At 43.3% G+C, this 72,089-nt stretch overlaps 1 protein-coding gene across 5 annotated transcripts; it reads right to left on the reverse strand.

Annotated features, from left to right (window-relative positions):
* Positions 1-9,607: 9,607 nt before the first annotated feature.
* GK (glycerol kinase) lies at positions 9,608-50,312 on the reverse strand. Of its 5 annotated transcripts, XM_054005925.1 has the most exons (21): positions 50,136-50,311; positions 47,418-47,491; positions 46,504-46,610; positions 45,910-45,987; positions 44,824-44,903; positions 43,882-44,019; positions 43,218-43,327; positions 42,333-42,399; positions 41,221-41,238; positions 39,321-39,356; positions 38,272-38,339; positions 32,452-32,494; positions 31,327-31,407; positions 30,410-30,488; positions 28,106-28,202; positions 25,954-26,038; positions 24,179-24,299; positions 21,825-21,968; positions 18,775-18,855; positions 16,475-16,561; positions 9,608-12,390 (listed from the first exon to the last, which is right to left on the reverse strand). In XM_054005925.1, the coding sequence occupies exons 1-21, from the start codon at positions 50,211-50,213 to the stop codon at positions 12,377-12,379; spliced, it is 1,686 nt and encodes a 561-aa protein (XP_053861900.1). In that variant the 5' UTR covers positions 50,214-50,311; the 3' UTR covers positions 9,608-12,376. The 5 variants fall into 5 exon arrangements, with proteins under 5 accessions (XP_053861900.1, XP_053861901.1, XP_053861902.1 ...); XM_054005926.1 differs by lacking the exon at positions 41,221-41,238 and having other exon boundaries at positions 50,136-50,310; XM_054005927.1 differs by lacking the exon at positions 16,475-16,561 and having other exon boundaries at positions 50,136-50,309.
* Positions 50,313-72,089: the final 21,777 nt, after the last annotated feature.

A 72,089-nucleotide genomic window follows, 5' to 3' on the forward strand; every position in this document is an offset into this window, starting at 1 on the left:
TCAACTACAGGCTGAGCAAGTGCCGAATGGTGGTGGAATGTGCATTTGGACGTTTAAAAGCGCGCTGGCGCAGCTTACTGACTCACTCAGACCTCAGCGAAAAGAATATCCCCATTGTTATTGCTGCTTGCTGTGCGCTCCACAATATCTGTGAGAGTAAGGGGGAGACCTTTATGGCGGGGTGGGAGGTTCAGGCAACTCGCCTGGCCGCTGATTACGCGCAGCCAGACACCAGGGCGGTTAGAGGAGCACAGCAGGGCGTGGTGCGCATCAGAGAAGCTTTGAAAATGAGTTTTGTGACTGGCCAGGCTACTGTGTGAAACTTCTGTTTGTTTCTCCTTGATGAACCCTCCAACACCCCCCCCCCCCGACCCGGTTCACTCTACTTCCCTGTAAACCAACCACCCCACCCCACCCTCCCCTCCCGCTTGCAGAGGCAATAAAGTCATTGTTTTTTCACATTCATGCATTCTTTATTAGTTCCTTACAGAGGTAGGGGGATAATTGCCAAGGTAGCCTGGGATGGGTGGGGGAGGAGGGATGGAAAAGGACACACTGCATTTTAAAACTTTAACTCTTATTGAAGGCCAGCCTTCTGATGCTTGGGCGATCATCTGGGGTGGAGTGACTGGGTGGACGGAGGCCCCCCCACCGTGTTCTTGGGCGTCTTGGTGAGGAGGCTATGGAACTTGGGGAGGAGGGCTGTTGGTTACACAGGGGCTGTAGCGGCGGTCTCTGCTCCTGCTGCCTTTCCTGCAACTCAACCATACGCTCGAGCATATCAGTTTGATGCTCCAGCAGACGGAGCATTGCCTCTTGCCGTCTGTCTGCAAGCTGACGCCACCTATCGTCTTCAGCCCGCCACTTGCTCTGTTCATCCCGCGATTCAGCCCGCCACCTCTCCTCTCGTTCATATTGGGCTTTTCTCATCTCCGACATTGACTGCCTCCACGCATTCTGCTGTGCTCTATCAGCGTGGGCGGACATCTGCAGCTCCGTGAACATATCGTCCCTCGTCCTACGTTTTCTCTTTTTAATGTTCACGAGCCTCTGCGAAGGAGAAACATTTGCAGCTGGTGGAGGAGAAGGGAGAGGTGGTTAAAAAAGACACATTTTAGAGAACAATGGGTACACTCTTTCATTACAAGGTCGCATATTTCGGCTTGCAGGCAGCCATCGTAGGCCACAGTGTTTTGGCTTTTTTAACCTTCTTAACATGCGGGAAAGGTTGCAAACAGCAGCGCATTTCCCATATCAAGGATGAATTGGGTTGTCCATTTAAAATGGGGTTTCAATGTAAAAGGAGGGGGCTGCGGTTTCCCGGTTAACATGCGGCACAAACACAAGTAACCCCCCCCCCCCCCCCCACACACACACACGATTCTCTGGGATGATCACTTCACCCCTCCCCCCACCGCGTGGTTAACAGCGGGGAACATTTCTGGTCAGAAGAGCAGGAACGGGCGCCTCTGAATGTCCCCTTAATAAAATCACCCCATTTCAAACAGGAGAGCTTTCTGGAGATGTCCCTGGAAGATTTCCACTCCATCCCCATACACGTTAACAGACTTTTCCAGTAGATGTACTGGCCGCGATTGCCAGGGCAAAGTAATCATTAAACACGCTTGCTTTTTTTTGGTAATGTTTACAAATATTTACAAAGTTACACTCACCAGAGGTCTCCTGTGTGCCCTGAGGGTCTTGGGTGAGTTCGGGGGTTACTGGTTCCAGGTCCAGGGTCACAAACATATCCTGGCTGTTGGGGAAACTGGTTTCTCCGCTTCCTTGCTGCTGTGAGCTACCTACAGTACCTCCATCGTCATCTTCCTCGTTCCCCGAACCGTCTTCCCTGTGTGTTTCTCCAGTGAGAGAGTCATAGCACACGGTTGGGGTAGTGGTGGCTGCACCCCCTAGGATCGCATGCAGCTCCGCGTAGTAGCGGCAAGTTTGCGGCTCTGCCCCGGACCTTCCGTTTGCTTCTCTGGCTTTGTGGTAAGCTTGCCATAGCTCCTTAATTTTCACGCGGCACTGCTGTGTGTCCCTGTTATGGCCTCGGTCCTTCATGGCCTTGGAGATCTTTTCTAATACTTTTCCATTTCTTTTACTGCTACGGAGTTCAGCTATCACTGCTTCATCTCCCCATATGGCGAGCAGATCTCGTACCTCCCGTTCGGTCCATGCTGGAGCTCTTTTGCGATCCTGGGAGGACTCCATCACGGTTACCTGTGCTGATGAGCTCTGCGTGGTCACCTGTGCTCTCCACGCTGGGCAAACAGGAAATGAAATTCAAACCTTTGCGGGTCTTTTCCTGTCTACCTGGTCAGTGCATCTGAGTTGAGAGTGCTGTCCAGAGCGGTCACAATGAAGCACTGTGGGATAGCTCCCGGAGGCCAATAACGTCGAATTCCGTCCACACTACCCCAATTCCGACCCGCAAAGGCCGGTTTTATCGCTAATCCCCTCGTCGGAGGTGGTGTAAAGAAACCGGTTTAAAGGGCCCTTTAAGTCGAAAGAAAGGGCTTTGTTGTGTGGACGTGTCCAGGCTTAATTCGATTTAACGCTGCTAAAGTCGACCTAAACCCGTAGTGTAGACCAGGCCTAAGTCTGGTCAGCCCTTTCTTGCAACAGGCTACTAGGGTCAACCTTTTCCCCATAGCCCAGTGATTCAGGCAGTCACCAAGGTTGTGGGAGACAGGGTGGTCAGGATACAGCGGTGTGATGGGACAGAGTTGAGACTGGGCTGGCTCAGTAACGGGATGGGGAGCTGAGACTGGGCAGGCATGCGGCATGCCACAGGCACACCACATTGCAACTGGGCATGGCTGCTCAGAACAGATGGGCTTGTCCTGTGCCACTGACATACTCTGTGCATGGGCATAGAGCACTGAGCGCAGGTGGCATAGAGCACTGAGCGCAGGCTCAGGTCATACCATAGAAAGCAAGTGCTGAGAGCAAAATGGGGAGCAGAGAACTGGTGTGGTCATTATATGTTATAGACATACAGCACTGAGTAGACAATTGGCTGGCTTAGTGCATGGCATGAACACTCAGTAATGGGAACGGGTAGGCTCGGTATGTATCATGGACATACAGCGGTAGAGCATGGATTTGGGCACGCTTGCCGCATGCTACAGATACACAAAATTATGAGTGGGACTCATAAGAATGGCCATAATGAGTCAGTCCAGTGGTCCATCTAACCCAGTAACCTGTCTTCTGACAGTGGCCAATGCCAGGTGTTTCAGAGGGAAAGAATAGAACAAGGCAATTATTGAGCGATCCATACCATCTTCCAGGCCCTGCTTCTGGCAGTCAGCAGTTTAGGGCCACCCAGAGCATGCAGCTGTGTCACTGACCATCTTGATTTATAGCCATTGATGGATCTATTCTCCACAAACTTATCTCATTCTTTTTTAAATCCAGTTATACTTTTGGCCTTCACAATATCCCCTGGCAATGAGTGCCACAGGTTGACTGTGTGCTGTGTGAAAAAATTATTCCTTAGGTTTGTTTTAAATCTGCTATTACTTTCATTGGGTGACCCTTGGTTCTTGTGTTACATAAAGGGATAAATAACACTTCCCCTACGCCAGTCATGATTTTCAAGACCTCTATCATATCCCCCTTGCGTCATCTCTTTTCTAAAATGAACAGTCCCATCTTTTAAATCTCTTCTCAAATAGAAGCTGTTCCATACCCTTTCCTAATGGTTCCTAACATTGTTAGGTTTTTTTGACTGCCACTGCACATTGAGCAGATGTTTTCAGAGAACTATCCACAATGAGAATGGATGGACTTGGTCCTTTCTGTAGACACATCCTGCTGGGACTGGCCCGTGTAGCTGAGAATGGGCTGGGTAGGTGCACACCCCAGACACTCAATGCTGATATACACTGGGGAGCTGAGGTGAAAGCTCAGTGCATGGTACTGATAACCAGCCCTGGCTGAGATGAGGCAGGCTCAGTGTATGCCACAGACCCACATTGTTGAGACTGGGGAGGGGAACTGACATGGGCAGGGCCGGCTCCAAGTTTTTTGCCACCCCAAGCAAAAAAAATTTCCCGCGCCCCCCGGCCCCGCCCCAACTCCACCCCCTTCCTCAAATCTCCAGCCCTGCCTCCTCCCACAGGCGCGCCGCATTTCCCCTCCTTGCCTGGGAGGGAGTGGGGAGAAGCGGAGCGGTGGCACGCTTGTGGGAGGAGGCGGCGGTGAGCTGGGGGGGGAGCGGTTCCTCTGTCCCCCGCAAGGTTACTTCCTGCGGCCCTCCCCGCGCCCCCCCATCACCGCAGCTCATCTCCGCTCAGGGCCGGCTCTGGGCTTTTTGCCCCCCAAGCAAAAAAAATAAAAAGGAGCTGGAGTGCCGCCCCTTGGAAATTGCCGCCCTAAGCACATGCTTGGAGCGCTGGTGCCTAGAGCTGGCCCTGGACACTGGACAGGCTCAGTGAATGTCACAGGCACACAGCACTGTACCGAGCATGGAAGCAGAGAACAGACAACGTGCAGACACAACTTGCAGGCACAGAGCTCTAAGACTGGGGCAGGGAGGTGAGAACAGGCAGGCTCAATGCATGGCCCAGACACACAGTGACGAGGTTTGGGTATGGGATCTAGGAATGGATATACTTGCTGCATGCCAGAGGCACACAGTTTCAACTGGGGCTGTCAGCTAAGAGCAGGTTGGTTTGTTCCATGCCAGAGCCACACCATGCTGAGACTGAGACTGAGATTGAGACATGTAGCTGAGAATGGGCTGTAATTTTAGAGTGCCTTGCAAGGAACACTAGTACCCCCTATCAGAATTCCTTTTCTTTCCAACAGGACATTCCTGAAGTGCACTGGCACAGCTGTGAGCCTCTTACACTGCTCAGCTGGCATAGTCCTGAAGTTTCACTCATAAAGTCTGCAACAGGGTTTCTGTTTAAACACAGAAGTTGAAATAAAGCTGTAATGAATCCTACTTCTCTAGTTAATATTCACACCTGGTAGAGATGCAGAAAATTGATTGTGTGTAACAAATGGGGCTGGAAGAAAAAGAGATAATCCTGTAGTAACAGCAATGGACTGGAAACCAGCAAGAGGTCTGGCTACTAAGTGGGGGTTATCTTGTTGTTAGGAAAGAAATAAGTGACCATAAACACCGCCTCCTTTATTCATATCTACTATATATACACAATTCCCTTTACTGATAGGAGCTGTAATGGCTATTAAACAGCAAAGGATTACATCCACACACAAAAACTGTAACGGTCACACAAATCACTGCCAATTCAAGTGTCCAACTGCTTGAGGACCATATCTTACTATCCTATCCCCCTACCACCACTGTGACTATAACTAGATGATTAATTTATTATAGCCTGGACAGGTAGCACTGCGTAATTAAGGCTGTCTGACACTTTCCATTGTAAGACCCTGTTTTAAGTTGCTTATAATTTTACCTACTTGAACCATTTGAGGTGATGTTTTCTATGTTGGTTTTCTCCCTCAGGCTAAATTTGTTTTGGAAATTTTTAGCCAAAATGATTCAGCTGTTTCTGAGACTAAGGCCAGGGGGAAATATGTTTCCCATTAAAAAAAAAAAAATGCTAGAAACCCTTTCTTTGAGAAACTAGCATCCCCACATTTTCGAGTAGGGACTTGAAACTTGGCAGAGGTGAACTTTAGGTCTGGGATGTGCATTTTGCTATTTTTGTGAAAATGTGCACAAAATGTGGCCAAGATATTAAAAAAAAAAAAAAATCAGAGTTGGCACATGCTCAGTAGATGCTTAGTGTAGCCATTAATATCTCTGAAGATTCTGTTGTCACTGTGCATACTCAAGCCTCTGATAGATGCTAGTGTTGGCTACATATGTAACATCCCCACAGAGCAAATGAGAATGCTCCCTACAGCCCAGGACCGGAGCATGGACTTCCCCACTAGTGGCTGCTGCAGGCTAGGGTGGGATTGGACAATAGAACAGACAGCACTGAGTCTCTCCTCCTCACCCCAGTGCTTTCGATGACCCCCTGCTTGCACCCACGCAGTGCAGAAGAGGAATCCACCAGACTGCGATGAAAAGGAGATAGGAGGCAGGCCAGGAAGAGGAAACATGTAGACTGAGCAGGGTTTGAATAGTGTGCACTAAATCATAGGCCATTCATTGAGCAAGGAGTTTAAAACTAAAATACAGAACAGGTACTTAAGTGATCATCATCCAGCCACCACACTGGTCAAGGCAGCGGTCATGTGGGGAAAAAAAAAATATTATGTGGTCACATAAGTAATGACTGTATTAGAGAGTATTGTACTAATTTGATTGATTTCAAACAAAATTTAGCGTATAGACAAGCCTGCACTTGCATTCCCTTTGACCTGTAAGCATATGGGGAAAAGATAAATGAAACTTATTAGAGCAGCCTTCCAAACAAACCACTCAACATTAACATGGAATAATTTCTTATAATGATCTGTCCCAATTTATTAAATTAAGGGGCTTAGTATCGTAACGTGTTTTATAGCTTCTGATGACACAGACTATTAAAAAAGATTATTTAATACTAGGTCAACTTTTGGAGACCACAAAAATACCCACAGGTTTGGGATTAATATTGAAAACACACCATTATGCTCAGTTCATAACATACCCTAATATAGAATTCTGGCCATCCCATCTCAAAAAGGATATTGTAGAATTAAAGAGGTGTTCAGAAAAGAATGACAAAAATGATTAGGAGTATGAAAAAAAAAATCATAGTGAGTGACTGCAAAAGTTTGAACTGTTTACCTTAGAGAGAAGATGAGAGGGAACATGGTAAAAATATAAAAAAATAAATTTGAATAGTACTGAGAAAGTTCTCCCCATCTCATAACACAAGAACAAAGACAGTCCATGAAGTTGAAAGATGGCAAATTCTAGAGACTTATAAAAGGAAGCACTTTTTCCACACAACATATAACCAGACGCTGGAGCTCACTATCCCAGGATGTCACTCAGGCCAAGACTTAGCAAGATTCAAAAAGAGATTGGATGTTTCATAAGTTATCCACATACTCTGGATAGTCTTGTTAAACTTTGCTAGAGATAAAGACTCATGCTTCAGGTCTTAAAACAATTAGGATGAGGCCTTCATGGGGAGCAGATTATCCCACAACTGCCTACAGCTGGATTCTTTGAGTCTCTCTCAGAGATGGGTGATCCTGGTCATTGTGGGAGACAGGATATCAGACTAGGTCAGGGGTTCCCAAACTTGGTTCACGGCTTGTTCAGGGTAAACCCTGGGCGGGCCACGAGATGCTTTGTTTACCTGAGCGTCCACAGGTACGGCCGCTCCCAGCTCCCAGTGGCCACGATTCATCGTTCCCAGCCACTGGGAGCTGTGAGTGGCCGTACCTGCGGACGCTCAGGTAAACAAAGCGTCTCGCGGCCCGCCCGGGGTTTACCCTGAACAAGCCACGAACCAAGTCTGGAAACCCCTGGATGAGGTGGATCGTGAGTCTGATCCAGTATGGCAATTCCTAACCAACAACTGACTAGTTAACTCCTTGTCAACAGCTAAACATCAAAATCCCTTTTAAAAAAAGGCAAATAATATGGCAATAAAAATATTTTGAGATCCTTGGATGAAAGCTGCCATGGAAGGGCCAACTGCTTTCTACAAAACAGTGAACTAATGTTTTCTTTTCCTCAGCCTCTACTACTACTTGGCGCAACCTGCAGTACACAATGCAGGCAAACTTCTACTGAAGTCAATGGGCACTTTCTCTGCATAAATGACTGCAGAATAGGCTCTCTTATCAGAAGCAGCTTTGTGAAACAGCAGACAGGCCATCCTCCCAGAGGATTTAACCTATATTTAGCATTTTAATAGCTGCTTTAATCTCTTCACATCAAAGGCAGGTCTGCATCATCTTCAAGATCCATTAAGTTACTGTGGGTAAATTAATCCCTTCCACAGAACTTTTCATAGTTAGGATCACTCACATATTCTGAGGTGTGCAAGACTTGAATATTGACAAAAATTCACTGGTTGTTCCCTCAGGACCGCATGGGGAACTGTCCTAATCTGTAGTTCTGTTAGCAGCATTTTGCAATTTTTCTGTAGTCAGCAGGGCGGCTAGCAATTTGCCTGCCCTTTGCCCCAATGGGATTTGCATTTCCATCAGGCTAAATCAGTGGTTCCCAAATTATGAGGGCCCAGAGGAACATCTGGGAGCCACGCAGCAGGGCAGGAGCACCACCCAGTCCCACTCTACCCCCAGCTCTGCTCTGGCCCCAACCACAGCTCCACTCCGCCCCCAGCAGACTTTGGTGTTGAAAAAAAAAAAAAAAAAATCTAGTCCAAAATTTGCAGTGCCCCTGCCAAGCAGGGTTTCTTTATTTAGAAGCCTAACTTTAAATATGTGAATTTTACAGCACCTTGCTCCAGCAGACTGGGAGTTCTGAAAGCTTCCTTTCAGAACAAATCAGTACAGTAGGCATATTTATTTTTATATCAAGTTCGATTTTGTGCTAGCATCACTATTTTTAGGTTTTGATATACTAGTGATTTGGGTATTTCCTAATGACAGCTCTCTGGAGCACAGCTGGAATCTTGGCTGTTAAGAAGAGGCCACTGAGGCGTTTGATACCTGCAGAGGAATGGAAAACAGCTTGATATCGTGGAGTAAGCATATCTGCTGGAAGTTTCTGCTAAAATTATCAGCAGTGAAGTAGTCGTTCATTTTTGTTAAGTTTGAAACCTAAAGACAATTCATCCATTTTGATGCAGAACAGAGCCAATGTTCTACAAACTCACAGCCATAAGGGCTTTTTTAAATTTTTTAATTGAATGGAAGTTGGTATTCTAGGCACAATTATGTGTGAAAGATGGATTTCGCAGCAAGTCCCAGACATGGATTTGTGATATAGATGGGGGTCTGAATGTAATGGCAAGAGCCTTGCACGCACCCCTTATACACCAGTTACTACTCAGACCCATAACCAGACACATGACAGCAATTTACACTGAAGAAAAGTATGTGGTAGCCATATACCCATAGTGTGCCTTTGGAGACAATGTACACTCAGAGAATAAGAATCACCATACATAGGTAACCTCTCTCTCTATTTAAGACAGCTAGATTTTAGCACCATGCAGCTGCACCCACTTACTGATCTACTCTTCGACAATACCCTCAAACCATAGTCCTTTCATGGTTTTACTGGTCCGCCCATGCCTCTCCCTCTCCTCCCCCCACGCCACGGCTCCTCAACGTACAATAGTCTTATTTCCTTCAACAACCCAGAAACAGAAAATTATCAAAGCACTTTCAAATCTGATCCTTACAACTGAAAATGCCACCGATCAGCCCAAGTGAAAGTAAGCAGCAAAACCAATTAACCGAACTTTGGAAAATAAGATTTTATCCAGAGCTGAATAAATGGGGGGTGATTTAGACAGGAATAATACACTGTACATATGGTATACTGCATGTTAAGTTTTCATTCACATTTTCCTCTGCAAATGCATATCTGCAGCAAGAACTGAGAAATTTTTAAGCCAATTTATTCATGGTATTTCAATGTCAATGGGTTTCTCAAGTAAGAATTTATAAATCTGGCAACTTATGGAAAAAAAGAGTCAACTTCTATTCACACAATTTATTTGAAGAGGTTTTCAAGTTATTTACAGTTAATATAAGCTATTTTGGTAGAAAATTACAATGGTGTTGAAGTAATAGTTTTTAAAAAAATATCTGCAACAGTAATTTGAATCTCACAAAAAATAAGTTAGTCATTTACTCACAAATTGCAATTGGAACAGCATCATCTCACAACAGGTTTGATATGTCAGAAAAACAGCAGAATCAATACTGTACGCAAAAGACAGATACACCAGTGTAAAAGGCAACACAATGAAATTAATGATTTCAGGTTCATTACTTATTACAGGTTTCCCCGTTTCAGCATTAATCTGGAGAAAATAACCACTTGGGAAGTAATTTTGGCAAATAACTATCCAGAAACCCCATTTTCTAGGGTATGCACCACCCTTAATTGGTGTCCTCCTCCAAGGGCGATTAGCACTACATTGGTTCCTGGTGTTTGTCTGGCCCACACTGGGGGTTAGCTCAACATTGCTGCATTGCTCAGGGATGTGAAAAACTCACCTCCCAAAAGTGATGTAGCCACGCTGACCTAACCCCCTGTGTAGATGCAGCTAGGTCAACAAAAGCATGCTTCCATCAACCAAGATACCATCGTCTGGCGAGGTGCTGTTCCTATACCAATGGAAAAACTTCTTTGGAGCAGGCTGCAGCCACAGTACAGAATTAAGCTGGCATAACTACACCGTAGCTATGCCAATGTAGTCCCTGTAGTATAGATGTGAGGTTGTAGAGAGTAAGTGACGAAGTGAATGAAGTTTGAGAATTGTGTAAAGTTGAGGAGCTTTGTTGTTTTACCATTATTTACGAATGACACTCCTTCAGTATACTTCTACAGATACATCTGAATACAAACTGAAAACCAGAAACCTTCATTGCTACACGTATTCAAAGACTAGGTATTTACAGAAGTTAGTGTGGACAAAGTACATTCAAATGACATAAGGACTGAGTGAATAGATTATGGGTATGAAGGGAGGTTATATATTTCCACCAATGCATCAGACTCCCATGAATATCAATCAGTTATACAAGCACCAATGGGAAAATATATTCCTCAGTGAACATTTAAAAAGCAGAAGTTTTCAGACTTCATTGCACTTGATAATAAAAAGGCAGTTTATATTAAATACATGTTCAGACCTGAACTTTTATGCAGCTCCAATACTTCATACTCTCTACTAGCTCCTCCTTTACAGTTTATGGAAGAAATAAAGCTTTATTAAAGAATGACTGCTTTTGCATAAAACAGACCAGGAGAGATCTATTGAACACAAAAGCACTCCCTTTAGCTCCTAGTGCACCTATAAGAAACATTCAAAAAAAATGACAGGAGAGTTCCCACATTGACCCTCCTCCTCAGTGTCACTGTAACGTTAGTATCATTTTGCCTATGCAGAAACATTTTCTCTGCCCTACCAAATAAACTTTTAAGTAATTTATGTTGCTACTGTCAGATTGTCACTATGCAAATAGGAAAAGAGAGAAGAACCTATAATCATTTTAGATGACTATCTGTTCAGATATACAGGGTCTAAACTTTTAAGTGGACTGAAAACAATTTCTAAATTTGTGGCTTAGACCTTAAGTGCCTAGTTATGGATACTCAAGTTTGTGTATCCCAAAGCTTTGGATTTGGGCTTGCAATCACCACAATTCAAGACACAAAACAAGCTCACTGTGAAGTAAAAACATGGTCATGCAAATTCAGAAGCAGCTTTTGGTCCCTAAGATACACTAAATGTGATCAAGAACAGAAAGTGATGAGGGAGAACAACTTATTTAGAGTGCATCCTGTTTTGTAAACAGCAATAGCTGCATCTTTCTAAAGTTTTGTGCATCATGTAGTATCCTAAACTGGGATGAGAAAAGACCAAATGCAGCACTGGACAACAAGGGTCAATACATCCCTTTAACTGTAAGGGCTACTGGCTGTTAAGGACTACGAGGCTCCCTTGTGGACAGTGTGCCTGTGTAAAATCTGGCTTTTAAAACAATGCAAACATACAAAAATGGCCTTTACAAAAAAAAAAAAAAAAAAAAGTTGATTTTGCTTACTCCCTCCCAAGAGAGACAGGTAGGATGTAGTGTCTTAAATAGTTCTTATCAATGATCATCCCATGAATTTATGCAAGAGAAAATAAAACAAACCTCATTTAATGTTTTGATGAATATTTAAGAAGAATCTGCAGACATTACCACCAGATATTAAAGTGTCCGGTATGGATTATACACTGAGTTAGTGTTAAAAAAACAAAAAACAACCCCCCACACCAAAAACTATACCAATAGAGATGTTTCAATCCAATGGCCACTGAACAAAAAATGCTTTTAGAAACCATAGAAATATAACTACGGTAATAGTTACAGCAGCTGGGAAATAATTGTACTGTTCTATAACTTATTATAGTGCATTATAATAAAGTACCAACAATTAGAAAGGCTACAACTTCTATTTATGGCACGTCCTCAAACAAAGTTAGGACCTATGGACCTTGAAAGGCTACTTAAAGGAGGGGATCAGGTAGGAGAAAAGAAGGGCATATTTGTGTGTATGGGGGGGGAAGGGTGGGAACCTTATTTCAGGTTAGAAATCCATCGTCTTGGATTTCCCTCTAGGTCAGACAACAGATAGGATTATAAATTAACTAATCATACAAACAGTGCCATCATATTGGGAGATGACTGGATTCTTCTCTCTTCGTACATAAACCAAACAGGCTGTATTCCGGTAATCCATTAAGTAGCCTCATTTGTCAATTCCTTAAACAGAAAAGATTATGCATCAGAAGTACAGAATGTACCATAAAACATATCTTTATAACATGGAATCATTCAGTTATGCTATAAAAGGAATATGCCATAATTTTTACTAGCTCTTAGCCAATTTACAAAAATGAGGCTATAACTAGTTGTTTCACATGGCAAATACATACAGTGGAGTCGCATCTTACGTGGGGGTTAGGTTCTAAAGTCAACGCGTAAGGCGAAAATCACGTATAATCAAAATTACCCTTGAAAATCCCTTAAATCGCCCATAAAGTACAGTATACTCAGAGGTGAAAGTAAGCCGGTACGCGATGCTAGACTGGACCGGCTTCCCCAGGTTGGCGATTTAAAGGACCCGGGGCTCCCTGCAGTGGCTGGAGCCCTGGGCCTTTTAAATCGCCTCCTGAATCCTGCTGCCAGACCCCTGGGGTAGAGGCTGCAGGGCTCCGGCGGTGATTTAAAGGGCCTGGGGCTCGGGCCACTGTGAGGAGCCCAGCCTTTTAAAGTGCCGCCCAAGCCCTCCTGCCACTACCCCGGGGCTGTGGCAGCCAGGCTCAGGCAGCACTTTAAAGGGCCTGGGGCTCCCCACAGCCAGAGCCCTGGACCCTTTAAAGCGCCGCCAGAGCCCAGCTGCCAGAGCCCCAGGGTAGCGGCGGCAGGGCTCCTGCAGTGATTTAAAGGGCCCGGGGCACCAGCTGCTGCAGGGAGGCCCGGGCCCTTTAAATCGCCAGCCGGTACGCCATACCGAACTGTACGGGTTTACTTTCACCTCTGACAGTATCTTTAAACACTAGAACCACACTCAGCACGGCGAGATGCTCACACTATGAGGCGCACCTGGGAACTGAGACGGATTGAGGGAACAGCAGATTCACGTCTCATCTCACGCTCACTCTGGGGCATATGCTCATTAAGTGGAATGGTGGGTGGAATCATTATTTTTCTCTCTTTTTTTTTTTTTGTCGAGCGCGTATAGTTGAATTCGCGTAAGTTAAATGTGCGTATGATGCGACTCCACTGTACTGTTGTAACTCACTATGCCCCAGAGCTTGGGCTGCGTCTCTTGTGTGGTGGAGGAGAGGAGACAACAAACAAGATGGGTAAAAGCGTTTAACACCACATGGAGGGGATGACATGGGATGCTCTTGAAATGGGGATCAGTTTTTCCACAGTTAAAATCCTAATTTAGCCAATTTGCACAGATTTTTCTGCATTTCGTGGTGGGTGCTGTAATGCCCATCTGTACTAGTTTGCAATTTCATAGCCATCTCTGTGGTTGAATGCAGTAGCCGCCAGAAGACCCAGCAATTTAAGAGACAAAAGGTGAGGAAGAATGTCTCATCCATGCGCAATAGCACGGGAATTTAGGTAGGCAAAATTATATGACATGTTTTGGAACATGGCCTCATCAGCAGGGCTGATGCCGCCTTTTGGGATCTTAACTAGATGCAGCCAACCCCTCTGTTTTATACCATCTTTCAGAGGAAGCAACTTGGACAGCACAATGCACCATGCAGAGACCTTCCTTCAGTTCCAACTCTAAGGAAAGAATGCCAATTTTCGCCAAAATAAGAAAATCACTACAAGAAATAATTAGTGCAACTTCAAATAACACCCAAGGTTTTATTTTATATTTGGTTAGAGATCTCACATCAAGTGAGAAGTCAAACAGCTAAGCTTAAAAAATAAATCTAATGAGATCGCAGCACCAGGACTCAGCATACTGCATAAGTTACAATGAAAACACTGTTTATTAGATGCACCATTAGTCTTTTTTACCCTGGAGCAAAAGGTCATACTCTGAGGTCTTTAAGTGTTAATAATTAAGTGAATCCTGTCTGATTTCTGGTACAGTGAAATGCAGTGATGAAGTTACTAAGTTAAGGACAATTTACAATTTGGCAGCTTCTGTATAAATGGCCTTGCTGCACTAGTGCTCCAGATACTGTACTAGCAAGGAGAGAGATTCTTTTCCCCAGTAGTAGCTCTAGCATCACAAGGTTGCCCAGAAGGCACATGATTAACAACTGTGTTGTTGCCTGGTGCTGATTCACTGCATACAAGACAGGAAATTTAACCCGCTGTTAAATTAAGTAAATTATCTTCTAATTGACACTGCAGCTCCAATGCAGTCATCAAGCCTCAAATGAGTCAGTGGGGTTACACTGCTGTAAATAAGAAAGAATATGACCAAATGTGACTGTTTTAAGAGGGAAGTCCCTTATAATTAAAGGGATTTTTTCCTTTTGAGTTTGTTAACCAGTTTCGATTTTATATTTTTTCCCCTGAAGCCTACCGTATAAATAATACATTAAAAGCCCATCTGTGCATGCTTGCCTTAATTTCTTTTCAAAACCTTAGCTATATTTTTAAGTTTGTCTTTAGTTAGTGAACCCTCACCTCATGATAACTTGAAAACAAGAGGAGGAACATGATCTGAAGGTCAGAGTGATTCAGAGATTCTGTTTTCCCAGGCCTTTATTCCTGCAGGTGTCATGTGAGAGCTGACCAGACTTAGTTTTAGTGGGTGGGGAGGAATTAAGACTGACATTGGTTCCAAGCATGAGAGTTTAGATATGCACTTAGATTACTGCAGAAAGCATTTTTAAACAAATAAACCCAACATTTTGAAAAATAATAATCATAACAAACAGAAGTGGGCAAAGTATTAACTTGCTTTCTAATGTCAAATTTCATATTGTTGCAGGTGTCCCACGTGTGGTCAGGAATCAGTACTGCAATTAAAACTGAAGAGTTTTCTCATTAAGCTTGTTAAAAATTTACCTATTTGTATAAATTTGTTTTTATAAAGTACTGACTTGTAACTGGGTTTTCCAGCCAGGGCCCTCCTTCGAGTGCTGCACTATCCACTTAAGCGGTAGCTCATCAACCTCACTTTCAGATATGTTCCAGAGTTAGTAAATCAAAGGCAAGTCTCTGAATTTGATTTTTACCATAAAACTTTCTGACAAGTGCAGGCCACACACAGTCTTTAAAGACCACAGGAAAAAAAAGTAGCATTGAACAGTATGAGCAACAGACTGAATTGAAACAAATTATTTTCAGATCATTAGAAAAGTGTTCCAGAGTCATTAAGGGTTTGGGTGAGTGTTTCAGAAACACTGTTTCAGAAATTTATGGCCACCGTGCTGTTAAGTTATCTGCTTCAGGCTGACAACTTGCCTTTTGTATTTTTTTTAAAAATAAAGCTCAAAATAAGCCACGTGGGTCTCTATATTGTAAGAATGCAAAATAATGTATATAAATAAGACATTTGTGTTTCTGCTATTCAAATAAACTATTTTTAAACTTTGCTGATCTACAGTTAACTTCCTTTTAAACAAAAGATCAACTGTGACTGAAAATAAATATTTACCGCATATGCACACAATTCTTCCCATTTAAAAAAATTTTTTTTTTTTTTTTTTAAATGCATAGGCCTACTAGGCTCTCTTCTCTTTATACACACGGACAAGTCTAGTTAGTTATCTTGGAGGATGCAAAGTGTATATGAGCAAAATTATGAAGCTGATTAGTTTGCTAAGTCTGTACAAATAGACCAATAGTTCCAAGTGGATCAGAACAGAAAACATATTCAATTTGTTTGAACTCCTATATCTCTTGCAAGGAGAGCTGAAAATACATTTGCCTTTTATGACTTTAAGCAAGGCCCTCAATGTAGTTTAAATGAAAAGAAGAACAGGATACAGGCTAAAACGCTTATTTTAACTCTCAGTTACGCCATGCTACTGCAGAGAATATGATCCTCTGTCAGTGTGCTTCAAAGGGTACATCTTGTATACGAGATGTACAAATCAAATAAAAAAAAGCACCATGGACTATACAGTCCAAGTTTTTATGAAGAATTCTGCATAAAAACTTACAGCACAATGGGATGAGTTCCAGCATTCACCTGACTTTTCTTACTAACTATAGTCTTAATTCCCACCCTTAACTTTTCTTTGTGTGCATGAGCAACAAAGAGCACTGAAAATTTTCTTGTTGAGAACAAAAGGAAGATAAATACATTTAAACTAGTGTAGAGACCTTGTAGAATTATCTAGTTCAAATAACTAACCTGAGATGTACTTTGCTCCGATTAACATTATCATGCTACTCACTATATAAAAACCCAAAGGCAGACTAGAGAAGATACTAGAGTCACCTGATGTCATCCAGTAGAAGGAGTTTCCAGTCAAGCAAATCAAAAGAGAAATATATATAAATTGCAATATTTGTGTTAAGAATCTCATGAACAGCAAAAAAGTTACAAAAGAGTAGTAACATCTGCAAAAATGTTATTAAAAGTGTTACATGCACACCATATAGAGATAAGCCCAAGCCATATACATTTGAATCTGGATCCAGAATCCTCTAGCTTTCAAAGTTATTAGGTAGAGCCCATCTCTAATATTATTCAGCATAAAGCAACAAGCAGAAAGCAAGTGCAACAATTCCAAAACGAGAGTGAAGGCAAATACCAAAGATTCTCCCAGTGGTAACCTGAGATGACTGTAAGCAGATTTTGGTAAATAGTTATATTCTGCTTATCACTTCAGGTGAAAAGGGAATTAAGCATATTTTTTGAGGGCTGGCAGAATTTTCAATTCTGTTAATGGGGAAACATCCTGTATACACACTTCATTCTCTGGCTGCTGGAGATTTTAGGGTACATAATATTAGAGTTTGTCCCACGTAAGGCATCCCAGACACAACTGATAGTTTACTGAAAAAGAACTTTTATCATTTGTATTAAGATTATGTATTTGCTCTTCTAGGGATTCCAGATAAATTTGTTTTTTGCGCTTGTGACATTCAACGAAGTATGTTTACCTAGTCCAATCCTTTTTTAAAAAATGACAATGAACTGAGTGTTTAAATGTACATTGAATTAATAAGATGTCCAATTATTATGCATTTAAACTGTCCCCAGGAGCAAGGTAATTCCGTCTACTTGCTGCAGCTTCCCTCTTTCAAAATGCTTCACTCACAAGCTCTTCATTTTCTCTTGAATTTGGTTCTTAAATCCAGTTTTTATAACAGTGCAAGATAGTATTTTTTGTGTGCTCTAGAGAAATGCATATAGCATTGTGTGCTTTAAATCTCTCTCCTTCCCCAAATAAATTTATTATAATCCTAATTTGAATAGTCTAACTCAAACATGGTCAGAAATACTTTCACTGATCTTAGGCCAGTGCTACATTTACATTACTAACATGGGTTGAAAAATGTCTTTTGCATGGAGCTTGAGTTACAACTTCTCTTTCCCCCTCTGAGGACAGGTTGCCCTTTCATTGAGAGAGGGCAGCATGCTGCATGGACCATTTCTATTGCTCATTTAGCTCAGATCAAAATCAGGCTTATTTTATAGGCCTGAATCTAGACTATTCTTAATTAGTGGATGATTACACTCCAAATCTGGCAACAGCAGTGGGACAGACAGCTTTTGTTTAAATTGAACTTGCTAATACCACATAGTATGAAATGATATGCTACTTTAAAATGTAGCTATTGTTTAGTTGTTCAGAAAGTTGTTGCTTTCTCTGTATGGGGCATATAGTAAGTCCCATGTTATTTTTACTTCATAAAAATTAGTACATGGATTCTCAACCTGTGGGTCACAATTCAGGTTTCAAGGAGTTGTGACCACCTTCCTCTCACACCTACCCCCCCCCCCTTTTTTTTTTTAAACAGGGACAGGAGGGTCCTAAAACATTTTCCTTTTGTAGCATGGGGTCATGTTATGGAAGTGTTTGAGAACCACTGTATTAACTCATAGCTGTCCCAGCTTTATACTGTGTTTGCACTCTTAATGCAGACATCTTTACTGATGTAGTTCAGAGAAAGCTACAGTCTGCTCTTGGTTTATATCCCCAAGATTTTAATATCTTTGCATTGACTCAAACATTACAAGTAAATCTCATTAATAATTACATAGCAAAATGCACTTACTTCCTGTTTGATTTGTTTTACATCTATAGCCCTTTTATTGCAAAGAATATCTTTTTCAATTAAGCTAAAGGATCTGATAATGCCAACAAGGAAATAGGCCATTATCCTTTCAACTGTACAGTTTATTTTTTAAAAGGAATAATGAATCCTTAAGTTAAATAGCTTGTTTTTACATGATTTCAGAGCTCCAGCGATAAAGATTTTTAAATGTTAAATGCTGTTTTCTTAGAAGCAGAGCTAGACAGTTCTAAAATTTAATAAAGCGCTAAAATTTAATAAAAAGCAATTTTTAAAAAACAAGAAGTAAGGATTTTTTTTCTGTCTTTTACAGGAGAAAAATACGTTTCTGTAATATAGGAGGCTATTGAGGTTTTGAAGGACATTCAACTTGCGCTAGTCACTGAAGTATGAAATATAATGGTTTACCATTTGCCTGAGGTTCGGATATCTCCCAACCCATTGATTTCATTACAGCTTTCTTCCACCTGGCATAGCGATATTCACTTTCTGGAATCACAAAGAGGAATTAATGTACTTTCACTTTAGTTTTTCCACATATTAAATTCATCATTAAACCTTTGTCCTGCAAAGATTTCCCAAAGCATACACAGCAGTTACTTAAGAACTCATCCCCATTACAACAGAATGTCTGAAGTGATAAAAAAACAAAAAAAAACAAACAAAAAGTAATGCACGAGCAACTAGCAATTTATCAATTCTTCACAACTCCAAACATTTACAGAGTAAGGATTACATACTCTATTCTCTACTGCACTTCACTTAGAATCATGGAAATGTAGGACTGGAAGGGACCTCAGTAGGTTATCTACCCCAGTCCCCTGCACTGCGGCAGGACTAAGTATTAGACCATCCCTAACAGGTGTTTGTCTAGCCTGCTCTTAAAAATCTCCAATGACCAAGATTCCACAACCTCCCTAAGTAATTTGTTCCAGCACTTAACAACCCTGACAGAAAGCTTTTCCTAATGTCCAACCTAAACCTCCCTTGCTGCAATTTAAGACCATTGCTTCTTGTCCTAACATCAGTGGTTAAGGAGAACAATTTATAACAACCTTGTACGTACTTGAAGACTGTTATGTCCCTCCTCCCCCCTGCCCCAGTCTTCTCTTCTACAGACTAAACACATTCATTTTTTTCATTTCAATCTGTCCTCATAGACCATGTTTTTTAGACCTTTAAGCATTTGTTGCTCTCCTCCCTCTTGATTTTCTCTAATTTGTCCACATCTTTCCCAAGTGTGGTGCCCAGACCTGGAGGCCTTACTCTGGGCTAATACATCCCAGAATGATGTTGGCTTTTTTTTTTTTTGATACAGTATAACTTTGTAGACTTATATTTAGTTTATTATCCACTAAACCCCAGATCATTTTCTGCTGAACTCATTCCTAGGCAATTATTTGCTGTCATTCTGACTCAACTACGACTCAATACAGGTGAAACTAAATATGCTGGGATATGGGCAGTGGAGAATCAGGCTTTAAAACTCAACTTTTCCCCTACAAATTCACTAGGTAGATTTGTAAGTAATAATTCAAATTGAAGCAGTAGTACAGTTTCAAATCCCTTGAAGTTAATATACCAGGAGAGGGAATTGATAGAAATGTATTGCTGTTAAAAACACCCAGACAGAAAGGTTGTGCAAAGAGCATATGCAATCAAATATTAAAAACCTCTACTAAAAAGGGAGAAATGCTTGAGTCTTGCATATGTATTAATTATAATGCCAAGTTTCTGTCTCCAGAAGTATCTAAGAACAGATGCAAGATAACACATTAGTTAGAAAAGTGAGCTAATTTTAAACATAATGACCTGCTCTACATAGACAGCCCTAAAATTATAAAAAGTTGGCCCCGTCTGAAGCCTTGAAATCTGGCAACTGTGTGGAATCTTTAGGGGCCACTAGCATCCTCTACCAACAATTTTCAACAGTGTGGAATCAGAGGAGGAAGTGGGATGTTAACAGTTTTTGATTGGTTGAAACCAAAAGCCTCCAAATCAAGCCACACTAAATGACAAGCTCCTATATAAAGAGCTATGGCATGAAGTCATTTTTGCCTGCTCCGTCATTATTATCCAACTATTGGCAAAGCAAGCAGATGGAACCCACACCTCCCTCCTAAAAAGCCAGAGCATCAAGCACTGCAGACCTGTCACCACAGTCTGAGAACTCGTACTGCTAATTTAGGGTTACCATATTTCAACAATCAAAAAAGAGGACGGGAGGAGCCCCGCCCTAGCCCCGCCCCTGTCCTAGCCCCACCCCCGTCCTGTCCTAGCCCCGCCCCTGCCCCTTCCACTCCCTCCCACTTCCTGCCCCCTCAGAACCCCAACCCTCCCCCCCACTCCTTGTCCCCTGACTGCCCCCCAGGACTCCACCCCCTCCCTAAGCCTCCCTGCCTCTTGTCCCCTGACTGCCTCCTCCTGAGACCTTCCCCACATCCTAACTGGCCCCCTAGGACCCTACCCCCCTACCTGTCCCCTGACTGCCCCAACCCTTATCCACACCCCCACCCCCTGACAGCCCCCCCCAGAACTCCTGACCCATCTAAACCCCTCTGCTCCCTGTCCCCTGACTGCCCCCTCCTGGGACCCCTGCTCCTAACTGCCCTCCAGAACCCCACCCCCTACCTAAGCCTCCCTGTTCCTTGTCCCCTAACTGCCCCCTCCTGAGACCCCCCCCACCTGTACCCTGACTGCCCAAAACCTTACACCCCCAACCCCCAGACAGCCCCCCCCAGAACTCCCAAACACCCCCCCCGCTCCTTGTCCCCTGACTGCCCCCTCCTGAGACCCCCCCCACCTGTACCCTGACTACCCAAAACCTTACACCCCCAACCCCCAGACAGCCCCCCCCCCCAACTCCCTGACCCATTCAACCCTCCCCCTGCTCCCTGTCTCGACTACCCTCCCCCCTCCGAACCTCCCTGCCGCTTCTCTGGCCCCTGGCCCCCTTACTGTGCTGCAGAGCAGCGCACTTGGCAGTGGGGGAGGGGAGCAGGCTCGGAGCTCCAGACGAACAGCCGGCAATCTGTGAGTGCAGGGAGGGGGGGGGGAGGGAGGGAGGGAGAGGAGGGGAGTGGTGTCAAGTTTCAGGAGGGAGGAGGGGGAAGTGCAAGCAGGGCTCTGGCTCTGGCTTTTGGAGCACCGGCTGCTTTGTAAGCGCGCGCACGCTCTGCATGGGAGGGGGGAGGAGGGGAAGTCCGGACATTGACAAATTCCCCCCGGACGCTATTTTTAACCTGAAAAAGCCGGACATGTCCGGGGGAATCCAGACGAATGGTAACCCTAGCTAATTATCAATAACCATCTTTACGCTGCGGTGTTCAACGGCATCAAGAAATGACAGAGTTTGGTCAACCATTCAATTTAAATTTATATGTATGCGGACAGAAAGGGTTTGGGGGGAAGGAGGGTTTCAGATCATTTTAAAGTTCAAACTTCAAAATTTCTTTTACCCTCGGGATTGATCTGTGGTTCAAATCGTTCCCATGTCACTGCTGTCAAATCCCCAGGATTCAGACTCCAAACTCCAACTCCTTCTGCTGCTCCAGCTGCCATTGCAGCTCCTAGTGCTGTTGTTTCAGGCATTGATGGCTTCACTAAAGTGAAACAAAGGAACACAAACCATTTTTCTTTATGGGTCAAAGCGCATAGACAAAGAGTTCTAACCGGGCTATTATACACCTAGCTTCCCTAAAGTTTAAAGTTTGCAAACCTCCCTTTAACACAGTTGTCATGGTTCCTGGTCTAATATGTCTGACCTCTTTGGAGCACACACCCCTCAAGCTTCTAGGCTTCTCACTCTCAGAGTGGGCCTCGGGCTGTGGTTCCCAGATGCTAACCACTATTACCTCAACAAGGACGACTTATGTTCAGTCCTGCAGTTCTGTGCCCTCAGTCAGTGACTTATGGTTATCACAGTGACCATATAATAGCCTTCTTAAAGCTAAGTATTATTTATTTAGAACAAAAACATTTCAGAGAAAATGTATTAAAAATAATAGACAAACTATACACTCACATCTAGCTAAACAGGTGTCTCTCCATCTTCCACAAGGGGAAGGGAAGCAGGAGGGAGAAACTTCTCCCTCCTGTCTCCTGAGGGGAGACACTTCTCCCCTCAGTCTTTCTGATCACTTCCCTTCTCAGAGAACACATCGCTTTAATTCTTTACAACCCTTTGATTTGTTAACTCTCAGCAATGGCAAAAAACAAGGCTGGCAACTTCAATGGAGACAGAATATAGGATTCTCAAAGTTATGAAATGTGTGCCAGGGCTTTCTTACCGGGGAGCCATTGTGTTGCCTTCCTGCTTGTTTTTCCAGCAGCACATATTAAGCTAGCTCAATACACTGACACAGAAAATTCTATTAACTCAATACAACTATACGGAAACTACCCTGGCCAGGTCAGATACCACATTAATAAATTACATATCAGTATTCACAGCAGCTCCACATCTGTCACAACAGTATGACAATAAGGGTTTGGGAAAGGGATTCTATTCTCACTGTTGCTGAAGTTCTGCATTCCTACAAAGTTTTCTGGTGTAACACTGCAAGAGACTTTAAACAGCAACTCACTTAGAGCAATGGCACTCAGTCTCAAGAGCTGAAGAGCCTTTTCACCATACAATGGCTTTGCAGGCACAGCTTGATGCCCTTTACTATAATCACGTTGCGCTGCTGTTGTATCAATACCTTTGGTCTCTGAAACTTCATTTGCTGAAGAAGTGGCTCTTTATTCCCCTCAGCCTGCCTCTTCCGAGGGAGGCATCTTATCTAGGTTTCTACACTACATTCACCACGTTAATACATAGTTTAGGGATTTTCCATTTGCTTCTCTTCCCTCTCAACCCTCCTCTTCATAGCCAATGTGGGAGATACCACTTCCTTCCCACATCATTAGGTGCAGAAGACAGTGACTTTTCTCCCCCCATCTTTCCACACTCTACACCAGGGATCAGCAACCTTTGGCATGCGGCCCACTAGGGTAAGCACCCTGGCGGGCTGGGCTGTTTGTTTACCTGCCGTGTCTGCAGGTTCGGCTGGTCGCAGTTTGCTGTCCCAGGCCAATGGGGGCTGTGGGAAGCGGCGCAGGCTGAGGGATGTGCTAGCCGCCGCTTCCCGCAGCCCCCATTGGCCTGGAGCGGCGAACAGTGGCCAGCAGGAGCTGCGATCGGCCAAACCTGCAGACATGGCAGGTAAACAAACCGGCCCGCCCCGCCAGGGTGCTTACCCTAGCGGGCCGCGGGCCAAAGGTTGCCGATCCCGGTTCTACACTGTGTCATGGAACTTCCTTCTACTTAAGCCACATGGAAGAGCTGGGAGGGCAGAATGGGGAGGGGGGGAAAGAGTACAACTCCTAGCAGCTGCCACCCTACTGGCGATTTTGTTTAGGGCTCCCCCATATGTATGATGCAGCTGGGGTGCAGTCTTGTGAATTGGCCTCTACATCAGACTCCAATGACCTACATGTGGGTTTAGAATCTGAACTCGGATGAGAAACCTTGCCTAAGCAGTACCTGCATTAGATCTTAGACCTCTACTATGGTGCTGTAATCTTCAGTAACAGAAGTCAGAAAGAGCCAAGCACCTCTAGAATACTACAATCCTTACTGGGCCTCAGACACTCCCCTCCCACAAACTATATAAAAAGCTATACAGGGCTTTTATTTAAATCCCCACCTCACCCCGAACAGTGATGGGAAGACAGCAGCAAAAAAGCTAATACCCACATTTGAGGTTTGTTCAGCTTTTAAGACCCTTATTTTGCTTTTAAGAAGTCTAAACAGTCAGTTTGCACTTACCTACTTGAATACAGAGAATATCTGCTTGAAGCTGCATGAGAATCTTGTTGTTGGTCATTCCTCCATCTACTTGTAACTCACTCAGTGGTATCCCACAGTCCTTGTTCATAGCATCCAAAATCTGAAAGAAGAGCACTACATATTATACAGTTTACTGTGCAGAAACACAAGATCCTCTTTCAACAAAAAGAAAGATTGTTGAAGAGTTCCAGACTGAGAACATCCTACTGTTGTTGCTTGTTGAAGAGTTCTAGACTGAGAACATTCCTCTGAAGTTCTATTCCTCCACAAAACAGAAAGCAGGCAGACACAATACTGGTTTGCTCCCACATTACTCAAACATATTCCAATATACTCTTAAAATGTGTGTGTATGGGAAAGGTGTTATATTCTTATTACTACTAGACATATAGAGAGTCTACAACCATGCTTAAAAGGCTCATATACATAGGACCTGAATAAAAATAGATCTAACCTCTAGAGGTGAGAAGATGGCTTCATCTTCACACAAAGTTGACCCCGGAGACTCAGACTACCAAATGGAGACCTTTGACTGCCTAGACAGGTTGTTTAGAGGTCTTCAACAGTTCCTTGGGCAAGGAAGAGGAACTGAGGTGAAAGAGGGTCATAAGGATTTACTGATGGCAGTTCATAAAAAGAATGAACTTGGAATGCTGTGATTTATTGTAGGGGGTAAAATACCTCCAACTTCAACTGGAATTAAAGCACAGAAAAATGTTCTGATTCTTTTTGTGAAAAAGCAAAATAGGGAGAGGGGAAGAGTATTTCTGTGACAAGTTTACCTGCATTTTGTGCGAGCCTTCAAGCAGAAAGAAAATAAAATGAGGAGATTCAATTTACTATTTTAGCAGTCAGACACCCAACGAGGGGCTCATATATTGTTGTGATGAGGGCCAAATAAGCACCAGAGAGAGACAAGACTACTTAAAACAATCACAAAGTCAATAGTAAGATTCACTCCTGACAGCATGAGCAGGGACACCAAGCTGCTTGCAACTCCACTCACTGCTCTCTTATCTCAGGGGGCTCAGTGTGCCAGCTAGCCCAACCTCAAAAGCAGGTGGAACCAGGCCAACCAGTAGACATACTGATTCCAACCTCTCTTAGGGGGCCTACATCACTGAAGCTTTATGAATCCTGAGGTAAAATTCTAGCTGCCTTTCCCCAGTAATATTCCTCATCCACCAGTGATTACAGCCGGCCTGTAACCGCAGAAGTTGCAAATTGCAGTCCCCTGTAACGCGCGCGCGCGCGCATTTTATCAGTATAAAGATACATGCGAGGTTCAGGATTTTTGGTATAGCGCTCAGCACAATGGGGCCCAAATTAGCACCAGACACTATCATAACAAGTATTTAATACTACAAGGTGAAATACTTACAGAAGAGAACAAGTCTAGAGGTGGAATATGCACTATGGTCCAGATTTGTAAAGCTATCGAAGCATTGCTGTGCTCAATATTGCAACACCTACCTGATTTAACAGCCTAAATCTCACTGACTGTCAATGGGATTTAGATTCTTAAATGCCTAAATCATTTTTTGAAAATGAGATTTAGGCTCGTAAATCAGATAGGTGTTGCAACACTGAGCACAGCAATGCCTCGATACCTTTACAAATCTGGGGCTACTAAACTTAACTGGATCTTTTCATCAGTTTGTAGGAGAAATTTTTAAATACCACAAGTCATTATTGTTCATAGTCAAACTCAAAAACAAGAAAACCCCAGAAGTTAGGAACAAGTTTGCCTTTACCTCTCGTGTTTGAAAGCAGACAGCCTCTAATGCAGCGAAGGCAATGTGGTTTTTATTTGTAAACTGAGTAAGGCCACAGATAATACTGTTAAGACAAAACAGATAATAAGCGACTAGGATCACTAATCTTGATCAGATTATGTTTAAGTCTTACATCTGAGATTTTCAAGCACATTTGTATTGCACTGTGTACAGATACTGTGGTTTAAAGTTAGAGCACCTAAAAATAGAAAAAACCTCTTATGGTAATGTTTTAAAATCCCATTGAATATTCTCTCCTTGGATCTTAAGACTAAAAATTTCTGTTTTACATAGAGAACACGATTATCTTTATAACATGGACACTTTATTTCATTGCCTCACAGGGAAAAAACAAACCAACTAATATTACATTCTACTAATTTTTTCGCCCCCCAAAAAGATGAAGTGTGCAAACAGGGTGACCTCTCCAGGCAAACCATCTTACGTTTCAAAAGAACCTCTGATTTCCACCGTATACTATATATCTGTTCTTTCAGTTCTCACATAAGGGCTTCACTGGGGACAGGACTATGTTCTTGGTATGTTAAACTGGCATGTTACCCAGTCTGCTTTAAACAAGTAATAGTCAAGAGTTCTAACAAAAGGAGTTTTGGGTCTAAGTAATGTAGCATTTGCCCTTAGATAAATTGCATCAAGTTAAGGTACTTTGAATATGATAAGTCAACCTAATTTCTCCAAGAGTTCTGCATCTGAATGATGCATTAACATACAGTACACATAAACCCAGTTTGACACCATAAGGAGTACAAGCCAATTTTTTATGTGATTTTAGACATTCTCTTAGAATTGATTTTGGCATGGATCACAGCTAACAAACGTTAAACAATGGCCTGAAAAATTAGCATTGGTATTTTTATACAGAATTTTGTATTAATAAAAAAAATCTTAAACAGGTGGACAAGAGATTCAACAGGATTGCACAGGTGTGTCACTAAATGGGATGCCTATTTTAAAGTTTTAACAGGTGAGGCTACCCTACCCCCACTTTCTCCTCCATCCTTCTTTTTTTCCAAAGAAGGACGATAAAATTCTTAAGAGGTCATTTAATCTAAGAAAATTATTTCACAATTAAATAATGCTTGTGGTGCTCCCACATGTCCCACTGCCAAGGCCCATTGAGACTGGGGAAAGTCAGCAGCAGCAGAGCGCAAACGTAAGAGACTACTACTTGAAACAGCAGCTGGTTAAATCTGAAACAAGGATGGGGCATGGGAATACACTAGACAGAACCCAACAGGCTGGAAAGAGGGAAAGCTGGCCATGAGCATATGTCCTCCCCCAAAGAAACGATAGTTATGGGACCCACATTGAGAACCCTTCGCACCATGGGATAGTTAAAACTATCCGGAGGACGTGTGGGGAGCACTGATTAACTGAACTTGGACAGTTCTCAGCACCGAGTTCCCCACTTCCTACTGTTGTTGCTTGCTGGTTCCTAGTGACTCTTCTAGAGGAGAGGAAGTAGGCCATGTACTGTATGTGCAGAGGTATGTCCAAGGAGATGAAGTCACACAAGCTCTGCTTCCTCAACTCTTCCTGTGGCAGATTAAAAGCGCACCAGAAACCAGCAGGGAATATGGAAAGGAAAGCAGCAGAAAACGCAACCGTAAGGAAGGTTGAGATCTTCTTCAGCACTGCCCCCAAAACTCACCCATCACAATTTATTTCCGCCTCACTCTTCCTACCACAGACTGCCAGGCTCCTGAGGTAAGGTGGAGACTTTGGCTTCTCCCCTTCTCCCCTTGTCCACAGCCAGCTGCATCTCTCAAGGGTAGGTTTCTTCCCTGATTTCTCTACTGAGTTTGTCGTTTTGGGGAAGGATGCCGAACACAGAACTTCCTGCTCACGGGTGTATTGTAGATAGCTGTTTGGTTTGAGCAGCAGCCACCATCACTACTACCGGCTGTGTACCACAAGTAGCCCCTGCTCCAGGCCCCTTTTGGTGAGACAATAGGGGATGGTGCTCTCAGGGGACCCAAAAACAAATTCAAGAAAATTTATGTTTTGAAAGGTCCAGGATGGTTAGTGGTTCTGGTTGCCCTCTAGCAGCCACCTATGGATTTTTCATAATATAATTAGCCCTTCCTGCAAATACAATAGTTATCCTTACCCTCGTGCACTGGGTTCCCAGTAAGGTGCATATAATCCTGAGAATGCTGGGACAAAGTAGCAGCCATAAGAAGTTCCCACTTCTGCAGCAAGTTTTTCTAGCACACACACAAAAAGCCTTTAGTTTTCACAAATACAATATCTAAGGCTAAAGAAACGTTTGATTTGACCATCTGCTCCAGAGATTATTTAAGAGACAAAATGCTCAAACACACAACACATTTATGAAAACCGTTAACAAAATTAACTGCAGTTAGAAGATACCACATGGCTACTCTGATACCTAGATGGTTGTATTATTGTTATTCGGCCAGTTACAATGTTATTCAATGGAATTTGGGCACCGGACCCCACATAGGTCCTTGTGGAAAAAAAACAAATTGAAATTTGTTACCAGGAACACACCAAAAAATTGATATCACAGGACTAGGATCTATTTGCTTCTGAAAAGCAGGATGTTTCAGGGTCTGAGCAATGCCCGATTAGGTTATGTCTACACTAGAGCTGGAAGGTGTCTTTTCCAGCTTCAATACATATACTTGCACTAGTTTGATCAGAGCTAGCACACTAAAGATTAGTGCAATAAAGATTGGCAGGACAGGCTAGTCACCCCGAGTACAATCCCGTCTGAAATCCTAAGTATGTTCTCAGGGTGGCTAGCCTATCTGGCTGTCAGTGTAGGTAAGGCTACCTTGCTGTTTTTTAACACGCTAGCTCAAATCAAAGCTAGCATGGGTATGTCTATCTGAGCTAGAATTTACCCCTCCAACTCCTGTGTAGACATACCCTTAGATTTCAGTTATGAGGAGCCATTTTATTTCCCCCTTTGCAATTCTGGATATTTCATTTGGTTCTTGGAAGGGACAGTATATTTAAGAGTTGCACTTCTGAAAGTTTTACCTATCATCATTAAAGGTAGCACCTGTGCCAACCTTAACTGAAAAATGATGGAAAAGAGTATTGCTTGGTTTCCTCTCCCATCCAACTTATTTGCTTTCTGCATCTGACAATACTGTAGGGTCTGTTTCATAGTTTCCCCTGTATTGTGAAGTAAATTTCCCCTGTTTGTGTGGATCAAAACATAGAAACCAAGAATAAGAATATGCAATTGTAAACCACAAAAATTGGTGAGGAGAACTTAGGGTCATGCATAAGATTTGCAACTACTTTCAACTCTTCTGAAACTAAATAGATTTTATGCTGACAATAAAAAAAGCAGTCATGTGTAGACAATACATTTTCCCTCTAAAGAAGTTCTCTGGGATCAACGACAGATGAGAATAATAAAGGTATGTTCCTAAATGTTGAGGAATGCTGACAAAAACTGAAGATTAAACTTTAAAATTTTCAGAAGTTCAGTTGCAGTTGTGCAGGAATTATGCAACCCCAACTCCCACTGAAGTCAGTGGGAACTGTGGATTCTCAGCACTTCAGGATATAGCTGTCGAAATATGGATTTAGGAGCCTAATTTTAGAAAACAGGTTCGATACTTGACTGTTACCATTTTTTTTTTATTATAATACAAAACGAAGTCTATTCAGATTTGGTGTAAAACTTACAAGACTGTCCAAATGACTTTGGTCAATGACAACAAAGGCTCCTTTCTTTTTCAAAATTTTATCCCTTGTATATGGTTAATTTTTCAGAAGTCAATTCTGTTCCAAAATTTCAAAGCATTACACACCTGCATTTTTAGTTTAGTTTAAGAATATAAAAAAGTATTAGCTACCCAGGTTTCTACTAGTTAATCCATTCTCAGGCAAAATGGATCATTCTCAGATATCACATTCATATTCCAAGTTAAATGCCATTTGGTACAGTCCAGCAAATGGAGGTATTAATCTTTCAATGAACTCCATGCACCCCTTGCACAGAGCGCACTGCAGGTCTGGGGCTTCAGTCCCCCATTTCTTAGTCTGGGAACAAGTTTGTAGGTGTTGTGACACAATTTTCAGTGGACTACACAGTGAGACCTGTATACTATTTATCCCAAATGTCTCAATATTAAAATGAACCAATAAATCTGCTATGTCAGTGTAGCACAGCTCTTAGTAATTTCTACATATTTCAGCAGTAACGAGGTTTTGCTAGACTAGCAGCAATGCTACATGTAAAAAATATAACTTTACATAATCTTTTTTAGTAATTGCAAAAAGGACTGGTATACACTTATGCATGTTTTACTGTAGTCCCGCTCTTCTATTTTCCTTGCATCTTTTGACCTTTTATTCAACACTAGAGACTTCAAGACCGTGTTCGCCCTCTATTCAGTTTGAAAAACATTTACAAGTTATGAATACTCACCAATTTCACTTGAAGACTTTACGATACCAAGATTGTCCCTTAGCCAACGAACAACAGCACCAGCTATGGCAACAGAGCCCTAGGGAAACAAGAACGGTCAGACATGGAGTTTACTCATTTCTAGCATAAAAAAAATCAGAGTCCAGAAAGGTGGGACAAAAATGCCTATCATCTTTGCAGAGCTCTAAATTGTACTTGAACAACCCTTTGGAGCCACGGGCAGTCCAGCGGCTGGGGGAGTATCAGAGCACAGCAGTGCAGGGAAGTCAACACTACTCCAGTTCTCTACCACATGGAGATTTCCCCCCCACCCCGAAGAACTGTCAAGATATTGGTCAGACTGGCTTTATGGCCCAGGCCCCGGAGCTGTCACATTTGGACTTCAGTATACACAGTTGTGAGGTCTGAATGTCTTATGCATTCCAACCTAAGGCCTCCAAATCCTGATGATAAACTTCAGGCCCATGAATAGTTCCACTGACTTTGGAGTGACTACTCATGTGTTTAGTGTTTGGAGGATCAATGTCTAAGAACATTGAGCCTTCCCACAGGTTTGGTAGATGCTCCTGATATTTTAGAAGTTTGCTCTAAAAAACAACAGCATTAGAAGATGACAAAGCAATACCTAGTCATGCTTGCCCTGAGTGAAGATGATTAGTTTTAAGGGTAACAGTGTGTATTTAAGAATGGAATAGAATATTAGGACTTCCTCTTATTTTTTCCTTTTTGTTTACTGTATGTGTAAAGGTCTGTCATAAGGCTGGAAACATTTTGACATAATTAAGGTTTTTGTGCACATAGAAGGATTTACTCTTCCATCTGCTGGACAGTTTTTCTGAATCAAGATTCCAAGAATGAAAAGAAAAAAAGAATGGTGTCAAAAAGAGGGGGCAGGAGCAATTGCCACATATACTTACTTCTAGTGCATAATATACAGGTTTGTCTCTGCCCAGTTTGTAAGCCACCGTGGTCAGAAGGCCATGTTCAGACAAAACAGGCTAAAAAATAAAATATGGATAGTGCTTGAATGGGAAAAGTCAGGAGTCACATTTCTAAGAGAAATTACTGCATAAAATACTGTAAAATAGTAAAATTAGAAGGAGATGTCCTTATTTATAAGAGTAAAGGAGAAAAAAATCAAAATCTTTAGTGTAACAGGTAATTAAGTTTAGAAACTAAATTAGCCAATGTTTTAGCACAGTTCCCAATCTGCAACCCACGGAAACTTGTTGATGCTGCTTATTTCCGGAAGCTTCCAGGGTCTTCACCGCAAAGAATAACCTGGAGGCCTGCAGAAGCAGCTGGTAATAAGGATCAGGCTCAAGCTTAGCTGCCTCTAGACTGGAGCTGTGAGGCAAAAAAGAAATTTCCAAGAAAACAGAGGGAAGGCAATGGAAGTAGTCAAGGGAGTAGAAGAGGAGCAGACAGCTAAGGGAACAGGGAACCAACATGTAGGTAGAGGCAGAAAAGCATATGCAAAAGAGCAGGGTGAGATTATGAAAGTTTGTCATTTCCCTTTTTAGCAATTTAGGAACCACAAAACAAGGAAATGGAGCCTCGGCAAGCGACATATTGACTGAAACATTGCTTTCTAGTCTTGTAGATTACAAGATGCCCTTTTTCCGCACCTGTAGGAACTATATTAGCAACTTTTAAGTGGAATAAGAAAAACGTTGCAGAAGATATTTTAAAAGACTCATGCTTAACAAGACAGCACATGAGCACACACAAGTGAGCTATTTTCCTTTTAGACCTTTTGTATATTCAATTGTCTGCTATTATCATTTGTTCTTCATTTTAAAACATAAATGAATCTTGCTTAATCTTGTGCAGATTACACACTTTATGACCTTGCACCAAAAGAAAAAAAAAAACAAAAAACACACTTATACGGGGATAAGGAAGTGAAATGACTCAAGAGATACCCAATAGGAAAATGTATGAAGGGCTTATGGAACAATATCTGCTTATTTAGCAAGAGAAGCAACTTGACTGAAAAAATACATACTCCTAGCAAGCTATTTCCAATTCAAGCAACCAACCTTTTGACCTGTATTGTAAAGCAAGAAACATCCTGTTCCATACCTGTAGTGGAAAAGACATAAGGTAGTAATTTATAAAAAGAAAATGAAGAACTAGGAACAGAAGATAGACATCTTTGACATTCATTTATCACAGTTGAGTTATGGGAATGTCACGATAAGGCAACTTAATATAGCAAAATACCACCACCACCTTACAACTAGTCTAGGAGTAACTTGTAAAATGAACTTCGTATAAAACTTAGTTGAATTATGTCTCCAACTTTTAAGTGAGCAATTAAGGAAGAAGGGCACGTTGCAGAGCTTGTAATAGGAAGAGTAATTTTAAGACTATAACTACAAGAGACTCACTAAAGAGAGAACATTTTCAGAAACACCACACAATGGGAGTGGCACATTTTCAAATTCTCTAAGAAAATATGAAGCTGACAAACATGTTTATAAAAAAATTCAGATAAACTACAACAGGTTTTCATCATAGATTCATAGATTATAGGACTGAAAGGGACCTCGAGAGGTCATCGAGTCCAGTGTAATTAAAAACACAATGAGAAATTCCTTTGTTACAAACATGGAGGCAACATGTTAGCTTAAAATAGTAATGCATTAAGTATTTCAGAGGTATATTTTGACAAAACAATTGATTCGTGCATATGAAACAAGTAAAATGCATCCAGAAAAATAAAACACTACTTTTTAGTCACCGCTTTTTTTTTTAATATAAACAAAAGCCCTTATGGGTTAAAAAAAAAATTCTTGTGTCAGTTACGTAGATCATTTTGTGTTCCAGTAAAGAAGACGACAATTAAATGGTAACTTAGGGTATAAACAAGTGGTAAAATGGAGATTAATAAGGAAAGGATATCGATCAAAATGCAACTAGCAATGAGCACACTTTCTTATATTGTGTGAAAAACCTATTTTGCATTAGGAGGTTGGCTCAGACCTAATTTTTAGACCTGACCCGGACCCAAGCTCACCCAATGCTTACAGGTCAAGTCATTTTTACAACCCGACCCTTCCCCCTGAACCTTAGGTAGCCCCACTGCTACCTCCTGCCCCAGGGTCAGCTCTCCTCTTCCTGCCTGTGGTGTCAGAGCAGCAGTGGCTGTACTACTATTCACCACCCTCTACTGCTCTGTGCAAGTGTACTGAAATTCCTTGGCATACTTGCCTTGCTGCACATGTGAGCACAGCAAGGTAGTGGCGGCCAGCAGGAGCTGGGCAGACAGCTGCTCCCACGTTGATCTGATCGGGTCTAGTTCTTTTCCCACCCAACCCAGTCCTGACACTTTTAGTCAGATTGCATCAGGTTTCAAGGCTCTATTTTGCATGTACCCATTTGCTCAATAAAGCATGTGATCGTATGAGAGCTGGATGCTTAACTGAACAATAACTCAACTAAGCAAAGAATTATGCATCCGCTGAATGTTTAATTCCACCTCCGCAAACACTTCAGATATTTTTTGAAACTGTACTTCTCCCATTTAATTGATCAGCTACTCTACCAAGGGACAAGGCTGAGACGTGAAGATGTCCTAACATTTCTGGCCTTCGGCTAAATGCTCCATCCAAAATGGAATCCTCCCTTCTGGTCTAGCACGCTGGCTGAGCACTGAAATGCTTCTTGCCATTCACCCTTACACTGTAATCCTACCACGCTCCAGGACCTGTGTTTGTTGTGCTTGGGTGACTCAATTTATGAAGGGAGATTTTATAATTTTCCGATTTTGCAAGATGCACCACTATATCCTGGGGATTCTTCCAATTTGATTTAGTTCCTTGCAGTAAACTTTTGGAGCCATCAAGTTTGTGTTCAGTATTTTAAACTGAGCCAAAACCAACATGACCCACCTACTACAAGTCAGTACAATAGACCAGGTCCACCACAGTAAGGACTAGACAGCTTTTTGTTTAAAGCTCGACTCTATGGGTATGTCTACATTTAGGCCGGGAGGTGTGACTCCCGGCTCACAGAGATGTACCCATGCTAGCTGTCCTCAAGCTAGCACCGAAAAATAGCAGTGTGTGCTCTGCAGCATGGGCAGTGGATGGGGAAAGCTGCCCAATTATGTTCCCAGGAGTGTCGGTGGGACCGTACTTGGAGCAGCTAGCCCAAGTGGCTGTCCATAGATACATTGCTATTTTGAGAGGGCATCTGAGCTCCTCTGCCTGACCCCCTTTGTGAGTTAGGAGATGTAGGGGCCTCTGCCCAACTACTGGAATCTGACCCTTTCCACATCCCTGTGTGAGCAGAGAGCTAGTGGGCTAGTCCTCCTGAGGGCATCTGAGCCCCTCTGCCTGCCCCCAACCACATGAGAGTCGGGATATGTGGGAGGCTTATCCCTCTAGGAATCTCTCTCTATCCTCCCCACCCACTGACGTGAGATAGGATGTGGTGAAGCCCTGCCTCTCTGGGTGGAGTAAGCTTAGAACAAGCATGCTGGGAGAATGCATCAAGACAACACTGCTGAGACTGGGGTCAGGATATATGCATATCATAGGCTCCCTTGCACTGTGGAGGGGGATGGTAACACCCCCTCATATGAGTTCACGTGTCTCCGAGCTGTATTGTTGTAGGCCATATTTATCTCCATGGCGTGTTCTCATTCAGCTAAGAACATCTAAGGAAAAGACAACTTCACACCACTGAGCCTCCTACGCTGCAGCTGGATGTGTAGACCCCCAATGGCTAGGACTCAGACTATTCTTGGCTCTGTCACTGGCATGCTGGGTGACTGTGGCCAAGTCATGTCACCTCTGTGCCTCAGTTTCCCCATCTATACAAGGAGAAAAATAACTTTACCTCCTTGAGATCTGACGTAAAGCGTTTGTAAGTGCTAACACTTATTACCTGTCCACAGAAGCATCTGATCTGTACATCTATGTGATAATTACAAAGGCCTAAGTGACCACTAAATCCTATCAACATTTTTCTTTAAACAAAACAAAAACAAAAAACCCAAAACAAAACAAAACCAAACCGTAGGAAAACAAACATTAGAAAGCTTTATTAACCTAGAGTGAATGTTGCCCAAACATAGCTTGTGCGCCTTCAAAGTGACTAAGTCAGCAGAACTCAAACTTGTGGAAAACAGGAAATAGTAAGTTAAGGTAAATGTCCATGCAACTTTAACTCTGTCCCCGTGGAGTGGTCAATAGCCACTGGGAATTATCTGCATTCACTGAGTTAGCTGTAGCTGGTTGAGGAGTAAGTTGGAGTACCTTTAAAGAGATGTCACTGCAATAGGAGGTGATCGGGGGTTTTGGCCCTCGGTGGGTGTGCACGCACGTGTGCGTGAGCCCTTTCTCTGATCCCTGTGTGTGAGAGACCAAAGGAAAGGGACACATGGGGTAGCAAGAGGTTTCTGGTCAACTGGCAGAGGGGGTACATATTAGGATCCTATAGGTTAGATATATGCACCATTATATTTACCAGAAGGTGGCATGTGAGGTATCTACTGTAGTAAGATGAGGCCCTGAGACATAAACCCTTGGTATCAGAGGCCCGGTATGAGGCCTGAACTGAAGTAATGGTCAAGATGTTGCTAACATAAATCAAAGTTAGGCTGTGAGCCAGAGGCAGGCCCTGCTCACAGAAGTTGGCAAGAGGAAGGCTGCTAAAAGAACGTGTGCCAGACGGCATCAGAACAGCCCAGTACAAACACATCCCACACAGATAACAAGGAACAGGCAGACCCAGCCTAAAGACAGGGTCAAAAGGACAATATGATGGATAGACTTGTTTGTTCGAACCAACCTGTACCAGGAGAAAGGCAGCACCTTAATGCATAGAGGGGCTGTACCTCAATGCGTTCAATGATGTGTAACCTGTTTGTACCTGGGTATAAGAATGCATCCCTCAGTGGAAGTCTTTGTCTGGCCTAGGGGGCAGTGGAGAGTCCCGCCACTGATTGAGCCGGTCCATTGTTAGGGGGCACATATTCGTAGTATGTCCTGTAAAGTCTGCAGGGAACTATTACTGTGCTTCGTTTGACAATAAACTTGGCCGGGTGCCTTTGTACCTTATCGGAGTCTGTGGTCATTGGAGGTTCTCTTGGGGTCTGCCATGCCAGCGATCTGCAGAGCCGGGGCAGCACACAGAGGGAACACACGCACGCAGCTGACTGTTATCAACATTGAGCAGAGCACCACACTGGTGGCATTTGACAACAGCTACCAAGAACCAGTAGCCAACTGGTTGTCATAATCATTGCAAAAATGTATGTGTATATATAATGTTGAGAGAATTATGTATCTGTATTGAAAATTATGTTCGTAAGGTATGAGAGCTAAGGCATGTCCCCAGAAGGGGACAAACATGCTCCTGTTAGGTAGGGGGGAAGAGACATTTATCTCTCTCTGGTTGGTCATGTGCATATTGTGAAGTGTGTTTCACAATGGAGGCCTAGTTACAATTTGAGCTGAATTCACAATTTCTTGATTAGCAATTGGCAAGAAAGGAAAACATAACCAGCAGGAGGGGCATCCTGTTTCCGAGTAAGGACAACAGGGTTTTTTCAGGGGTGGGGTGGGTAATAACCCGAGGTACAGGGAAACACCTTGGATGTTTGCACTGAAAGGCAAGCTAACAGCGTGCTGGTCTCATGAATGACAATCACAGCCAAGGTTGGCTGTAGTACGCTGGAAGGATTTTGTGAGAGCTTTTCACTGTAAGCCATGACAGTAGCTAGTTAAGTCAGTGTAGGTTCTAGAATGCGTGCTCTTTTATTTTATATGCAACTATTTGTTTCCAATATTTCTACTTGCTACCACTTGAATCTCTAACTCCATTAAATAAACTTTTACCTGTTTTCACTATGGATTTATCCAAGTGCTGTGTGTTAAGTGGAGCAGTGATCCGAGGAGTATCTGGTATGCTGGGATGTACTGTTTTTTTTTTTTTGGGAAGCTGTGAATACTGCGAGTGTCCTGTGGACAATCCAGAGAGACGCTCGGAGATTGGAATGTGCCTATTGCTAACCTACAGAGGGGGATAGTGGAGCCTGTGTGTACTCAGAAGAGAGTGCTTGTGTTGCCTGTGGCCAGTGAAGGCAGGGAGCTGACCCACAGCAGGCACACACAAGGATTCCTCATGCTAAGGGCAGGTAGTAAGGAGGTGCTTCAAAATCCTGGGAAGCATCACAACACGTAACTTGGGATAGCCAGTATGCTTCATTTCAGCACTGTGTTGTGTAGGCGATGTCACTAGCAGAGCATGGGGTGGTTTTGCCAGGGGAACTGTCGCAGTTAGGTGGGAGATAAGAGTCGTCTGAGAGTCTAATGATGGGTAAGTGAAGGCCAGTATTTGATGGCATTGTGTCCATAAAGGGGCTGAAGGAGTTTAGTAGTGTGGTGGTCTTTTAGTAGTGTGGTGGTCTTTCTGTGGAGTAGGCTAAGTGTGTGAGTGTAGAGCAGGCATAGGTAGCTCCTGTTCAGTACAGGGCAAAAGCAGAGTGCAAATACATGGGATTACTGGGGCAACACTCAAAGCGGGCAGAGTTCAGGCTGAATGGGCACGTACTTCAAGTAGATATTTCCTGGTTTTCACAAGTCTGAGTTATGTTGAAGTAGACATTCTGGAAGGGAACGAGCTATTGCCAGGCAACCTTAACAGAATTAATTTTTTTTGCCATTTAATATCTTTTTAAAAAAGGAAAAGAAGCAAGAAGGAGAAGGAATTTTGCAGACACCTGTGTTCACAAACTGCTAGTGTTTAGCCTTTGTAACTTTATCCAGCTTTCCCCCATCCCTCCTACATTCACAATGGAGGACAAAGATGATCTAGTATTTGCTTTCAATATTGTTGTGCTAACTTACGTGTTTTTTGCTTGTCCATCCTTGAAACACATTTGTCCAACTAGAGCAGCAGATTGGTCACCCAGGCACTGAAAGGATAGACATGTTCTTAGCAAAGAAGTGCATATGAATCACTGTGAAACAACAATAACCTTAAATCAATTACTTCTAGGTTTATAATCCCAATTTGGGTCGTGTACACTGTAAATGAGAAGGTAGTGAACACAAGCGCAGTCTTCACGAATATTCATTCCTTCTCCCATCTACTGAAACTGCCAACGAAAAGTGCCAGTTAGTACCACTAGCTATGGTAACAATTAATTTAGTAAGTGTGATCAAGTGCAATATCTGCATGTATTTGACATTAGTCGCCAAATTCTCAGCTCACTTCAAGATTTGTGCATATAGATCTGGTTGTCATATGGCTAGCTTTCATTTTCTGATGAGTTATCCATTTATGATGTTTACTTACTGTGAAGCGTCCTAGATTTCCATGGGACTACTTGAGAGAGTTAAATTGCTAACATACAGTAGAACCTCAGAGTTATGAACACCTCAGGGGAATGGAGGTTTTATGTAACTCTGAAAAAACGTTATGACTATTCTTTCAAAAGTTCACAACTGAACACTGATTTAATATTGCTTTGAAACTTTACTATGCAGAAGAAAAATGCTGCTTTCCCTTTATTTTTTTAAATAGTTTACATTAAACACAGTACTGTAATGTATTTGCTTTTTTTTTTTGGTCTCTGCTGCTGCCTGATTATGTACTTCTGGTTCCAAATGAGGTGTGTGGTTGACTGGTGAGTTCGTACTTCTGGTGTTCGTAACTCTGAGGTTCTACTGTACTTGTTTGCATAATCAGGCCTTAATTCATTAATTCACGATGGTCTTCATTATTTGTGTAAGTCAGCAAGTATACTATACTTGTTTAAAATGATTGAATTTTGTTGCAAATAAAAAAGTCAGTTTTCTAAAATAATCAGTTTATTTTTAAGTTATATCCAGTGAGGGTCTCTCCAAGCAGAGTCAAGTCCTCATGCCAGAATTCAAATTGAAGAAGAACTCACCCCAGAAATTGGCACACCTGTCAGGGCTCCGGATTTCTGACAAAAATACAGAAAGAAACTTCAGTTATTTCACACTGCTTGCTTATCAATTACTGTAACATTTAAGCAGTAAAGGAAAAAGACACTCCTCAGTTTTTAATGGAGATATGCATGCTTCAGGTGTGGACAGAAACAGTTGCAGCAAAGAGTGCTCGTACCAGAATGGGTAGTAACTTAAAAGCAAGGCGTGTCACTGTCATTACAAAAGACTGCCTTTAAAAATTAAAATTAACATTTAAAGGAAAACTGTGCTTTGACTAAAGAGTTTCAACAATACTGAAAATTTGCCTCTTGGCACAAGCTAGATATTATGTTGAAGAAGCCAGCTTGCAACAACGCTTTTCCTTTCACTCAGAGGCGCTCCACAAAAATATTGTAAAAACTCTTTCTGCTTGTTTGTGTTTTCATACTTTCCATTTTACTATCAATGCCATATGGTGTAACAACTGTCATGGATAAAAATGGCATTTATAGATCAACAGTCTGCTCACTAATTTTGAGATAAAGATCTTTCCACTCTCAGGAACCCAGAAAATGTCATTGAGAGTTACATTTCTTGGTCCAGCTCTCATTGACTTCACTTTATATCATAATGACATCTCTTCAAAGCTACTGCAACTTATTCCTCCACCAGTCAGTCAGCTACATCTAACAAGTGAATGCAGATAATTCCCACTGGCTACTGTCACCAGAAAATAGCCTTCTCATGGAGTCTCTATACTACAGGCACTCCAGCAGCAACCGTACCATTGTTGCATAGATATTTTCTACATCGACAGAAGGCATTTTGCCATCAATGTAGGTAATCCACCTCCCAAAGCAACACTCCCTATGGGGGAAGGTGGGGTAAGCGGCTTCCTCCCCTCTGTAAAATAGAAGAGAGAAGCACTGAGGCAGAGTGATGCCTTCCAGTTAACGGACAGAGCAGGTCCTAGTGCTTACAGGAGGAATTTGGATCGCTACAGCAGCTTGGTTTGAATTCTTGTGTGCACAGCACCTCTGCTTAATCCAACAAATCAGGTCTAAAATCAAAACAATAAACAGCAAGATTCATGCATTTACTCCATAGCCTAAGATAGAGGAATCCAGTTTTAGTTGTTAGTTTTCCATATTAGGTTAAAATAAAAAGCAATCTTGTTAAAATAAGAAACAGACTGTCATTTGTGATATGCTAGCGTGTGGCCTGTAACAATAAGGTTCAACAAGATACTATGAACAGGCACTTTCCTATTACAAGTGATTGTGATAAGGTGATTTAACAAGTAAACAATAACAGAGGTCTTATTTTAAGACCACATAGTGTTTTCAATCTAAGCAGCACTTCTGTGCTAGAAAGTTTCTTCAGCGGTATTCCTGTAAAGGCATCACCAGGAATCAGTCCTATTTAAAATATCCTTTGCTTTTGTCAACTAGTAGACTCTTTCTTGAGCTGTGACTATACATTTTCATTGAAGCCATGCATAAGACATGACAGTGCATTTCCAATTAGGAAATCTCAGTAGTTTCCACAACTCCCATTTTAACGGATTGAGCTTTTTGATAGTTTAATATTAAATTTATTTAAACAAACATTACAAACCTTAATTCTATTACACTGAAATACCACGTGTTGTTCTCATTACAAAGCCAGACATACCTGTATGTCTTTAGAAATATGAAATTGTCAAGCCTTCAAAATTTATGCAAACATACTAGTAACACTGGTCACTTAACCACAATGTCTCAATCTGGAGACACTAGCTGGATCTGTTAGTTTTACAAATGTTATGTTGCATGCCTCTAAGTAAATGGAAATGCACTGTATCTGAACAGAATGGATGAGACATAACTTGTGGACAGCCTAATGAATGTCTCTACTCACCAGGCTAGGGCACATTTTCTACAGTCAGCAAGAAAATAATAATAGATAGGAAGGAGAAAGACAAAAAAAGATCATAATCAGCTATCCTGTCTCGTTTCCCATGATCAGCTTTCTCTCTTCTTCCAATTGCTGAATTGGTTCAAATCAGAATAAAATTCACTCTGATCTAACTCCTTCAAATTAATAACGTCAACTAAGATTCCTAGTAGCATTCACATTTAGAACCTGGTTAAAAAAAAATTAAAAGCTACAAGTGTTTTTTGTTGTTGTTGTTAAATTAAAAGCAATCCAGAATCTTTTTCTGGAGTTAAGATAAAAGGACACTCTTCAAGGCAAAATAAACTCCCAATAGGCAAACAGGATCCTGTCCTGCAGCCTTCATTCAGCCATGAAGTTCTGTTATTAAGTTCTGCAATTAAGCACCACCTCTTTTCAACTGCATGACCATAGTTCAGCAATCACTCCTGGGGAAAGTCTCTGCAAGTGCTCTAAAAGCACCGTTTGATTACAAATACATCAGCAATGCTCCAACATGTTTATGTAACAAACTTTACAGACACACAAGCAATCAGAATTTACTTCTCAAAAGGAGGCAATCCAAGATGGAACGTGCATTTCTTCCAATTCCCACAGAACCCTACCAAATCCTTTACTCAATCCCACAAGGATGCAACACTGAAAGGGACTTACCCAGCATGCCTACCACCAGTAAGACTCGCATGGAAGCTGCCCATGGGAGTTTTGGCTGTTCTGGGAGCACGGTGGCCCAGGAAGGGCACTATTTTAACCTATCTTATTACTTTTCATCTGCTGCTTATAGATTAATTCACCAGCTACTTATCAAAATTCAATAAGTAGTTCACAAGTATCAGATATTTACTAGTCTCAAAAAAAACCTTCCAACTGAGTTTTACTAGTTTGACACTCATCAAGAGTGTTATCTGCAATTATCTTAATTTGACATACTATTAAAAAGGCTATCAGATGCTGACATCGGATTCATACCGTTTGATAAAGCAACCCACATTGTTCTAGAAAACTAGAGAGCTATTAGCTTGTTTTTAATCAGCCCCAATAGCTATATCTTTGAGAATAAGTTTAAGAAAACATACCATCAAACCATAAATCTCAGAGGAACTCCGCACTTTTGGAAGTATTTCCATAGGAACATCAAAAAAACTGCAAAAAAAAAAAAAAATATTTTGCATTTAGTTATGCTAGGGAAATTGTTTTACATTTTCTACTTTGAGACAAATTAAACATAATGTAAAGGGAACTTTGATATCCATATCTTAGATCATGACCTAATGTCTTTCCTAGTAAGATGTGGGAGAGCATTGGAATGTTTGAGTTATGAAGCAATATTTGCTTTGCTCAGCATTTTATAGACAGATCCAACTCCATTTTTACAGTTGGAAAAATCATTCCTATTTTGAAATAAAATAAAGTGAATACATGCTGGAGTACCAAAGAATTTTTTAAGTTTATATTTAAAGCAATGAGACTACCATTTTGCACTATGCTTTGTGTAATATGCTGAAGGAGCAGTCAGATAACTCAGAAATTAAAGGCAAACTTAATATTTAAATCACTTCTGTGTACCAGGTTTTCAATATAGAAAGACACTAAGATCTGGCCTCTTCATTAATCCAAACAGAAGTTATGTAGATATTTAGAGAAGGGTTACCAGATAGCAAACTATGAAAAAACGGGACAGGAGGTCGGCGGGGCGGTAATAGGCGCCTATGTAAGAAAAAGTCCCCAAAAATGAGATTGTCCCTGTAAAAATGGGACATCTGGTCACCCTATTTAGAGAGAATAAACCCTAATAGTTATATTCATAATAAATGCAACTAATCGCTCTTCTTAGTCACAAATGTGACCAGACAAGCATTGATGGAAGATTCTTATTTTGAAAAGCACAATTAGTGTCGGTCTTTACACCTCATTGATTAATACAGCTATTTCAATAGATTTAAATGAAAAATTAGACTTACTGGCAGAGTTCAGAATCCCACTCCAAGGAATGAATGTTGAACAACATTGTTCTACTGGCATTGGTGACATCTGTACAATGAACACCTCCATTCTTCCCACCTGTCAAACTCTGGAAAAAGCAACCAAGAATATTAGTAAATAAATAAATAAGTCAACAGTTCAAGCAAAATAATCCAGTTACTAGCCCACCAGTAACAGGTGAAAGTTTGAAAAGCCACAGTTTAATAGTCAGTTTTATAGTTAGTAAGAATGAAATCAATAAACTATTTTGAGAAATAGAAATAGTATTTTTGCACCCTTGAAATAAGTTGGAACTTTGATATTTTTGCAATATGTGACTGAAGAGCTAGACAAGAATACTCATAATGGACAGAATATATAATGCATATTCACAAAACAGATATTATAAAAGGTTACCGGTCTAAATTTTATGTAAGTTTTAATTTCTCCTCCACCCATATGTTCTAAGGCAGCTGATTATTATTTTTTAACTTTCTTTTTTAAATTTTGCTTGTAGCCACACAAGTACTGAGAAAGTTCCACAACAGGTATAGTTCTGGTTACGTGACCTCCAGAGGATGTCTTTATCATCGACAGTTGGTATAAAGGTGGATAATGAAAATCTGTTGTACAATTTAAATAAAAGAACCCCCATACACATACCCATATAAGCCATGAATCAATGGTACCAAACATAGCTCGCCCATCACGAACAGCTTGCCTGATCTCTTCCACGTTATCTAGGAGCCACCGAAGTTTCACTGCACTGAAATACGTGCTAAGTGGAAGGCCAGTCCTAGTCTGCAAGAGTGAGAGTCATTTAGGACATGCCATGAGTTAATCCCCTCCAGTGACTACTGTACTTGTCTATGAAGTTAGGGAAAGAGAAAGGAAGCTCAAGATTCTTTATTTAAACCTAATTTTTCTTCTTTTTTTAAATAAGACCACGCATTCCCAATACCCTAAAACTGTCTCACACCAAAACCAAAGACCAACATGCCTATGAACAAAGATCACAACAACTCATCAGTTGAGAGTTCAAAGACCTTTCATGTGGCAACAAGATAAAGGCATACACAGACATCCTATCTTGTTTAGGATAGCTGCCTGGGGTAAGATAGCGCAAACTGATGTTGCAATGACACTGAAAGGATGAACCTTCAGTTACATTTGTAGCTTTACAGCCAAGCAAGTTGATATGCTGGTTCACTGACCCACTCCTACCAGATGTGGCTATAGAACAAAGAAGCAGGACATCATTTGGCCAGCATACAGCCACCAGGTTAAAAGCTGAATGTGAAAGGAAGATGGATTCTAGTGAAACAGCTTCTCAACTCTCAAATTAGTCATATTAAATTAATGCTATAAATTAAAAGTTACTCTAATAATTTTTAGTATGACAAACATAGGATGGGAAAGTGGGTTAAAGACAGTATTAACTACTAGTTCTAGTGGAAGCCCTAACTCTGAGTTTAGTGGGTTTAAGAGAGGCATCTGGTACATAATGCCCAAGACTTCAAATAGAAAATCATTAAACACACAGAGACTATTTGGAAATCTTAATTTAAAGCATTACTAACTGGATATTCTAGAAAAATCCCTTACCTTAAAAAAGGATGTATTTTGCCCTGGAATTATTTTAAGAAGCCTCTCAACTGTTGGCTGGGTTCTCAGGTCAAGCCACACTACAAATCAAAATAGAGCACACGCACAACACATTTATAATAATTCAACCACCATTTGCTATTTGTCAGAGCCAAAGAACAGTGAACTGTATAGCTTCTGCTAAAAATTGCTGAAGTCCTTAAAGTCAGGAAACTGACACTAAAATATTTTTAGTAAAGAAAAAAATTGACAGGAAAGAAATATTCATATGCATATTTCTGTATCATTGTAAAAATGTAGAAGGGACAGGTACCCTCATTCTATTTGCAAGCCTAACTGGTTCGTAACATAACAATATGACTTTCTACAAAGAGACGCTACCAAGGATATATTTTGTGTTTCTCAGTCTATTCATGAACAATACTGAGGTCAACCAAGTGATTGAGTAACAATACTTAATAGTTTACCAGAAGACGAAGGCCAACTAGAAAGCTTAAAGTACATATAGTAATAGGTTAATTATTTACTATTTCTGTGCAAACACTCAACTACAGCAGTAAACAGTGTTAAAGAATTACTGATGCTCAGCTTTACCTAAGAAAGTCTTAAACATCACACACTTGAACATTAAACACAAAAAGCTATTTGGAAGGAAGAACTTAAATCCCCTCTCTCAAAGCAATGCCAAGTTCAGGTTTCTGAAAGTTCTTAGGACCCTTCAATTCTACATTAAAAGACAAGGCAGAACTTCAGACCTCTGACAGACAAAAACAAGCTGTGAACATTCTATTTTGCTGAAGCCCTATTAAAAGACTTAAGCTAAATTGTGAAATGATAAATAATAAAGATGAGCTATCTTTATTTAACTAGGATATTTTTCTGTGTAACTGCAGCATCAGTGGTTGCAAACATACGGCTTTTGGGAAAGGCCACCAAAAATTGTCATTATTACTAGCAGGTTCTAACAAGATTTATATAGGATTTCTAAAAATCTGCTAGTACAACTGCAGCGAGGCTGTACTGAAAGGAAGAGTATATAAGCTTTAAGAACCTATATACACACCAGGTAGGCACTGATACACATACCAATAGCATTATAGAGAGGTTCTCCAGTTGTTTTGTCCCAAACCACAGTTGTCTCTCTCTGATTGCTGACTCCAACAGCTGGAAAACAAAGGGGGGTGGGGGCAAGAGTACACTTTAGAGATTTTGAGAGGGCAGGCAGGGAAGAAAAGGAAGTGAAAGGAAAATAAAAACCTTTTGGCTTGTGCCTTTTACATTCTTGGTATACCACTTTTCTATCATTTCAAAAAAAATTGAACCCTGCTCTACATCTCTTATTCTTCTGTTTGATGTTCACAGACTGACATGAACAAAGAAACTAAAGTTTTGTAACAGCAGGCACTGCAGTGTAATGTGATCAGTATTTCATCCATTAGCTGTCTAACCTCTTTGCAACCCCCAGAGAGAATTTGATTGGGTCTATTTGGCAAAACAACGCACTGCTGGTAAGTGTCAGCAATATCTTATTTCCCCAACATGCAGAGCTTTTTTTGACATGGGGCTAAATCCTGCTTCCTTTCTAATCACTGACTTCATTACTAGATGATCTGACCTTCCCCAGTCCTGAAAGCACATTTCGAAAAGCGGCTAGTTACACGTAAGAAACTGCAGCAATACCTTTTATGTTGGTGATGTCTATGTTTAGCTGGTTCAATTTCTCACATGTTTTCTCCACACATTCATAAACGGACTGCAAGATTTCCTTTGGATCTTGCTCCACCCATCTTTAACAAATATTTGACAGCAATCAAAAAAGAAGCAAACATGAGGCAGATGTTACATTTATGGAGAGCTGCATAAGAATTCTAAGAGCATTCCATAGAGTCACATGTTCACTCTATTAAAGAGTATCAAAAAATTAACTCAGCTAGTTTTTCCCTCTGGTCAACTTGTTCTGATTCCACGGCAGAATGACCAACGTCATTCTGCATCATATAGACAGTGTTTGTTTAATCAAGCAGCCTAATAATTTGAATAGTCAGTCTCACTTTTTCTCTAAAAATGCAATGTGGATATTTCAAAATCGGAAGAGCCTTTTTCCTGTCTTCTACAGATACATGTATACTGCCTCAGGACAGAGGGGGAAGAGTCTGGGGATAACATCAGGTGAACAGTGTACAGCAAATTTAGAGATAGAGAGTAAGTTGTGTAGACTTCATAGGTGAAGCTGGAGAATGTAAATGTAGGCAAGTCAGTCATGAAAATGAGTAATTTCACCATTTTAAGCAAGATTGGATAGTGGAAGAATATGGGTGAGTGACTTGTGAGAGTTGAACTTTCATAAACATTTTTAGGAGTTAATAAGATTTCCATTAGGCCATACAAAGGAGGGAAACTTTTTTTGTTTTTAAAAAAGCATCTGTTAAATTATTCTTTCCTACCACTCTAAAACATTAGCAACCGAGTCCATATTCTTAACAGATTACTCACTGGCTTCAATTGTAATTATGCATACATAGATCCTATTAAATAGGCTTTTGCCATGTTGAAAGGTAGACAGAAACGGAATAGAAGATATACTGAGATCATACCCTTCTTTAGGGAATTTCTGTTTTATTTCTACTTGATGGTGACTCAGGAGCTCTGCTGTTTTCGCATTAAAAACCTGCAGATAAAAGGATACAGATTAAATAAATTGGTGCCTACAGGATTAGACAAACCAGATATGAGGAGACAATAATAAAGTGAAGGTATGTTACATTTCCATTAATTTGAGGACCTACCAAAGGCCTGTAGACTAAAGACTTACACATATGCTTAAACTTTATGCACTGTGAAAAGTCCATTTAAGTCACTAGAACTTCTCAGTGTGTAAAGTTAAGTGTGTGCTAAGACTTTGCAGAATCGGGGCCTACCTGAGGCATTAGCAGGAGTCATTATTCAGACAGGCAGAAACAGGCTTCAGGGTGGCAGTGCAGTTGAGTCACTGTGCTATTTTACACTACTCCTCATCAGTAACTTTAAGGCAAGCCAGGGGACCGGATTCTGTGTAGGCACCTGGCTTACTCATTTCACATCCACACATGCTGACTGGGTACACCGTGGATGTAAGCCACTCCCAAATCAGAAAAGTAACATTTCATACGTGTCAGCAACAACACAATCTGCAATGTAGCAGCAGAGAACAAGAGCCATGGGGAGAATCCTGCTGCCACTGAACTCAGTGGCGAAACATCTAGTGGATTCAATGGTGCACTGCACACTAAGTAAGGTTACCATTCGTCCGGATTCCCCCGGACATGTCCGGCTTTTTGAGCTAAAAATAGCATCCGGGGGGAATTTGTAAATGTCCGGACTCTCCCCCCCCCCCCGGGTATGCAGAGCACGTGCGGCTAACAGGGCAGCCGGCTGGATGGTGCCACTTACATGGGGCTCCGACAGCCAGAGAGAGCCCCTCCTCTGCTTCCCCTGCAGCAGAGATCCTCCCTCTCTCCCTGCATTCGCAGATCGCCTCCGGCAGTCTGGAGCTCCTCCCCCGCTCCTCCTCCACTGCTGCCCGGCGTGCTGGGACGAACGGCTCAGGCCGTTCCTGAGCAAGTTCACAGAGACATTAGGTGAAGGCCAACAACAAGGGGGCCAGGAGGTCGGAGAAGGGGCAGGGAGGTTTTGGAGGGGGCAGTCAAGAGACGGGGGGGTTGGGAGTTTGGAGGGGGCTTTCTGGCGGGGGGTAGATAAGGTTTTGGGCAGTCAGGGTACAGGTAAGGGGTAGGGTCCTGGGGGGCAGTTAGGGTGGGAGGGTCTTAGGAGGGGGCAGTTAGGGGATAAGGAGCGGGGGGGGGAGTTCTGGGGGCGGGGCTGTCAAGGGGCAGGAGTGGGGAGAGGGATCAGAGCAGTCAGGGGACAGGGAGCAGAGGGGTTTAGATGGGTCGGGAGTTCTGAGGGGGGTGGGAAGTGGGAGGGGCGGGGCTAGGGCAGGACAGGGGTGTGGCTCCTCCCATCCTCTTTTTTGCTTGCTGAAATATGGTAACCCTACACTAAGCCCAGGTCCATGGGACTGATGTGGTCTCACAGGGCTAAAAACTGTCATGTAGCCTTTAGGCTCAGGCTGGATTCCAGACACTGAAACACCTCAAAAGGGGAGAGTCTCACAGCCCAGGCTCCAGCCCAAGCCTAGGGGCTAGTCTACACTACCCGCCCGGATCGGCGGGTAGAAATCGATCTCTCGGGGATTGATTTATCGCGTCTCATCTAGACAGATAAATCGATCCCAAATCGACGCGCGTACTCCCACCTCATCAGGAGGAGTAAGCGCTGTCGATGGGGGAGCTACGGTGGTTGATTTGCCACTGTCCTCACAGCGAGGTAAGTCGAATAGGATACGTCGAATTCAGCTATGCTATTCGCGTAGCTGAATTTGCATAGCTTAAATCGATATTTCCCCCACCCCCCCAGTGTAGACCTAGCCTAAATGTCTACACTGCAATGTTTAGCCCCAGAGCCTGAGCTCCATGAGTTTAAGTCAATTGACCCAGGCTCTGAGACTCTCTCATTGCAGTGCTGGTGTACCAGTTTCCAAACCCACACTTGATCACACACACTGAATTGTGAACCTGAGTTTACAATTGCTAGACCCAGTTCTCACAGTGCTGCTAACTCAGCCATAATGCACTACGTAGACCAGTCTCAAACTTTTTTTTACTGGTGACCCCTTTCACATAGCAAGCCTCTGCATATAAATTAAACACACTTTTAAATATATTTAACACCATTATAAATGCTGGAGGCAAGCAGGATTTGGGGTGGAGGTTGACAGCTCACAACCCCCCATTTAATAACCTCGCTACCCCTTTAGGGGTTCCAACCCTCAGTTTGAGAACCACTGATGTAGACCTTGTAACTCAGTCCTGCAAAGTGACAGGGCTTGGACCCAATTCACAAGGGAACTCAGGCTCTGAGCCACCCCTAAGCAGGCACCGGGACTGCAGGTCCTGAGTCAGAGTGATTTACATGTAGATGGAAGGGAGGGCTTGGAGGCCAGGGAGGTCAAACCGGAGTCAGAGCCAGGGCTCCGTGTGGACATACCCAACGGGGCCCGGCTATCACGCCGCTTACCAGAGGTGCGGCTGGCCAGCTCCCCATGCCCACAGGCGGGACGGTGGGTCTCTGAGCACAGCCCTGCCCCGGGCCACAGGAGCACTGGACGCAGCAGCAGCGGGCAGAGCCAGGGGGCACCGGCCGGCCCGGCTCCCATCCCAGGGCACCGCGCCGCCCCAGCAGCAGGCGGAGCCCGCGCGGCGCGGGTCACTCACCAGGAAGCGCGTGGAGCTGGTGCCCTGGTCGATCGCGCCCACCAACGGCCCCAGCACCACTCGGTCCGACGCAGCCATGGGAGCCGCTCGCGAGCCGCGTCTCCTAGGCGACGCTGGCCGGGGACTGCCGGGCAAAACGCTCTCCGGCGTCTTCAGCGCGCGCTCTGCCTGCGTACGTACCCGGCGCGTGGCTCCCGTCCGGGCTCCGGGGGCGGGGAGAGGGAAGGGGGCGCCGGCCGACACGCTGCGCCGCCGCGGCCAATCAGCGCGCGGGGCACGGAGGGGGCGAGGCGCCGGATACGAGGTGGGGCTGAGCCTGCGCCTGCGGGCGGTCACGTATTGCAGACAGCTGGCTCTGGGAGTGGGTTGGCCCAGGTCCCCTGATGGCGGAGCCCAGACGTGAACCCGAAGGGGGGAGGGAAAATGCAGGAAATGTGCGATAGGTCTCTCCCGTGACGAAGAAAACTCCCTCAGGCCTTGCCTATTTCTCTCTCTGGCAAAGCAGCCCTCAGCCCTTTCTCTTCAAAGAGCTGTGCTAACCTGGTTAGGATTCAAGCCAAGAAGACTTTCAAACAAACATATTCCCGATAAAGTTTTTCTCCCTTGCGGGTTGTGTTCCAGGAAACTGATGCCATCCTTGCTTCCTTGCCCCCCTCTTAATTTGCTTTTCACTTGGATTCAGCTACAAATGAATTTCTATTGTCTACAACACTGACTTGCTTGATTTACAGTGGAAACAAAGGCAAACCCACATTTTTGTCTAGAATAAACTTGTTTATCAGCTGCCTTCACACTATGTGTTAAAACCAGATTACTAGCATACATACATGACTCTTTGTACACAACCCATACACATATCAGACAATGATTTCCATGACAAGTGGCTCACCAGTTTTTATATGATATACCTTATATAATGCTGTTTGGCTAAATATTCTGACAACAGTTTGTTGGGTTTGCCAGTTGGCATAAAGGGGCTCTTGGGGTCACAGGGACCAAAAACATTTGCTCCTGAAGCTTGTAGATTTTGATATTTCAGATGAATAAGTTGTGTATGGAGCTTTTAAATTCTCCAGCGCAGCTGCCATTTGAGCCCGCCAGAGGGGATAGCTAATGTTATGTTCTCAGCATACACACAGAGAAGTTAGAGTATTTTATATCAGAGGGGTAGCTGTGTTAGTCTGAATCTGTAAAAAGAGGGTCCTGTGGCACCTTTAACTAACAGAAGTATTGGAGCATAAGCTTTCATGGGTGAATGCCCACTTCATCAGACGTATTTTATGTTTTTCTTTTTCTGGAAGGTTGCAACATAACATTACTTTCTTAGAATCCAGAACTCTAACACACAAGAACCAAAACCAGAGAGAGACAAAGCAGACAGAAACCCACACTGATCTAGGCTGGCTCCTTTCAGGCTGATTCAGATCACATGCTTCCCTACAGAGTCCCTTAGCCTGCAAACAGGACCAGGAAATCCCTTACAAATTAAAGTGAGAGCTTTTAGTTTTAACACAATTTTCAATACACCACAGCTAAAATCTGAGGAGGCAAAGAAAGTCTAGACAAAAATGGTGGTGCCCTGACAGTACCCGGAAGTTATTTAAACAGCTCTGCACATTTGTATTGTAATATAACACATCATACTTATTGGAAGAAGTCTCTTCAGCACAGTCAGGTTGGCTCTCCACCTGTGATTCAGGGATCTTCTGGCTCTTTGGTACTGTCTCTGCTTTACTTTTTAGTGGGTTGAAGAGATCCTGCGTGTCTTGGTCAATCTCCTTCTGCTAGGTATCCTGGTTCGTGTCCCTGGGGGCATCCTCAGTGAAGTCCACAACATGCCAGGGTTTGATGGTGGCCTTCCTTTCAAAAATACAGCACAACTCCTCATAGTGGATGCTGGCCATACAAGGTCTGCCAGAGGTCCTGTTATTGTCCCTGATATTTTCGTACCCTAGCACAGCTCCTTTCCTATGTTGCAGCAGTGGACCGAGTTCCAGGAGCAGATGCCAGAGGCAGAGCAGTTTAATTATAATGGGAATGTGTCCACACCTACCTTATTGTGGGAAAACGTATCCCAAATGTTGGTAACTTGCTTCCAAAATTGATGAATTAAAGGAGGGTGAGACATCAATTAATTTGAAAAAAACCTTTTGTATGTGGAAGCAAAACAGTTTATCCCTCCAAAAATCAAATTGATCTGAAACAACTGTCAAGTCTAGTCAAACCCTGACTAACAGTCAAAATACTGGTGTTGTCCACAGTGATTGAGACAGGAGATAGTGGGAAGGATTTTGTGGGGGGACATTAAAGGCTTGTCTACACAGCTCTGCAGTTTGGACTACAGGGCTGTGAATTGCAGTGCACCCCAGAGTCCTGCACTGTAATTGCCCTGTGTGGATGGTGTTAACATGAACTAAAACTAAAGGTACCTAGTTTGTGTTAACATACTCCTGTTTGAAGAGGACTGTGTTATAGGGTGACCAGATGTCCTGATTTTATAGGGACAGTCCTGATATTTGGGGCTTTTTAAATATGGGCTCCTATTACTCCCCACCCCGATTTTTCACACTTGCTTTCTGGTCATCCTACTGTGTTAATGCAAACTAAGTATCTTTTAGTTTGGGCCAGCAGCCTCTAGATGGGTGAGGGATAGCTCAGTGGTTTGAGCATTAGACTGCTAAATTCAGGGTTATGAGCTCAATCCTTGAGGGAGCCACTTAAGGATCTAGGGCAAAATCAGTACTTGGTCCTGCTAGTGAAGACAAGGGGCTGGACTTGATGACCTTTCAGGGTCCCTTCTGGTTCTAGGAGATAGGTATATCTCCATGTATTATTACATGGGGGAAATACACCACAACACTTTGGTGCACTCTTTAGTTCACACCCCTGTAATCTGCACTGTGGCATGGTGTAAACATAGGTTCAGTTCCCTGCCTCAGAGTTCTCTTTTATCCATGTTGAGTTTGAACTGATGGCTAGACATCCGTGAGGAGAGTCAGGCCATGTTTTTAGTATGGACAAAAGGAGACAGCAGCTTCCCATAACAAAAGGGACAGGACAGTTTGTTTTTGTGTGGGATGGAAGTAAATTTGAGTCTAAAATGAAGAATGTCTCTTATAGTGATCCTTATAGAGGATAGTTGAGACACAAGGCAGCATGGAAATGAAAATGTTAAAGTGAGAATAAGTAAAATTGAATCATATCTGCTTACAGCCATTAGAAAAATGTATCACAGTTTGCTGATGTGGAAACAGTAATTTGAGATATTTCTGAATATTTTTCTACTGGAATGTGTTGAATCTTGCAATTTACAAAGCTTACGGTTACTGCTCCTCCTCTATATGAAATGATGCCAATACTATGATTTGTAATCATTCCAGCTGAGTTACTGGTATTTACGCAACACAGGAACTTGAAAGATTACTGCCACACTTAAGTAACTCGATGAACTTTAAAAAGTTCACCTAAACTTTATTAAAGGGGAAGTATCAGTCTAGGTGTAACATTTAGGCTTTTGTAAATGTGCATATGCCTAATATTTTCTTTTGTAAAAGAAAAAATATGTACAAGTCCAATTCCAATATTAATGTGATTATTTTAAATAATTTTGTTTTGAATTTCAGTGAAAACATTTATTTTTTCCTAAGTTTATTAGAGGTACATTAGTGCAATACAGCCCCCTCCCTCCCAACAAATCAAAAACAAAACAAAACACCCACCCAAACAAACCAAACAACCCCGCCACTGAAGAAGAAAAAAATCAGCAGGTAACTAAATTGTGAAAAGTGAATTAGATTTTTAAAATTTTGAAGTTAAAGTTGGGGAGTAGAGAGGAGAGTAGGGAGGTGAAATTGAACTGTCTAGAGCAGGGGTTCCCAAACTTGGTGAACCGCGCCACTGGGAGCTATGAGTGGCCATATCTGCGGACGCTCAGGTAAACAAAGCATCTTGCGGCATGCCAGGGGTTTACCCTGAGCAAGCCGGGAACCAAGTTTGGGAACCCCTGCTCTAGAGGTCTTCAGAGACCTGGAGTTGGAAAGCTGATGATGATATCTGTATTCACTCCTTAAAATCTATATCAGGAAGTCAAGCAGGAATGACAAAGGAGAATGTTCTAGGCAGAAGCTCTCCCATGAAGAAGAATTGTAGCTTTGTATTTCTTCTTCTATTGAAGTGCCTTGTTCAGTGTTAAAGAAGAATAATTCCTTTGGTGATTGGCATGATAACCATGGGTTATCAACTGGCATTACATCCAGTCGTGGGCAACAATTTGACTTCTGCTTTTAGGGAGCATGGTTCAAACCCTACATATTTCCTCTGCTTATCACCTCCAGATGGATAGACAAACAGAATGGGTAAATCAAGTTTTAGTACAGTGATTTTCAACCTTTTGTCATTTGCAGACCCCTAAAAAAATTCAGATGGAGGTATGGACCCCTTTGGAAATCTTAGACATACTATGCGGACCCTGGGGGTCCACGGATCACAGGTCGAAAACTATTGTTCTAGAACAATATCTCTGCTGCTTCATCAACTATCATCAAGATGACTGGCTCTGACTTTTGCTTTCACCAGTTTGCTTACAATAACTCTGATCACAGATCAATCTGCCACAATCCCTTCTATGCCAGTTATGGCTTCCACCCCTCATTTCATACATCTGTACTGCTGTTCTCCCATGTCCATGTGGCCTCTGATCCACTACAATCAAGAGGAATTAAAATCACACCTAAACTCTGCCAAGGAGGATTACAAACAATATGCTGACCATCAACAGGACCATCCTCCCATGGCCATCAGAGACAGGGTATGGCTCTCAACTCAACACTTGTATACCTCTTGACCCTCTAGGAAACTAGACGTCCGTTACCTAGGCCCCTCTGGGATCATTCAACAGATTAACCTGGTGGGCCTTCAAGTCATCCCTGAACAAGAGCTTTTTTAAATCACATGTACTGATGAGTCATTCCTGTGCTAGCTCCAGCCAGTCCACAAGCCAGGAGCTGGTCTGATAACCCTCAGGGCAGGTATATTAGCTTCACAGGAGAAACAGTCTGCTGAGTGTCACTTCATGGCTTTGAACTCTCCCCTGCCTGATAGTGGTAACAGATCCACTAGCCTTAGCCTGCTCCACACTTGCTCTTGCTTCAGCCACATTCCTAGTCCTGCTCCAGCTGTGCTTCAATCCTGCTGTGGACTCCTGATTCCAGCATCATTAGGCCCAACTGCCACAGATCCGGCCACTAGGCCCCACATCCTCATCACAGTTTCTGATAGTGGCTTATACATCTGCTCTGAGAGTCACCAGACTACCTCCTGGTTTGTGGTTTGGAGCCTAGCACAGGAATAACTATTCAGTGCATGTGGCTTAAGCAGGCTCTAGTTCAGGGATGACTCATCACCTTATAGTTAGTGGGTTATAGATTGTTGTAATGAGCGATAAATCTGGTGTCTTTATTAAGTTCATGATTTTTAGTGTAAGCAGAGTCTGAATGAGCTCTCCCCTGACATCTAGTGGTGAGCTGTTGAAAAGGACTTCAGGAGCTGATCTTGTTTGCATGGGCACACTCACCCTGTCTAGGTGGTCAGCATGATGGGATTGCTTGCCCAAATAGTCACTTTGGCTGGCATGTTCAAAGACAGAAAGAATAAAGTGGGGAAACTCATTTAATTATCCAGGGAAGGACTGTGTTCTGCATAATAGGAGGGGAAAGAGACATAGTCAGGTCACTGCAGAGTAGGTTTGGCTGAGCCCTCAGATAAGTAATTCTTCCTTCCTACCTTTCCCTGGTTTTCATCTTTATGTGCTTATGCAAATTATCTTCATATGGCTGATTCATTTTATCACTGTTATTACAGCAGGAAAAGGGACTTTGCCAGCATACTAAGCTCCTGCTGTAGCACAAATGGAAATTGCCAATACTCAGTTCCTCTGACCCCAGGCTTTCTTTGGACAAAGCCATTTAGAGACCTTGGTGTTTACTATCCATTTCTTTAGGCAGACAACCATATTTCTTTCCCTTCTTAGAAGCTCTACCATCTGTTCTTTGTTCTATGCTAGTAAGTGTGTGGAGGTTTTTTTTAAATGAATGTGTGGTAAAAGGTGGATGGTGGCATTTAATAGAGGAAAGGAAAAGTAAGGCTCAAGCAAAGAATAGCTGGAATATGTACTAGCATCTCTCATTCATATGTTGACTTCTTTTGCTACTGCTAAGGGAAATCCAGCAAAAAGGATTTATTTACTGAAATAAAATTCCACTTTAATTGCCGTATTATCAGTCAGTGAACTGATAAAGAAGTGTATTTCTTCATAGCAAATATCTGAGTTATATTCTGTAAGTCATTTACCATAAAACCTATGATAAGTGAACAGTAACTGGATGAAATGCTATGCTTTTAAAATCAACATGGAGAAGCTTTTTTTTAGAAATGTATAAAAACACCAATGATCTTCTGCTGAGCTGTTTTTTTCTGTTTTCTTTTTTTCCCCCATCCACACTGATGAGTTTTTCTCTGTATTGTGCTGCAGAAGTTTTAAAATGAACTGCAATGTTTCTTGCAACAAGGCTTAGGCTTACCTAAAAGTACCATTGGGTTTCCCTGCATCTGCCCACAGTCACCAATTGGTGTAATAATATCTACTGCATCTTATCACAAAGTTGGCAAAACATTTTGATCAACAAACCTTCAGATAATAATTATTTCAACCTGACCTGACCTGTACTGTCCTGGAAGGCTATTTCATGCCTTCACTGGTCAATTAGTGGTCACTGCAGATATCCATTTAAGAGACTGTTTCTGCTAGCACTTTCCTTGGTAAGCTGTACTTCATTTATTGCAGGGGATTCTGGGTCTTTTCTTTCATCATACAGGGTATGACCTCTGCTTCCTCATGGGGAGAATTAATGAAGAGAATTATACAAACAAACAATAGTTTGGTTAGTTCAGAAGCATTTGACTGTTGTAAGAGACAGTTTGTAGGATCCTGGAAGAAAAAAGCTTATCATATTAAAGAGAAGTGTTAGGTGAGACTGAGCCTTCTGCTAGTTTTCCAGAAGCCATGTTTTGTTTTCTATCTGACTGCTTTAGTCAACTGAATTCAGCCTATTCACATTCCAAAAGCACACGAGAAGAGTACAGTTTTCCATGGGCTCTGTTCCTTGCACTGTCTTCCAGTTTAACTCCACAGAAGCAAGGCAGAGCGAGTTCGTACAGTGCATCATTTCACATACATTGTTTTATAATAGAGAGGTGGATATTGCCAAAAATGATGTTCAAGTAAAACTGATAGATTGTGATTAATAGCAACATTAAAAAAAGGATGAATTATTGTAAACACCAGCAGCTGTCTGCTCTCTGTAAACCCTGGCTCAGGTCAGAACTGAAAATGAGTTTGGTGATTTTCATCCTAAACTCTAGCCGAAATGTGTGCATAAATAAATAAATGTTTAAAAAAATCTAGGACTGAAGTAGTAGGGATTGACACATCAGGAACAAGAAGCATTAGCAGAGCTGTGTGAAAACCCTGAGGCTATCACTCTGTCTCAAGCAAATTTTATTAATCCTTCGCTGGTCTGAGCTCCAAATTCACATACAACTAATACAAATTAAATAAAGCAGAATAAATGAGTAGGATTTGAGGATAGAGCAGTCACATGTCTACAGTGGGCTCCAAAAGTGAAATGGAGTTCAACATTGCAGGGTAGGTTATTTTATAACATCTGACAGCATCATTTATAGAAATATATTCATTTATAAAAATGTTTCAAAAGACACTACCAACATTCTCTCCCAAGCCTCTGCTGTTCTGCTACAGGGTGGCAATGGTGTTGCTGATCCTGCAGTATGATATCTTATCTTCACACAAGGTTTTGGAAATTTAGAACTGCCCACTATTTTAGAGTCTATTGATCTATCTTAGTTACTTATGTGACTCCCATAGTATCTGAATGCCTCACAATCTTTAATGTATAATCCCTGTGAGGTAAGGAAATGCTAATATCCCCATTTTATAGATAGGAAATCAAGACACTGAGAGACTAAGGCCCAGATCCTCAAAAGTATTTAGGCACCTCATTCCCACTGATTTCTGAGGATCTGGGCCTGAGTGACTTGCCCAAGGTCACACACAGTCTGTGGTGATGGAGCAGGGAATTGAACCAAGCTCTCTCAAGTCCAAGGCTAGTACTCAAACCGCTGGACAATGCTGCAGTGAACTGAGCCCCCTCAACTCCTGTTGATATTAAAGGGAGATGACGTGCACAACCACCCAGGAATGAATCTTTACTAGGGTTACCATACTTAACAAATAAAAAAAGAGGACCCTCCACGGGGCCCCAGCCCCGCCCCAACTCCGCCCCTTCCCCGCCCCAACCCCGCCCCCTCCTCCCTCCCACTCCCAGCCACGTGAAAACGGCTGCCCGAGCGCTACCGGCTTCACGGTTTGCCGGGCAGCCCCCAGACCCTGCGCCCCCGGCCGGCACTTCCCCAGCGCAGCTGAAGCCCGTGAGGGGAAGCGCCCAGCTGGGGGCGCAGGGTCTGGAGGCTGCCCGGCAAACCGTGAAGCCAGTAGCGCTTGGGCTTCAGGCAGCCCCTATGCCTCCGGACCCTGCACCCCCGGCCGGGCACTTCCCCTCCCGGACTCCGGCGGTGCAGGGTCCGGAGGTATGGGGGCTGCCCGAAGCCCGTAGCGCTCGGCTCTTAAACAGAGCCGAAGAGTCAGGGGAGGAGCAGAGCCGCCGTGGTCAAAGGCTCTGCTCCTCCCCTGACTCTTCGGCTCTGTTTAAGAGCCGAGCTGCCCGAGCACTACCGGCTTCGGGCAGCCCCCATGCCTCCGGACCCTGCGCCGCCGGAGCCCGGGAGGGGAAGTGCCCGGCCGGCAGCTGGGGTCCGGAGGCAAGGGGGCTGCCCTGAAGCCCATAGCGCTCGGGCAGCTCGGCTCTTAAACAGAGCCGAAGAGTCAGGGGAGGAGCAGAGCAGCTGCGGGAGGGGAAGTGCCCGGCCGGCATTTTCCCGGACATGTTCGGCTTTTTGGCAATTCCCCCCGGACGGGGGTTTGATTGCCGAAAAGCCGGACATGTCCGGGAAAAACCGGACGTATGGTAACCCTATCTTTACAGTGGGTCACTATTTGTAGGATTACAGTCTCATGTCCTTAAACTTCTCCTGCTGACCTAATCCCATTCCCTGAGAAATGTTTGACAATACTTCTATTGACCCCAGTTGGAGCAGGACTGAACCATCTAATAATATACTATATATCTGTCAAGAGTACAAACAATCTAGCAATCTCTTCTCTTTGAGTAGTTTCAAATGTTTCCTTTTACACATTACGTAGTGGAGCTACCAGTCTAAGGCTATGTCTACACTTGGGACCTTACAGCTGCACTGCTGCAACTGTGCTGCTGTGAGGTCTCCTGTGTAGCCACTCTAAGTCGGCAGGAGAGAACTCTCTCATTGGCATAGTTAAACCACCCCCAATGAGCGGCAGTAGCTATGTTGGCAGGAAATGCTCTTCTGCCGACATAGCACTGTTCACACCAGCACTTTTGTCGGTGAAACTTATGTCACTTGTGGGGGGGAAGAAGGGGAGGGGAGTGTTTTTTTCACATCCCTGACCGACAAAAGTTTTGCTGACTAAAGTGCTAGTGTAGACAAAGCCTAAAGAATGGGTATAGCCTGTGTAAGTCATTTAAATTTAGAAGCTAGAGTTCTATTAGTTGATTACATCCATGTCATTTAATAACATTCTAATGACTACGAAAGACTTGTTTGCCTGTATATTCCCTTTTTTGGGGTAATTAATATTTCATGATGTTGGAGTCAGATAAAATCCTAGGGTCACGTACTCAGATGGTGTAAGTCAGTATAGCTCCAGTGAAGCTAATGGAACTACACTGATTTACACCAGCTAAAGAGCTGGCTCCTAGATTTTATTGCAAATCAAGGAAAATTACCTATGCAGTGACATGACTCCTCCAGAAGAGTTCATACCTGGCTGTTCATTCGGCACACACAGGTTATATTTATGATGAGATAACACAAGTATAAAAGACATTTAATTGCAACCCTTCCCTGCTTCTATGTCAGTATTTCCATCATGCTTCATGAGGCAAGAAGTCAGCTTCAGCCCACACTGAACATGGGCCACGTCTTTGAGATTTGATTTCATGTGCTGTATACGCAGTTCTGTTATTTCTGCTATACACAATAGCTGCTGGGCTGTTATCCAGCTAGTAACACAAGCTATTAGTGCCTGGAGTCTTAGTTCACCACTGCTTGAACATTCAAGAATATTTATAGGCCAGCTCCTGCTCCCGTTGAAGTCAATGGGAGTTTTTTCATTGGGTTTACAAAGAACAAGCGTGGGACCTCTGCCTTAATTTATGCCCAGTCTATGTGCTGTTTGGTGTTTGTGTTGGATTGAAATTTGTGTGTTCTTTTGTTTTGCCATGTTTATTGTAGAATTAGCCTTGATTACAGAATTGCTACAGCAAATAATACTTTGCTTGAGGAGCTTCATTCATTATCTCTGTATGTTTGCTGTGTTTATTTTTTAATAGAATAGTGAATAAATTAAAAAACAAAGAATATCCGTTATGGACTTCTCTCCACCTAATCCCCATAAGAGCAATGACAGAGAACCAGGAGACTGCTGTACATGAATTGTCAACAGGAACAGACACAGAAATGTGAACTATTTGATGCAATGCTTTGATTTAATGAAAACTATAAACAATATTTGAAGGCACAGTCTGCAGTTAAATAGAGGATGCTGCTAATAAGTACCAAAATTACTCAGAAATTATATCATGGCATAGTCAAGAGAGTTCAGGCATTATATACACAAAACTGGAGTATTGTGTCCAGTTCTGGGCACCGCATTTTAAAAAAGATGTGGAGAAATTGGAGAGGGTCCAGAGAAGAGCAACAAGAATGATTAAAACCTTAATAATTAATCAAAAATTATTAATGATTAAAGGTCTTGAGAACATGACCTATGAAGGAAGGCTGTAAGAATTGGGTTTGTTTAGTTCGGAAAAGAGAAGACTGAGAGGGGACATGCTAGCAGTTTTCAGGTATTTAAAAGGGTGTCATAAGGAGGAGGGAGAAAACTTGTTCACCTTAGCCTCTAAGGATAGAACAAGAAGCAGTGGGTTTAAACTGCAGCAAGGGAGGTCTAGGTTGGACATTAGGAAAAAGTTCCTAACTGTCAGGGTGGTTAAACACTGGAATAAATTGCCTAGGGAGGTTGTGGAATCTCCATCTCTGGAGATATTTAAGAGTAGGTTAGATAAATGTCTATCAGGGATGGTCTAGACAGTCTTTGGTCCTGCCATGCGGGCAGGGGACTGGACTCGATGACCTCTCGAGGTCCCTTCCAGTCCTAGAATCTATGAATCTATGAAAAACAGTGTACAATGATAATTCATTTATACGGGTTTAAGTATTCCTTCTTTTTGTTGCCTACTTTACAACATACTTTGATCCCAATCCTTATTTAGGGTCCCACCCTGGAAGATGTTGAACACTCTTAAGTCTATGAGAAATGAGGCTATGCCGCACGCATCAGAGGACCAAGCCATTAGTCCATTCTCATGCACTGATTACACTGATGTTTATGGGAGTCTTGCCTAAATAAGAACTGAATAACAACTGTTTGAGGACTTCACAGTATTTGTCCCTTTGTGATTAAAAGCTTTATTGATTCTGTAATACGAGACAAACAAAAAACACACTGATGCAGTTAAAAAAAAAGCTTGTTTTTGCATTGGAGTAGTACAAGAACACAGTGAAAATAGTAAAAAGACAACTAATTACCATGAGTAAATAATCCTCCAGATTATTGGAATGTATACAGGGTTTATTTAACCAAATGTGTGTAACTTCCATTAATGCTAGTAGGAGTTTAACCATATGTCTGAATCAATGGGCTAATACAACCCCAATTGATGAGCTGCTAGAAGACCACAGTACAAACTATGAAATTGAAGAAGAAAACTTGGTCAGATGGCACACAGAATCATACATGTATTGGAAGCGGGCCCAGATAAACTGACCAAACCTATAGACCATAATATTTGTGAAACAAGCAGAATTATATGCTATTATACTTAGGCAATTAAATCTATATTAGGGCTTTGTACAGAGACAAATATTATTTTGTTTCAAATCTGGGGGCTAACTTTTGAATTGTTTCTGAAAATTCTGATCTCATTCTCTTCGGGCACCTCAACATCCATTGTCAAGACACTACACCCAAATCACTAGAAAACTACTCTCAGAGTGGGTGACCTTTTTGTAGTGAGCCAGACATGCTTTTCCTTAAACTTATGTACACAAATGGCACCAAAACAGGAGGATGTTTTTCATATTTATTCCAGGATGAATTGCTGCTATTTTTCCATTTGCTTATCTTTTCTTTGTAGATTTGATAATAATAGCAAGATCCCTGTAATCAAAAAGGACCTTTGTGCTGCAGTTATGTCATGCTCACTCTATATGTATGTGCTGAAGGATTTATATTGATGAATTTGATGATTAAGGCAGTCTATACAATGTTTGGTGACCTCTGCTAATGCAGCATGTGCAGGAACTATGTAGGAAGCACGCTCTGAACTGTCTTTATATGGTGAGGGTTATGTGCTGAGGTTTGCATAATGTAAACATGAAACAACCACATATCATGTAAAAGTCAGATATGCAAATACTTAGCTGGGTGCTATGCGTGGGATCCCAAGAAAAGGGAGAAGCTCACTTCCCCTGCACGTGGTATGTTCTACATCCAACACCAAATGTCAGGGGGTAGCGCATGGAAATAGATGTTTATCACAAAGTCAAAACCAACCTCTCCATTGGTTGGTTTTAACTGGTATGTTTGAGAGGCTATTGGCATAGGTAGGGTGACCAGGTGTTCAGTTTTCGATTGGAACACTGGGTCGAAAAGAGATCCTGGTGGCTCCTGTCAGCATCGCTGACTGGGCCGTTGACTGTCTGGTTGGCAGCGAGGCGCAGTGGGGCTGGCAGGCTCCCTGCTAGCCTCCGCACCGCGTGGCTCCTAGGAAGCAGGCGGCATGTCCCCCCTCCAGCTCCTACGCGTAGGGGCAGCCAGGGGGCTACCCCCACCCCAAGCAGAACCACGGCCAATGGGAGCGGCGGGGGCAGCGCCTGAGGACGGGGCAGCGCGCAGAGCTGCCTGGCCATGCCTCCGCATAGGAGCCCAGAGTCCAGAGCCTGCACCCCTGACCCCTCACCTCCCAGGTCCCAAATCCCAGCCCTGATCCCCCTCCCACCCTCTGAATCCCTCGATCCCAGCCCGGAGCACCCTCCTACACCCCAAATCCCTCATCCCTGGCCCGCAACCCCAGCTCCACCACACCCCAACCCCTTGCCCCAGCCTGGACCCCCCTCCTGCACCCTGAATCTCTCATTTCTGGCCCCACCCTTGAACCAGCACCCCCACTCCAGAGCCTGCACCTCCTCCCACACCCGAACCCCCTGCCTCAGTCCAGAGCCCCCCTCATACTCCAAACCCGTTGGCTCCGCCCCCCCATCCCAGAGCCCCCTTCTGCACCCCAAACCCCTCATCCCTGGCCCCACCCCAGAGCCTTCACCCCCAGCCAGAGCCCTCACCCCCTCCTGCATCCCAGCCCCCTGAGCCAGTCCAGTGAAAATGAGCGAGTGAGTGGAGAGGATGGAGTGGGCAGGGCCTTGGAGAAGGGGTGGGGCATGGGCGGGGCCTCGGGAGGACAGGGGGCGGGGCAAGGGTGTTCAGTTTTGTGCGAGTAGAAAGTTGGCAACCCTAGGCATAAATGATGCATGGTGGGGGGCATGTGGGGTCAAGCGCCCCTCCAGATTTCTGCTTGGCCTGCCGGCGAGGAGGGAGAGGGGCTCTGTCCTTCTCCCACTGTGCCTGCCCCCCAGCATGCTCAGCCCCTGTCCCTGGCAGCCGGGCTCTAGCAGGGAGCAGAAGGGGCAGAACCAGCCACTTCTCATGCCGGCTGCTCTGGGTCGTTGCTCTGTGCAGTGCAGCAGCTGCCTAAGAGAGAGCCTGGCTGGGGCGGCGGCCTGCCTCGCCCCCTCAGCTCCCCGTCTGGGGCCAGCTGCTAGGTCAGGGGCCGAGCAAGCCGGAAACGTGCTGGAGGGGAAAGGAGGGGCTCCAGCTCACTTGGCCCCTTTCCCCAGCAGCCAGCCTGGGCAGGAAAGTGAGAGGGGGTGGAGCGGGCCACTGCCCCTGCCCCTGCCAGGATCTCTCGCAGGCAGCCACTGTGCTGTGCAGAGCAGCAACCCGGAGCTGCCAGCTTCAGCTGTGTAAGCAGTGGCTCCGTTCTGCTCCCTGCCTGGGCCTGACCGCTAGGGAGAGCGGCCAAACATGACGGTGCGGAGGAGGTGGGGGTGGGGGGAACGGAGGAGACGCAGCGAGAGAAGGACAGAGCTCCTCTTCACCCCACAGATAATTCTGATGGGGCAGGGAGAGTGTGGCAGCCCTGAGCTGGGGACAGGGCGGGGTGTTGCTGGGCAGAGGAGAGATGTGGGATGGTCAGGTGTCCTCTCCTTTAGATTACGCCCCCGCCCCCCAGTATCAAGAGCCACGAGTCATCTATGGCTATTGGGTTTAAAAAAATGTCTCACCAGATATCGGAAAGCTAACTGCTCAGCTATGCCAGCCACGGGGCCAAATGAGCAGCAACTAAATGTACAGCTGCAAAGGACACTAGGTAAGGATGGAGATTTTATATACTGATTGTTATGGATACCATGTGGTATCAGCATGAGGCTCAACAGTTCTCAGGTCCCTGGAATAGCCGTAAGATGGTGATAAAAACATTTAGATCTCCTTCATGGAATGGACAACCTCTGTCTTCACATCCCCCTTGGCCGTTAATCCCCTGAAGTTGCAGACTTGGCAGTCTGGCTCAACCAGCCCTGGAAAGAAGTAATATCTTCTGATCCCCAATAGGAATAACTGTGAAAGGGCTGTTTCTTCTGGGCTACAGGTGAAACAATTTCTGGACTTCCAAGTGGCTTCATAACAGACACTTTTGACAAAGGGCAAACAGAGTGTCACTGGTTGGGTATTCACTTCCCCTGCTCTGCACTACAAACATGCCTACTGTTTCTCATCACAGAATGAAGTAGACTGTGGCCTTCACCACGTAATACAACAAGGGTGTGCAACCTTTTAAGCCTGATGGTCAAACATTTTACCTCAAAAAGGCCAAAATTAATACTTACAAGCAGATTATCTGGCCTCTTCTGCTCCCATTGTGCTCTGCTGTGGGTACCATAGCCAGATTGCGGAAGTTAGAGCAGTCCACAGGGCGCTCTAACCTGTGCCAGGTCTGCAGGAGAGAATCAGGGAGCTATAACTGGTGGATGTTCTCAGCTTCTCCTCTCCTCTCTCCTAGGATGCCCTGGATGGCTGTATGCAGGAGGAGAACCATCCTTCACTAGATAGTCTCCATTGTTCAGGCAGAAACAGTCAAGTCAGCTCTCCCTGCGGAATCCCACAGCCTGGCAGGGAAACAGGCAACAGAGCAGCCAGAGCTACTCTCCCCTCCCTCCCTTTAGATGCAGTGGGCAGCCAGCAGAGAAACAACTATTGAAAGTCAGGAGGTGGGGGGCGTAAGCCTGCCTGTGTCTGAAGGCCCCTCCCCCAGCCTAAGGAGGAGCTACTGGACCAGGGGTTCAAATAATTATGGGGAACAACTAATCTGCTGTAGCAGCAAAGGGAAAGCAGCTGTTCATGAGCACCCAGCTCACACTACAGCTGCCCCTGGGGCTGTAGAGCATATGATGGGAGGCACCTAGGGAGACAGCTGGTGCCCCACCTCCTCTCCATGGTGACAGGGGTGATTCAGCCATTTTAGTTTAAAAACCACAGGGCACAGTTGAGGGGCCATATCTCCAATTCATATTTAAATACAAATTTTCTTCTCAAACACAGTTGCCCTTGAGGGCCATAGTTTTGAGCTTCCAGAGCCATACGATGGACACCATTGTAGTATAGCATGTGGAATTAGCCCTTTCTCCGCTCAATAGCCCACATGCTCAGCATAAGTGCTAGGCAATTGTCCTGTTTCAGGGCAGCAAGCAGCCCTGCGTATCCTGGAGGAGGACTGAATCCTGCATGGAAAGAACACAGTTAACTTCACGTCTACTGTGTCCTCACACAGGGGAATTATCACTAACAAAAATTGCTGAAACCATTGCAACATGTCTTTCATTTTGCTCTGAATGAAATGGCATTGGACATTGTGCAATATATCACATAGGGGGTAAGTTTGAGCCATACTTGTAATAGTAGGTATAAAGCAGAAGGCAAAGTGCTCTCCTGGTGTCAGGTGCTCCTTATCTTACCATGGTATTTGGGTGTGAATAATTACATTGCAAACATTTTTGTATTACTTTTACTTTGATACACAATAGCATTCAAAGTGCATAGAGTCAACATCTCTGAGTTCCTGAGTGCTCAATAAGTCTTCCTAAAATGGCTGCTCAGTTTGGAGCTGAAACCAATTTACATTCTCAGTCCTTGTAAATCATTATCCAGGTATGAAATTATGCAACAAAAACATACTGAACTGGTGTGGATACTAAAACACCTTTAATTTCTAGTGATTTCTAAGGTTCCTTCCTAAAGCAAACTATTTGCCAACTCATTAAAGGTGCCAACCATTTCTGGAATCTAGAGATGCATCTGGACCTGAAACCAAGCATTAAGCAGCACTTAAAGCAAAAAAGTGTCCTCTGGTGTCCGTTCCTTGTCATGGTAGGACAGCTTGCATGTTCTAACAATCCCCAGAGTCTGTGTCGGTGGTGGCTTTTTGCTCAAGGCAGGTTCAGCCATGCTGGATTGGTCTGTGGGGGAGGGGGTCAGACAAAACAGTCACCCTGGTCCTCTAGGTTGTGGGTTAGGCACAGGGCTAACAACCATGTCCCATAAAAAACAAAATATGTTAGGGAAACAGCGGCGGAGAAATCAACCATTACTGTGTGTGATGGCCTTCAGGAGTCAATGACCTGTGTGACTGCCAGTGATGAAGGCCAAAAGGAAGCCACTGGCATGAAGACTGAAGTGCTCAACACCACGACAAAAAACAAACTTGTTTTTTTGAATGTACGGACAATGTATGAAACAGGGAAGGTAACTCAGGTCACAGCAGAGATGAGACGCTACAGCTTACACATTCTGGGTGTCAGTGAGAGCAGATGGACGAAATCAGGAAGATTAACAATAGCCTCAAGAGAAACTTTGCTGTATTCTGGATGGGATGATGGACAACACCGTGAGGGTGTTGCTATCCTTTTGGAGAAGGGAGTGGAGACAGACTGAAAGGGAAACGCAATTATATTACTCTGATTCAGTGCTCTGACAAATGACAGTGATGAAAAGCAAAGGACAAATTCTATCTCACATTACAGCGTGGAGTTAGAGAGAGAGTACTGTGCCACGACCTAACTATTGTCATGGGAGACCTGAATGCCAAGTTCGGTAAGGGCAACATAAACAATGACAGAGCAGTGGGTATGGCACCATGAATGAAAACGGAGAGAGGTTTGTTGATTTCTGTAATATGAATGATCTAGTCATCGGCAGAACTATATTCCAACATGGTGGAATCCACAAACTGACATGGTGTTCTCCAAATGGCAAAGATAAGAACCAGATTGACCATATGATGATCAATGGCAACTGAAATTACTTAACCTACTTCCTTCTTCTAAAGTTGGCTTTGCTGTAGTATCTGATCTGACCTAATATTTATTGCACTCACTTGCCTTAAACACCACTCTGAAATTCTTTAATTTGTTTCCCTCCCATCCCTCACATGATCGAGTCCACAGAGATAATGCTTTCCTTATCTATAGAATAATAATATGCCACACGTGGGTAATACCTTTACTCTAAGGATCTCCAAGCAATTTATAAACATTGATTAATTTAATTTCTAAAACCTCTAGCAGGAGTGTTTTGTTTTTATGGATGGGGAAGCTGATTCATATAGTGGTTAAATGACTCACGCAAAGTCACACAGGAAGCCTGGGACAGAGCTGAGAATACAACTCAGACCTTGCTTTAACCACAGAACTGTCCTCTCTTTATTCCCCAGCCAGCTGTTCCTCTGCCTTCGCTCCTGTATTTATTTTATTACTTTTATCTAATCTGATAATTATACATAATGTATTTTATTATTGTGCTTACACAACTTTTTTATTATGCTGCATTGCTAATACAGCCCATGTTCATGGAGAAATACTTTCTCTCCTTTGCATATAGATAATGTGATGATGCTTAACTTTTCCCTAATACTTTTTCATCTTTAACCATTTGTGGCCTTGATCTTCTGGATCTTGCAATCTCATTTCTCTGCATGGATTTTTGAAAGTTTCCATTGCAGCTACATTAGAATATACACTAAGCATTTGACTCTCCTCCACTTCCCTCCCATCACTCAGTACCAAAAAGCAGGCATATAAATATTCTATCCTCAAAGATTTTCAAGGCCTTCCTGTCTATTCCAGAATCTAGTGCACATTCTGTCCCTTCATTTTTTGAGATGCTCAACTGACTGGCACTCTCTTCCATCTTCCTGGCCGTATCATCTCATATTTTCTATTCTATCCCTAGACATTTTAATTTTTGTACTGCTTGTATCCCTATCTCTCCTCCTTCTTCCATGCTGATCCCTCCACCTAAAACAGCCTCTCTGTGCTTATTTGGATACCTGACTCTTTGAATTCTCTCTTTTCTTCTAAGTCTATGACACTCTTTCAACAAAATCCTACTTTCTGAGCCTTCCATTTTACCCATATCTCACCAGTCTTCCAGAAATTTGTTCATGATAACCTCTCCCCCTTCACATCCATGAATGTCACTTCTATTGCATAATGTAATCTACCTAATTTATATACTTGTAGTTTGAACTGATCCTGTTCATTGTGGCTGTCTCACTTCCTAATGTTTGTTTCCTCTCTCTTGGAGTCTGAAACATGGAAGTCAGTTCTAGAGAGCTGCTTTTACCAAAAGAACCCACATTTAACAACACTGCAAGCAATGCCTATGAGTGCCCTTCTGTGAACGGGTTGGCCATGTGGGAAAAACATTGACAGTACTGTCTTAATTACTCAGCAGTTCTACCACACTTGCTATTGATGCTTTGAAATTTCCTGTATGGTGAGCCATACTCATTTCAGGAGTAACCCTACCACAGAGACTGTCTGAATTCAGACACTAATTTCACTGGAGTTTCACCAGGGATTAGTTTGGCTTGTCTGAATGTTTATTTTCTTGATAGCCGAAAGAAATAAGAGTAGCCGGGGCAAAGGAAGAGAAGCAGAAAAGAGAGCGAAACAAATAAAACCCCCCAATAAGATACAGTATTTGGAAAACACGTTATTTTAGTTAAGTTGCATGCAATTAAAGTATCACTAGATGGCTCCAAATAGCTAGTTCACACATCTTTCAGTACAGCTGAAATAACCAGCCCTTATGCCACAGCAGTCCTGCCTGAATTTCTCCAAATCTTATTTGGTATTTAAAACACACATTGTTTTAAAAATCCTGAGAGGTATATACTTCATTATATTGAACTGAGGATACAGTAAGAACACAAAAGGGAATGCCCCTGTCTATTTCACAATCCCATTTCCAGTGAAAAGCTCTCTGTGTAAAACCTTAAAACCTTCCCCCTAATAACTCACAGTAGTAAGTTGAGAAGTACATTAGAAATATGATGCAAGACTCCTTTTTGCACAATGCGACTGAATAAAAGCTTCCATGTTAGAATGTCTGTCTTATTCCAGGAGCTCAGGGTAGAGAGTCAGCTGTTTCATACTTTCAGTGAAAGTGTCAGCAGAAAGCTCGACATTATATTAAGCCAGCTCCCCTTCAGAATTAGCCTGAAAATAATGGATTAGCCAAGGGAACCAGACCACCTGGTTAATGGAGGGGGTGGAATGGAGCTGCCTGGACTCTAATGAGTCAGTCTTGGGGAAAGGAATTCTCTCCCCTCTTCCTTCCCCCAACCCCAAGAAATAAAGGCAGATCCACAACCATTACCTCCTCATGTACTCAGGGCTGCAGCTCACTGTCCTGCTGCCTCCGTGTTAGGAACTGTTACACTTGAAATTATTCCATAAATTAAAGGCCTCACCTATTTTCAAACTGTTGCTCCTTTAATATCTTCCTCCTGGGCCTACCGATTGGTCATATCACAGGCCCAGTAATGATTCCTTTCTGCCTGATGTGTGTTAGAATGGTTTAATCCAGGAGATGTTAGGAATAGTGTTTGGAGCCATTAGTACCATCATACTTGTGAAGCATCCGATATAGTACCCCCCGTATCCAAAGTGGGTGTGGGTTCCACATCACCCCTGGAAATACAGAGAAGAGGTTTAGGCTCCAACATTTCCTTGTCCTGGGTGAACTGCCTTGAAATGCACCGAGTTAGGGTGCAAGTGTAGAGTTGTCAGGTGTCTGGTTTTCAACCCAGAACACTTGGTCAAAAAGGGTCCCTGGCGGCTATGGTCAGCACTGCTGACTGGGCTGTTAAAAGTCTGGTTGGTGGTGCAGCAGGGGCCCGGGGCTAAGGCAGGCTACCTGCCTGCCTGGCTCCGTGTAGCCCCCGGAAGTGTCCGGCATGTTCCTGCGGCCACTAAGCACAGGGGTGATCAGGGAAGCTCTGCGTGCGGCCCCCACTGCCAGCGCTGGCTCCGCAGTTTCCATTGGCCAGAAACCACAGCCAATCAGAGCTGAAGGGGCGGCGCTGGTGGGAGCAGCACAGAGCCAAGGCAGGCAGGGAGCCAGCCTTAGCCCCACTGCCACCATCTACCGGGAGCTGCCTGAGGTAAGCGCTGCCTGGCCGGAGCTTGCATCCCGAATACCTTGCCCCAGGTCAGAACCCCCTCCTGCACCCAAACTCCCTCCCAGACCCCGTACCACCACCTGCACCCCAACCCCCTAACCCAGGTCATAACCCCCTCCCTCCCAGAGCCAGCACCTCACACCCCCTTCTGCACCCCAACCCCTTACTCCAGCCCTGAGCACTCTCCCGGCTATTTTTCTTGGAACTGAAGAATTGTTTTCCTTCCTCCACACCTAGGGAGGATGGCTAGTCTGAACCCTTCATTGACTTTCAAGGATCCTTCTCTTGCATTGTTTTTGACTTTTTTATTTTCACCTTCAAGGCCCTTGAATCCTGGAGATCACTGCTTAGGCTGAGGAAGATTGGCTTTGGCCGCTCTCTCCCAGGTCTCCCCAGATAGGCAGGATGATTGTGTGATTAGAGTGCTAGCTGCCAACATGGGTTCAACTCCCTGCTTTGCCACAGACTTCCTCTGTGACTTTATGCAAGTCACTTTGCCTGTGCATGCCTCAGTTTCCCAGCTGTAAGAGGGGTATTAGGAGAATAAAAACATTAGAAAATGTGAGGTACTTGGTGTGACGGGTTGGACGCCCCATCCAGGATGCCACTTGATGTGCTGGGGTCTCACTGAGCCCACCCGTTCCACCAGCCTGGGCTTCCCCTTCCTGTTTATGCTGTGCCAGGCCCTCAAGCTTTCTCTAGCACACAGACGTAAGGCCACACCCAGCTGTAGATACAGACGGAAGTCAGCTCTGTGTGAGAGAATTCAGTTCGGAGATTCACCAATCACTCACGTGCCCACCCCCTTTGGGGAGTAAACCCAAAATAATATTGTCTTGCACTATATAGAAAAATCTGCACAGCGCAAGCTCATAAAAATCGCCCTCTCCCTCAATGTGGAGAGAGATATGCACAGCTTCTCTCCCTCCTCCCACATATGAATTGCACAAACTGGGTTTATGTTATAAACAAGAAATAAGTTTATTAACTACAAAAGGTAAATTGTATGTGATAATAAGGGATAGCAAACAGAACAAAGCAGATTACTGAGCAAATAAAAGAAAACACACAAACTAGGCTTAATACA

The sequence above is a fragment of the Malaclemys terrapin genome, chromosome 1 (genome assembly GCF_027887155.1).
Source record: "Malaclemys terrapin pileata isolate rMalTer1 chromosome 1, rMalTer1.hap1, whole genome shotgun sequence".
Lineage (NCBI taxonomy): Eukaryota > Metazoa > Chordata > Testudines > Emydidae > Malaclemys > Malaclemys terrapin.

Coding starts and splice junctions, on each gene's coding strand:
- GK (XM_054005930.1), bottom strand. CDS start 50,213: ATGGCTGCGTCGGACCGAGTGGTGCTGGGGCCGTTGGTGGGCGCGATC. Junction 42,400..43,217: donor TGGGATTCTGAACTCTGCCA/GTAAGTCTAATT, acceptor TTTTTTTTGCAG/TTTTTTTGATGTTCCTATGG. Junction 26,039..28,105: donor TGGGAACCCAGTGCACGAGG/GTAAGGATAACT, acceptor TTGTCTTAACAG/TATTATCTGTGGCCTTACTC.